Below are 72,089 nucleotides of genomic sequence, written 5' to 3'. Positions count from 1 at the left end.
GGAACTGTTTCAACAGGAAACCTGTATTTCTTCTCTACATTTTCTGTGCTTTTCTCCCTTTCCCTAATTCATGTGCTCTCTATCACCCTATCATTTCTAGCCTTTATTTATCTTGTCTAGTTACTGCTATATGGAAAATGTCCCAGTTACAAGGCAGGGATTGAGGTGACATCCTGAGAATCTTTCTGATGGAGAGTTAAAAATGAAAAAAAAAAAAAAGTCATAGATTTTGACAGTTGAAACCACAGTAAGTGAATATTACAGGGGGAGGTACAGGCATGACATGGGCACTGAGCTTTGAAAGTGCATATTCATTAAAGGACAGGTATTTGTAGCCGGCAGAGCACAAAGTGGATGCTTGTTTGCTGTGGTGTTGAAGTCAGTGTGAAGACCTGCAAAGGTAAGAGAAGACAGTCAAGAACAGTGAAAGCATCACTAAGGTTATGGACTTTATTATATAGGCCAAAGAAATTCATCATTATTTTCTCAACTGAGATGAATTTGAGAGATGTTTAGAAGGCAGAAGGTGAATAATGTGTTGAAATGTGTAGTTTTCCCTACATCTCATAGTTCCATTATCTGAGAAGTAAAGAAGCATAGGCAGAATATTCAGCTTATGGGAGTATTTGGGAAGCCATCCATGGTTAGCAGAATCAGGCTTGGCTGGCCATAGGATACGGAGGTCTGACTCCCAGGAACTGGCAGTCATGAGAGACTTTCAGATAGCCTGGGGTAGGTGACCCTGTACAGAGGTGGCTCACCTCTGAGGAAATGCTAATTCTCTAAGCAATGTTTCCCTAACTCCACCCCATCCTGTTTCTCACAGAAGAAGCCCCTCCTGGTCCCCCTTTACCTATGCAACTATAAATAAAGGGAAGGTGGGCTCCTCCATTTTGTTTTGAGGCCAGATCTTGGCATGGCCAAATCTGTCACACCCCTTCATGTTTGAAAAGATTATTGCTTCTGTGTTCATTTAATTAGATAAGTTTCTTAGTGATTAATCAATAGCTGGCACTATCATCTGACAGAAACCCTTTCCCTCATCCACGCTGGACATGGCAGAACCCTCCACAGGAGTAAACATCAAAGAGATATTCAATCATTTACAGTGAGATAATTCATACAATCACTTAACTTTTCCAAATTAGAAAATTATTACTTAATCATTTTCTGAAATTAATTACTGAAATTCCTACAAAACTGTGAAAAGAACATGTTTTCAATGTACCCTCTTCAAATGTCAATGTACTTTGTATTGATAATTATATTATAATGAAAATAATGTCCTATATCTCAGATGCTGTATGTGGAATTATAAGACTTTTTGCCTAGCTGGATTTCAGTCTTGTTTTGACCCCATTCCTTCTTTATAGGTCACTATCACTACTTTTTGGAGTGATAATATTACTCTGTGCCACTGTATATTGGATATATTTAACTTGCTTTTGAATTTGAAGGACTCAGAGCCAATATTTTGCCTGGAGTCTAACAGGAGACTTTGGACTTGGATATTTGGGCAGTATTGGCAATGTTATGACTACAGAACAATTGGAAATGGACAAAATACATTTTGCATTGTGAGATGGACATGTGTTTGGGAGTTAGGGGTTGAATATTATTGTTTGAATATGAAATGTTCCCCAAAAGCTCCTATTTTAATGCAGAAATTTTCAGAGGCAAGGTGATGAGATCATGACAGTGGTAACCTAGTAAGTCCATCCTAGGTTGAATGAACATGCTGGGTGATAACCACAGGAAGGTGGGGCACGGTTGGAGCAGGCATGCCCTAGAAGGGTTCATTTTCCATGTGTGTCCCTTCCCCCTTCCCTCTCTCTGCTTTCTGAATGAAGAAGTGCTCCTCCACCATGCCTTTCTGCCATGATGACTTGTTTCACCTTGAGCCCAGAAGCAATGGACTTGACCAACCTACAGTCTAAATCTCTGGAACCAGAAGCCAAAATAAACTTTCCTCTTTTCTGTGGTTCTTGTTGAGTATTTGGTGACAGTAATAAAAATGTGATTTGGACAACATATAAAACAACTCAGAAAATTTTCAAAATTGTGTAGCAATTAGTTGTTCACCTTATGAGGTATCTATGATTCAAATTTCAAAACAGTGACCACTAAGAATTTTCAATGTTGTCACATTCAGAATAGTTTTTCTCCTTGGTATAATGTGTATAGCAAGCTAATTCCCAACTGGTCCTTAACTTTATTTCTTTTGTCCCTGGGGTAATATTTTCTCTAGTTACTGCTACTTCAGCTGAAAGAATCATTTTCCCCCTGGTAGACTGTTGTGACTCTGCCAAATAGAGTAAAATTAAAGAAGGTTTGTCTATAAAAACAGATTCAGTTATAAACTATGGTTAATCAGGTAATTACATAAGAAATAACACTCATAAAACCATGAGCTAAGAAGACAATAGTTTATGACTAAATAAATATACCTAATATTTTGGATCATACTGTGAGTTACTCTGTGGCAACAATTTTATTTTATTCTCAATCATCAAGTGCTTTCTATTTATTAGGAGACATTCATTATGTTTATTCACAGAAATTCAATGTGAACTTATATTCTCAATAATTTTTTTGTTCACTGTTTCCCCTTTATTTCTCATTTGTTAATCTCTTTGACATTATTTTTCTTCATTGGTCTCACCAGTTTAACAGAGTACTTTGCTTCTCCAAATTGCTTTCTGTTATTGTACAATGGATATATAAACCTCAAAATATGGTATACTTAACACTTTAGCCCAAATAATTGATATTAGACACAAACATTAAAAGAATCAAAGAGAAAGGTGATAAAGAAAAATTGGAGGGGGGAGACAATCTTAAAAAGGGAAAAAAATACATATGAAGAAATAAAGCAGGGAACTAAGAGAAGGAGACAGGAGAGGAGAGAAGAGAGGAGAAAAAAGAAAAAAAAAGCACATGCATAAAAGAGCATGAGAGAGAAATAGAATGAAGACAAAGACTGGGCCAATAAAATCATAACCATAAGCGACTTGTGATTTCTATACAGCAAAGTGCTTACTCCTGAGATGTGCTAAGGATGCAATGATAATAAGATAGAAAGAGTGCTACAGGAATGCCATCCATTAAAAGAAAATATTCTTAGTATTTATGGAAGTAGTCCTAAATTTTGCATCATGAGATCATCATGAGTGACATAACTTTCTATTTAGAGGTATAAAATATAAATCAGATGTCTTAGATAAATAGTTTTTTTCTAAATCTAAAATAAGTACGTATCACACGTTACCACAATTGTCAAAGCAATGTCTTTATGTATTTTAAGTTTGTTTGAGTACATGGGTCCGCTATACTTAGATTTGGAGTCTAATCAGCAGTCTTCCAAAATCTTCTGACCATCATCACTTTTTTGATCCTACTTTTCCTGTATCTTCTCAGCCCTACAGCTAAGGGATGGCTCTTCTCGGATTCATAGAACCCACATCACTATTGTTGAGGGCCACTGTCGAAGTCATTGAATCTCTATTCCCTGACAGCAATCCTCTACCCAATGGGGTTTGTCATCGGGATCCTTGCCATGTCTCACAGCTCTTTGGTTCTTGGTCACCACTCAGAATGTATTCCAATATCTTCTCTAGTTCTCTCATTCTGATATTAACATCCAATTTTTTGTTCCCTCTTAATCCTTTCTACTATGTCCTCTAAGAATCCTGGTTTTTTAAGTGCAACAAAACAAAACAAAGCAAAACAACTCTCTTTTAGGATTAGTACTTTCACAGATGCCCTCAGAGGTAGAAGCTACTCATTTCTTCATACTTCAGTTTCTACAATTAATGTTCTTTCATGTACCCATTGCTATAGTCAAAGCATTCCACATTTGCCATCATGATTAAAATTCCCTACTTTGATGTCCATGTCACATTCTACTTCTATCAAGACAGTTTACTGACCTCTTACTTCTTGTCCATAGTGCATGAAAATGTGTCATCTTGTTTACGTTAGCTCTTTGTACTCTAAATCCTCTTACCATCCTCAATATCAACAGATATGGAGGTTATCCAAACAACCACACAAAAACCTTGCTTAATTAACTTCTATAGAGACCCACTCTATGGCCACCCTTGAACTCATCTTGAGTGTTCCACCATAACTTATACTTGTAGTCACCCAGACTGTGACCACAAACTCTTAACTTTCAGCACCTTCTCAGGTTCTCTTGTTACCTATCTTAAAACCTTATAAGGACCTTATGTTCTGTGTTCCATTTATCGTTTTAAAAATTTCCTTTCTTTTTCTTTTTTTTTACTATCCAGTTAGATTTGATCGTCCTATGATTGATCACTCTCTTGAAAATACCCACTATTTACTTTTCTTTTGTTTTGACTACTCTTCCCAGAAAATTCTAGTAGTTGACTTTCTTTGCCTGTGCTAAGGCTTCTGAGCAATGCTTGAAAATTTTTCACAATCATGGGAAATTTCTCTCCATTTTCTACTAAGCAATCAATATATAAAAACACTCCTTCCTAAATTAGCCATATTATTCTGCCTATCATTTGTTTTTTTCTCTAAATGGTTCTTCGTCTTCAAAATTTATAGATGCTTTATAGATTTCCTGACATCACCGACAAATTTAACAGTATATTTCCTTTTCTTTTCCTATTCCTTTCAGAAAGGAAGAAGGGGTATTTCTTTTGAGAAGGGTCAATCCATCCAAGGCATTCTAGAACTTCTGACTTCTTAGATATGTTTCACTATACATTATCTTTTTTCACTATAAATTATTTATTATTATTATTATTATTTCACTATAAATTGTTTTTTAACTTTAATCTTATTTATTATTTTCTCATTTTATGTGATAAAGTGTTTTTAATAATTTTCTTAAACAAACAAAATATCAAGAAAATCAAACAAAAAAACCTGTCCTAAACAAAAGAAAACCTTTATATCCATAATTTGGTTAAGTGACTGCAATAAAATATTTTAGGAGCCAAAAAGGAACTTCAAAATGCAAAAAGTTGAATGTTACTTCAGCAATATGACTTCCATTAAGTTTTGTGGTTATTGTTCTCCTGGCATTTATGATAATTTTTGTCTTCAAATAATTTGATATATTATGTAAGTTTTTTTAAAAACAAAAAGTATAGTTTGTGTTCATTATGGTTTATACCATTTGTTACTACCACGACACAGATATATATTTTACCCCAAGAACAGCTACTACCCAAAATTTGCTTGCTTGTTATTAATGTTGAGTAATAATCTTTAAAATATGATTTCTTCTTTCTTCTGTTCTTGAAAGATTGGTAAGTATCTACACATTTTTGCTAAGCCTTTATTTGATATAATGTGTTAAAGAAAATTATTTCATAAAAGTATTTGCTATTTACCTTTTTAAAAAATACCTGCTTTCTATTACTTATTTCTGCTCGTTTTTTACCTTACCCATCTTTATATTTGTAAATAAAAAAATATTCCTTGTTTAAACACTAGAAAATTTTTGACAGTATAATAGTTTCATATTTAAATTTTTCATTTTTTGTACTTAAGTTTTTCATTGCTTAGTTTATTTTCATTTTATTGCTATTCTTATTTAACCAAAGTCTTTATTAAGTGTATGTGCCGAATTCCTCTTTTTTGACTCAAACCATCAGTGTTTGAAGAGAAGAAAAAGAAAGTTCCTATTGCATAAAACCTTAGGAAAAAGCAATAGCATTTTGCAGGGCTAAAGATAAAACTCCTTAGAAAAAAGTTTTTCCAAAGGATACTTTGAAAGGCAATAGGGAAGTTTATCTAGGAAAAGGTTAAGCATTATATCACACAGAATATAGGAAGACAAATAGAACTGAGACTCAAATGACGAACATGCCAACAAAAGTTGGCAACTTCTATGTACCTGAACAACCCAAATTCGCATTTGCCATTGAGAGACATCAGTGGTGTTAATGCAAAGATCTGAAAGGTGTTTCAGCATCTGTTCCTTTGCCACATCTTTAGTGGCACCTTTGTTAAATGCAATAGGTCTTCAATTAATATACCAAGGGTTGGAGAACCCTATATTGTATGAAGGTGCTTAGTTCTGAGGTTAACAAACAAACTAATCTATAAAAATTGTTATAGCAAAATCAATTAGAAGAATTTTTTGTGTGTGATTCTCAGAAGTATTTTTTTTTGTTTTATAGTTCATTATACAATAGTTTTCAAATAAAGAGAATGGATCAATTAGCACATATCCTCATCCTTGACACAAAAAAATTGATCCCTAATTAACCAAAATGTCTTTCTTAGATAATGCTTTTTTCACATATTAAGAAATAGGGATTAAAAATCAAAATAAAAACCTTCATAAAATACCATACTACGGAAATTTATTTAGCACGTTTAGCAAGTTTTAAGTTCTATCTTTAATAATCTGTTACATCATAACATTTGGAATTACTAATAGAAAAATTTTAGGGGAAGGTTCAAGAAAACTATTGCACAGACTTGGTAATAATAGTATCATCTGCAAGGAACATCTGATTCATGAGGTCTGTGCTATTAGGACATGCTTCAAAGAATCAAATAACTTTCTATGATTCTTTCAATTATCTTCTCTAAGTGATGGAATGAATAAAAACACCATCCATTTTGCAGAAAGTGCAGATGCTGGCAACAAGGAAGAACAAAACAAGAGACTTATGGGATAAATGAACTATGTTATCTACAATAGAATTTTTATAATCTGATTAGTTAATAATATCTGCTATTTTTTTTAAAGCAAACAATGACAACAACAAGTGTATATTAAAATTTCCTATTTGGGAATTTGAGATTGTTCTCATCAAGTTCAAGGGAGCTGGGCATTTCATATGGTCATAAAATCTTATTTCCAATATTGATTATTATAGCTGAGAGAAGCAGGCTCTGATCGGGAAGTGAGGTTAGCTCCTGAGACTTTGTGTTCTCTCCTAATGGGGAGCTAGAGGAACTGCCTGGTACTCATCAACTTACATCCTTGCTGGGGTCATTTAGTGCTGATGCAAGCATATTCTGTTGGTAATTTCTATGAGGAGTAGGATTATGGCTGTGAGAAAGATGTGCTCATGACATCTTGGACAGGAGATCCTCTGGTTCAATTCCTAACCACTTACCCACTGTTGCCTCCTTCTATCCCCTTTAATCTTGTTCTATCCTGCAATATATCTATACTCTGCAATATGATATTCTGTTGTAATAGCTTTCTGTTGTCTTTTCCTGGAGATGCTTTGCCAATCTTCATAATCCCAGCTCTTTGGTTTTTAGGTGATATTTTTCTGGTATGTCCAAATGTTTCACTATACTGATAGGAAAAACTGCAAGTACATTGGATGACTACTCTGACTTGGATAGATTATGAAATGATTTTTAATTTTTTAAATTTATTTATTTTTTGTGGTGCTGGGGATTGAACCCGGAGCCTTGTGCATGAGAGGCAAGCACTCTACCAACTGAGTTATATCTCCAACCCTTAAATGAGTTTTTAAAGTACCAAATTATGCTGACATAATACTAAATTATGATTGAAACCATCCAGATTGTATAAAAGGTGACATGTCAAAACAACTAGTTAGATAAATGAAGAAATAAAAACCAGTTCATTTTTCTTTAATTACTTTACATAAAAATCATAAGTTACTGTGAAAAAATGATTCATAATATGCAATATAAATTTTTTATTGCTAATATAATAAAAAATTTTAAAAAAATTTATATGGCTAATATAATGCCAAGATATATAGAGTAACAACAGCATTCTGTTTTTCCCAGGTCTTTCTTGATTTTATAACTGAAAGTTCTCCAACCTGGAAAACCCATCATTTCTAGGGAAATTATGATGCCTGTTCACCTTCATTTAATTATCCATTCTGTGATATGTATGAAGTTTCCCAGCCCCTTTTTAGCATATATCTATATAACATTTTTAATTTTGTAAACACTATATATGAGTGCTTCTTCTGAGAAAGAAGTTGAGAACTCATATAATGTGAACTTTGTTTCAGATTCACAAAAGGCAGTAAATGTAGAATAGACATCATTTTAAACATACAAGTTGGACAAAAAGAAAGGGAGAATTAAAGAAAAACTTTAGCACACGCACTCAAAAGAAAACACTGAAAATCAGATAACAAAATTAAAAATATGTCTATGTATGAAAGTTAGTCTCCTGAGATTAGTCATAGTTACAGGCCATAGTAGCTAGCAGCTAGGGATTTAACTTGAACATTGCAAAAAGAAAAATTTCTTTTCAATATTTGCCCCAAATTTCAAAATAAAACCATTATTCAAAGACTATTCTCCTGTAAGATCTAACTCATTTGTATACATTTTGATTTTTTTCACTCAAAAATTCAGAGAAGCAACAAGAGAGTTGTTATTTAGAGCTCAATATGTAACAACAAAAATCACACACCACTATCTGATGAGATGACTTGAGAATTCCAAAGTACTAAAGTTAACATGAAAGCTGATTCACTAATGAAAGAAAATAATAAATAAAATATAGTTTTCTATAGAAAATAATAAATAAAATATAATTTTTTACAGTTCAGGAAACATTGGTCTCCAATAGAATAAATACTTCTCAGCAAAGATGAGCTTAGAATCAAAAATTATAAACTGCATAGGTAGACATGGAAACATACCATGTCTACATTCTTCAAAGGACTTGTACAGGTACCAGGAAATCAGGCAGCTCATTCAAAGTTGCCACAGTTCAGAACCACTCAGTTCAGGGTCATTTTTTTGTTGGTTAATGGAATGCATCCACTTGGCTGGTATATGGAGTGCAGAGATATTTAGGCAGACATTCAGAGTGTTTGGGGGACTGTACTTCAAAAAAGATTGGCATTTAAATTGGTGGATTTGAATAGAGCAGCTGCCCTCCACAAATTGGGTAGACTTCATCCAACCAGTGGAAGTCCTGAGTGGAACAAAATGATTCGTTTGTTTTCTTTGAACAAGAGAGAATTCTGTAGAATTCTGTAGAATTCTCTCTGGAGTCTATGCCTCCAGACTCAAACATAGCATCATCTCTCCTAGGTCCCCAGTCTTCTAATCTATCCTATAGATTTTGGACTTGTCAGTCTTCAGAATTATTTGAATCACTTCTTCATAATAAACCTCTCTCTTTATATATAAACACATTCCATTGGTTCTGTTTCTCTGGAGAACCTTGACTAACAACATACTTCAAAGTAGCCAATATTCTTTTACTGAATGAAGCAGAGGTGTAAGACCAGGTCTTTTCAGCCTGAAAGGGAACACCTTCATGTTCAATGCTTGCTTCAGAAGTCCCTATTAGGTTGACTGAAACTTTGGCTTGCATTAGAGTTCAACTGCTACCTCTGCCCAGTCAAATTTGTATTCTTTTTGTTTGCATATACTGATTCCTAAAACAATATCTTTATCCTGAATTTTGTTTTGACATATGTTTCTACAGAACCAAATCAACCATAATTGATATAGGAGTGGTTAAAATATAAGAGGTAATAAGTTTATTTATTGTCTGGTTGTCAATGAGTATATAATCACTAATAGTAAGTGAAACACAAACAGTCTCTGACATAAGGTGGTGGTCCATTTGTTAAAATATTCAGTGGAAGTTTTTGGAAGGTAAAAGGGAATGTATTACTTTGGAAGGGGATGAGCTGGCAGGCTCATTGTTCAAGATGTTTGAGATAGCTACCTGGATGAAAGTATTAAATAGTTATTGCTTAGCAACATTGATAATTGGTGAAAACAGAATGAACAGTTCAGAATGCATAACTGACAATTAAAATTCAAGTGTGAAAATCAAAGGGCCTCTGGTGACATCCAATAAATTCTCTACCCAGTAAGCTGAAAACCTAATTGAGCAAAACTGTATTTCCAAGTCAGGGATCTGTTTTTGAAACCTGCAACATGGGGTAAAGACCTATGAGTAGGTCACATGGAGATTTGATTGTCTAGACTTCTCTGAAATTTCCAATAATGCACCAATTCTTGAAAAGCCATCACTTGCAACCCTGCAGAAGCCTATCTGTGGCAAAGCAATACTCCTCCCTCCTAGGACTCATCCCTCTTCTTCTTCTGTCTGCTAAGACTAAACTATGACTACATTGCAGTATAAACCAGCTAGAAATATCATCCTAGAGTTGCTAAGAGAAGATAGAGACTGTACTTAAGGGACTAGGTAATATGTACTAGGGAATCTAGTGGTGTCAGATTTTCAGGTTATTTGTTTAAGGAGTCTAGAACATAAAATTAAACAATGAGAGTTTATTGATTTAGGAGTACTATCTTAAGATACAGAACTCCAGGAGATGATGCTACTGGTCATTAGGATATTTAATAAAATCATGGAATAAGAGATAAATCATAATGAACAAGTTGGAATTGTCATAGCAGATAGTGGTGGAATGAATGTAAGATAACCATAACTAGCTGGTGTGGAAGACCACCAGATGACTATGTGGACATTTTATCCAGAGCGTGCAATACTTAAGATTATAGAAGTATGCATCACCAGTATCACTAAGATATGCAATGGTGGCTCCCTCTGTGAACCAAGGTTGATTGATATTGGGTAGGCTAATGAGACTAGTTTTCACTGCTTAATCATAAAAATCCAGGGATTTACATCACTTTAAGTAACCATTATAGTGGACTGTCAACTATGCATATCTCACCTTCAGAGAGTAGCAGAGATGGTTAACACAACATGGGGTCCCTTAGAGATAAAAAGAATGGGTGGCAAAATACAAAACAAAACAGCACTACTCATAGTTAATAAGTGATCCAGGTATTATGGTTTAGATATGAAGTGTCACCCAAAAGCTCATGCATGAGACAACGCAAGAAAGTTTACAGTGAAATGATTGGGTTATGAGAGCCTTAACATAATCAGTGCATTAATAAAATTTAATGAATGAACTAGTTGGTAACTATAGGCAGATAGTCACTGTGGAACTTTGGGGTTTATATTGTGTCTTTGTTGAGTGAAGTAGTTCCTCTGCTTCCTGATCCCAAATCCTGAACTGCTTTCCTTTACCACACTCTTCCACCATAATGTCCTCCATCGCTTGGGCCCTAAGGAATGGTATTGACCATATATGGATTGAGACTTCTGAAACTATGAACCCCAAATAATTTCACAACAGTACAGGAAATATATATACATATATATATATATATAAATAATATAATACATATATACATTGCATTATACATATGTGTGCATATATATACTTATGTAATATATAAATATATAAACATATACATATTTCCACTTTCTCAATTATATGTGCACTGAAGAAAGTGTAAAATTTAGATGTTTTGAAGTCTTTTGAACACAGGATCTGAGTTTAGATTAATATCCAAGTACAAGAAAAGTCATTATGACCTCATGCAAAAGTGGGCAAAGCAGTTAATTATTTGAGTCGTAAGCAAGGTCCAGTTCACACCATGTCTCTGGTATTCCTGGTAATACTGGATGGTCACATCCCCCTTCATTGAATGCTTAATTGGAATTCATGTATTTAGTAGTTGTCGCTACCCTCATGTTAGGACCTTGCTATGTTTGAATAAAGAATTGTCATAATGGAGAAAACTACATGAAGTCTCTTAAATTGCTCTCTATAAATTTTGTTAGAGCAAATAAAAATAATAATATCTTGATATGGGGAGAAAAAATTGAGATGAATACTGCCTTTAAGGATGTAAAGAATGAAGAAGTAGTGGTCATTTTTATCTTTCAACTTAATTTGTTTTCCTGGCTCCCACAGAAAGTAAATGGCTCCTGGAAGATTACTTGAAGATGAAAACAAGCTTGACAAAGTAGTGGCTTCAATGTAGTAACATGCTACGAGATCTTTGCTAGAGAAGATTAATACAAGCTCAGATAAGCCCATGGCATGTAGTCATTAATTTGGAGAATTTGTTCTCATCTATCCCAAGTTGAAAAAAAAAAAATTAGTCATTTATATCAAAGTAGAGTAGACAATAATAAACATTTCAGTTTTCCCCCCCCTACAGGGCTTTTAACTCTCTTGTCCTCTGAGATCCCACAAAACATCAAATATATCATTTATTCTGATGAGCTTCATGGGACCAGATAACAAGAAATCTTGGAAGATACACACCCTGTGGAAGGTGAGAGTCAAGCCTGAATTGATACAGGAGAGAGTCAAATTTGTGCAATATTTACATGTATGTATAAACACATTCAGAAGCATATGCAAGAGTACAAATCCTCACACACATATACACTTGTTGTTGTAAATATTTTCCCTGTGTAGCCTCCTTCTGTATCTTCTTAACAATGCCTCTGACAAGCAGGATTTTTTCCCCCTAATTTATCAGGTTTCTTTCTGCATTAAGAAATAATGCCTACTCCCAAGATGCATTTATAATTATATTCTCCCTTTTTTTCAAGAATTTCCTATTGTTTTGACTTTCTTTCACATATAAGTCTATGATTTATCTCTATTTTTGTTTACAAGGAAGTAGAAATAAATCTGTTTTTCCACATCAATATACAGTTGTTCTAGCATCATTTCTGAAAACACTTTCCATTCTTAATTGATTAGTTCATTAACTAATTAACTTAATTGATATCTGCAATGATCTTCCCCTTCTTTGGTAATGTTCTTTGCCTCGAAGTCAATATTATCTGTTATTAATATAGAATGTCTAACTTACTTATTTCTAATTTACAACATATGATTTTAATCTGTTTTTGCATCTTCCTTTCCTTTTATCAATTTCTTATGAATATTGAACTTTAGATTATCATAGGATTTTGCTTTATTTTTTAAATTATTTTTACTAGTTTCTCAGGGGATTATAGTATGCAAATTTAATTTATCACGGTATATTGAGAATTACCAATCTACTGCTACTAGAACAATGCAAGAAATTTACAAACATATCTCCACTACTCCTACCTTAAGTTTATCTCAGTTTTACATATTGCATTTTCCTGTGTCATAAATCCCAAACCACACCATTAGAATTTTGTTTTGAACAGTCATATATATCTTCAATAACTAAAAAAAAGAAAAAAGTATAGAGTCATGTATTTATCTACTTGCCATTTCTAGTACTCTTTGTTTCTTCCTTTATATTTTAATTTTCACCTGTTCATGTTTCCCTTCTGCTTAAAGATCATTTTTATGTTTAAAAGAAAAGGGATCCTCCCTCATAACTAATTTGATTTTTTTATTATTATTATTTTTATTTAGCTTTTAATTTTTTACAGACTGCATTTTGATTCATTGTACACAAATGGGGTACATCATTTCGTTTCTATGGTTGTACATGATGTAGATTCATACCATTCGTGTAGTCACACGTGTACATAGGGTAATGATGTCTGTCTCATTCCACCATTTTTCATACTCCCTCCCTCTCATTTCCTTCTACATATTCTAAAGTTCCCCCATTATTCTCTCATTCAGCAGCACCCCCCAACCCCATTACTTGCTTTTCAAGTCTTGGGAAAAATTTTCTAGACTAAACGTTTTGTTGATACAGATTTTTAAAAATTTGTTTAGGCACTCTAAAGATGTAATTTTCTTGTGATGGGGTTCAGGACCTGCTACCCCAAAATATGGCACCTCTGAAGTTACCTCTCCTGTAGCTTCTTCAGGCCTCCCATTTTTGATTTTGCTAGAGTTCTTAACATCTTGACCACTCATGTCCTATTATAGGGTCAGCCAAAGTTCTGGGTAATGTTAGGATGGAAATTTTCGTTGTTACATCTTTTGTGGCTTCTTCTGTCTTCCACAAACCATATTCTCATTCCCAGCACATTTCAGACACTATACATTTCATCCTAACATCAGAAGAACTATTGGTCTCTTTTTTGAGTTGTAGGCCTTCTGCACTGAATGGAAGAAGAGTGACTTTGGTAATGAATAATATAAACATGAATCTCACCCAGCACCTGTTCTCTTCTTTTAATAGTCAACTCTTATCCAGAATGGTGCACCCCATAGTGCCAACTACTTGCAAAGCTGAGTCAGGAGGATCACTTGAACCCAGGAGTTCAAGGTCAGCCTGGGCAACTGAGGTGCCTACTTAAAAACAAAATGCAAAACAAGACAGGTCAACTCTTCTCTATTTTTGGCGGGATTTTTTTTTACTCTCTAGTGTTTTCAAATAGTTGCTTTGAAAAATATTATGTCTGAATTTAATAATTGCTATCTACAATAATTTATTTGACAGAACTATTCTACCATTTCCAGGAACAAAATTCTGACATGTTGCTTTGGTTCTTTCTATTCCGGTGTCGGCCTTATTTTTTCCTCATCTTCCTCATTTAATTATTTTTCTGTTTGCATTGTGATAAGCATGTTCTCCAGATCATTATTTCTACTTGGTAGGTATCCCAAACAGGCCTTAGAGTTGTAGTTTTATCTCCTTCTTTATCTTACTAAATTTCACATAAGCCCAACAAAATTGTAAGATTTTTTTATAGGCAGGTGTCACCTGATCCATTTATTCTAAGAATTGTTTTGCTCTCAGCAGGCAAAAGGGAATCTCATGATGTGCCTGCATGGGAGAGATCTTACCACACTCAGAAGCAGAGAAGAGTTGGGCCTCACAGTCATAAGTTAGTGTGCATCAAGGATGGTGGTAACATATGTTTGAAAGATGTCAATGCATTTTATCAGTTAAATATCTGAGATACTTAATTTTGTCTATCATATTTCTTCAGGGAAGTAAGGCAGTAAGAATCTGTTTTAGTTGAGACTGTATTTTCAAATACAAAAAGTAAGAAATATGCTGTTCGTGTGGGCTGTTTACTCTTCAAAATGATAGTCAATTATGTGCTTTTTCTCTCAAGAATATGAATAATCTAAAATCCATTCTATAAAGTTTGAATTTCTTTACAGGGTCCTCCATTACTCTTTTTGGTTTCCTAAATTTAATTATTCTCAAGTTGTGATTTTTCAGACTTGTTATTTAATTTTTAAAACAGTGTTTGCTCATATCACTGACCTTTGGGTGATAATAGATTACCACTCAAATGAAGAGTTGGAGAACAGTTTGAAGTTTCTCACTCCTGGTCGATTTCTCTTCAAATTGTTATGTAATTCACATCTCTAATTTAAAAACTACTTCATACTTTTATTTTATGCTTTTTTTGTCCTTCTGAACATAATATTATTTGTAAGTAACTAAGGACTCCATCATGAAACAGTAATTATCAGAACTCCACCTATCCCACCCTGGTCTTAACACTAACAGTATAACTTGCAAAATCTACTATCAGAACCACAACTACCATTTCCTCATTCCTTATCCATATTGTACGAGCATTGCAGACCATAAGGAGATGTAAAGATATGCTTACACAGGATGAAGTCTAGATCATAGGTACATAAATTGGTACTCTTAGGTAGAAGTTTTTCCATTTTTACATATTTCACAACTCCAAATTTATTGGAATATGGTAAATAATAAATAAAATATTTTGTAGTCCATTTTTGATTAACATTTATTCTGTTTTAAGCATCAACTATTATTCTGAATAGCAATTGTTTTCTTGATTCACCTTTTTGTCCCATAGATACTAAAAACAATCCCCTACTTGTTAATGGTCATAAAAGCACAGTGTATCTTTTGTTTTATTATTTCAAGGATTATAGTGATGGATAGAACTATACCTTTGATTATAAACTTAAGATATATGCATTTGTGTTAAAATATCCTTGCCTAGAAATAAAAGTTCCACCCACAGTGTAGAGAACAAAAAAGGTATTCAAAATGTCACATTATACATAGACTACACAGACATAGGCAGCTCTGGGATCCAACCATAAATGAAAAACTAGATATTTAAATGTATAGTGTTTTCTAAGAAGCATCTTATTCAACTATCAGTGTACTACTCCAAAAAATCAATTAAAACCAAAATAGGTATCAGGAAAAGTAGGCCTTTTAATGCTAAGTGAAGAGTTTAACATGTACTGTGTAATACATAGAAAAAGTGTTGGGAAAAGAAAAGAAATAGTTTCTCAGAAGTAGACTATCTCCCAGGATCTTCTCTGCACTTTCACATTTCACATTAAGTATATTCCATAACAGAATATATCTAAATAGGAACATCCAAACAAACATCACACTATTTGCCTTAAAACTATACGTCATTCTCAACAAAAATATGCATAAGAATGAAAGGTACCAGGCAAACCTATGATGATTTAGACAATTTACCCCCTTTTGTGAGGCTGGAAATACTTACCTCTGAACCTGTACTCTCTCTTAAAATTTAGTTTGAGTGAAGGGTATGCTTTTCCAAATGAAAGAAATTTACAAAACAGCATTGAATTGGGAAAATCTATAGGAACGGGCAAACACATTCTCAGGCAAATAACTTTTTAAGGTATAGAAACTGAGAAATAAGAAATTGATTTTTTAAAACTATATCCTTGGGTGCCCATGAGAAAATCTTCCCAGTAGTTCAAACTGCCCTTTAGGATCACAAGTGTAGAAAATAAAGATCAGACCATTTTCTAATACTTGTTTCCTACAAGTAGAAGGGAACTTATTGAAAAGAATGCCTCTTTTATTCCTTTTAAACAAGAGAGTTTAGGTTTATTTGGATGATTGTATGTTTTCATATCAGTACAATTTCTTATTCTTCATTTACATCTGAAGACTGAAATGAAACAAGTTAAAAGTCCAGGAATGTAAACACTGCTTTTTAAAGTCCAGATAATGACTCTAATAACACATTTGCTTTTTTAAATATTCACTTGCTGATTCAACATAGTAAATTTTGCTGTTTTCTCTGTTCTTGTTCTCTTTATTCAACATCCTTTCGATTTCAAATTTTTCTTTCCTGTCAGTCCTTGATGTGTTATCTTGTCTCCAGCCTCCTGCTTGCAATTCTGCGTTGCTGTGGTCAACAACAAAATGATTGTCCTGATTTCTAAACCTTTCAGCTCCTCTACTTGAGAGCAATCATTCATTTCCAGCTCAATGATAAGGAACACCTAGACAGGTCTGAACAAACCCGAGGAAGAAATCCATGAGCACTCTTCTTCTGTTCCCCATTCTGGCTTCCATTCTCCCTCAATATATTTTTGGAAATTAGCCCTTCAGTTTTTATTGACATATTTTTTTGTATCTTCAAGTATGTAAAGATCTACTTCCATTTTTAATTTTACAACTTACCTAAGATTGAATGTTCAAAAGAGAATTAAAGGATCAGATATATTTATTGACAGGGAATATTGAAATATATTTGTATAAAAAGGTACAAAACTGATTTAGCAGTTGAAGGGGGAAAACAAATGTACCTCTAATTGACATAATGTGCATATTTATATATAGGAATTGTGCATATTTATATATAGGAATCTGTTATCTTTATAATTTAGGGAGTTGTAAGATAGCTCAAAAGGCACTGAAAGGCATGGACTCCCTAAAATGATCAAATAAACTAGAAGAAAGTGTTGTAAAGAAAGGATCACTTCCTGTTGGCAACACTGTTATTCTTAATGACCTAAATGTTTTCTATAACAATATCAAATATATTTATTGCCTTTATACCTTAACTAAAGTATATTCTAAAAATGAGAATAAAAATATTCCCTCAACTTTTAAAAACACATAATGATGAAAATGTGTTGAAGCAATGAGTTGAAGAATTTTCTTTTTTCTTTTTTTTTCTCTTTTTGCATTGCTACTTTGAGTATGTCCCTCAATTGCTGACTTGTTGGAAATATAATTCCCAAATTCATCTGTTGATGGTGTTTGTAGGTTGAACCTTTGGGAGGTTATTAGGATTAGATAAGATTTTGAGCGTGGGTCACACCTAGTATCTTTATAAGAAGAGGAAGAAGCCTGAGCACATGCACAGTTTCTTTCTTATCATGTTATTCCTCCATTCTGCTGTGATGAAGCAAGGAGGTCTTCACTAGATGCTGGCTTCTGATATTGGATGCCCTGCCTCCAGAACTGTGAGAAATCCATTTCTTTTCTTTTTTGAACTACTCAGTTTATGGTATTTTGTTATGGCAGAAGTAAATAGGTCAGCATATTTTGTCATTTAATATTAGGAAACAGTATTTAAACATGCACAGAGGCAATGATTACAAGATTCAAACATGTTCAGGCCATATTAACAAATGAAAAACTGGTTATATTATTCTATGCAGATCCTCATTGATGCAGTAATTGTGTTACCACCAGGTATGGTTCTTGGAAATAGGAAAATCTCTGACAGTCTTGAATGTTCCGCTTCTGACATGTCACTTCTAAACTTTTTTTTCATGCATGGTAAAACATTTATTCCATATACCAAACTTAGACCCATGGGTATATTGCTTTATTAATGCTTATTGCTGAATTAATTGCTCATGTGTATAATATTGCTCTATTAATGCTGTCACATAAAATACAACTGTTGCCTTAAAACATAAGTTAGATCATATATAAGGGAAATAGGAGAGACTTCTGAGAAGGTTTTCTCTAGCTTTGCAAAATGTTATTCATGGTGTATCTGAATTGCTGTGAGATCAGCATTTCATTCTTTTGGTTTATTTACTTTTTGTGGATAGAATTTCAAGATAATGATTTCTTTATCTGAAAGTCTTCTTTTTTTCTTTTCCCCTTATATTGCATTATTTCATATAGCATTTAATTAAAGGTCAGCATGATGAATAAAATCATTGGACACTGAAGTTATCCAACACAGTTCTTCTGAATAGGATCCACACTATGAACTGAGATTATAGCTGATTTACACTTTTAGCAAATGCAGGGAAAATCTGTTTTCAGAATGAAGTTTTGTGAGCTCCTTGAAAGCTGGTGGGGACAGAAAGGTGTGGTTCTCTTACCCATCACGGGGTGACAGTGGGCACTCCTGTAACAAAAGACAAGTTAACAAGAGGAAAAAAAGCATAACAAATGTATAATACAGGAAACTTCAGAAATGAAGACCAGAGGTCAGGGGGAACTGTGTATTTTTATGCTTAAAATAAAAAAAAAAAAAAAACTAGACAGCCATATAGAAATGTGATTGGTAAAAAGGTCTGAGTAGTGACCCAACCAGGCCTGCCTGTCAGATCCTTCTTGTCTTCTCTGTGTAGCATTCCTTCCTCCCAGTTATGGGCAGGACTCCTCTGGAATGAGCATGTTTAAGAAAAGGGAGAGAGCAACCTTCGTAGGTTTTTTGGCTTGTTTGTGGGGAGAGGGAGTCTAGTTTGTATGACCTAGCTTGGGGATTAGGAATTCACATATCTGTAACTCTCTTGTGGGAAAAGAGGGTCACAATAGGGTCAGAGAGACTGTACTTCTGAGGCTGCCTCTGAAGTCCTTCCAATCTCCTTTAGTTCAAAGTACTCAGTATGCCAAAGTGCCATTCTTTGGCTTATAGTTTTTCTGAGCACCAACCCTGGGCATGTGTGCCCTGTAGTTTGAAAGTACAGAGACTAAAAGCCATTTCATTGACTCGAATGACAATGCATTTTACACAGAGGCTGAAAGTGACTATTCACTCTGGCAAGATGAAAGAAACTACCTACTACCAATGTAGGCATGGGGTGGAATGAACCTTGGGGCATCTGAGTACTTGAAAAGAGAAAACACAAATAGAAATGGTGAGTTGGATTAGCTGAAGCAGAAAGTCTTGCTTGGTAGTTCAGTTGAAAAAAAAAAAAAATCCTTTTAAAGCATAAAAGTGAGGAAAAAGAAAGGGATTAGTAATAACAACCAAAACAAAACAAGAAGTCCTCAATGAAAACATAGTCATTTTCACCACAGGTCTTAGTAAACTACATCATTTTGAATTCCCCAATTATGCCTTCATGCTGTTCTTTGGAGAAGAAAAGTACAAAAGCAATATCCTAGGCTTTATTGCTTAGAATGACCCAGTTTGTCATGAGGTGATCCACCACTGTGTAAAAATACCTGTTGTACCTTCTCATAAACTGACCCTTCAGAGCACATTTAAAATAGTTTCTAACACTGAACTTTAAATACAAATGTTCACTTGTCAAATGTTATTTGTTTAAATAAAACATTCCATTTTTAATGGTTTTGAGTAGGTTGTGCTAAATTAACACAGATGCACACATTTTTTAAAAATATTTTTTTGTTTCTTTTTGGTTATGTATAACACTGGGATTTGTTTTGACATAATTAAAAAAGCATGGAATATAATTGCTCAAATTCAGTCCTTAGTATTTTCCCTTTCCCTGCCCTCCTCCCTCTCCCTGTTCCCTTCCCTCTGTTCTACTACAGATATGCACATTTACTTTAAAGTAATTTTTTATTCAGCAAAATAAATATTTAGGTATGATTCTATAGTTTGTTTCATTTGCCAATATTTTTAAATTATAGTTTTTAATTACAAAATTTGAGACATTTGTGTCTAAAAATTAGGATCAAACCATCTTTTGTTAAAATGTGAGAAAAAGATTGAACCATAAAGCAGTTAAATCTGTAAAGGTATAGCTGAACTGCTAGCAGGAAAATAAGGTTTGTACTTTCAAGGGATTGCTGAATTTTGTTACCCTTTTTCTAGAGAAGGTAATATCAATGGCCATCAGGTAATCAGATTGAAAAGTGAAAATATTAGAATGACTGGATTTTTTTCATTTGCAAAAATTATCAGATTATTATGCACATTTAGTTCATATAATAAATGATACCTGAAGTACTCCCTTGTCATTTGATTGCTTAATCATGGTCCATCAGGGCTTATAGGCATCTGTAGTGGAGAAATTCCACAATTTTAAAAGGGCTTCTTGTCTAATAGCCATTGATTAAGCACTAGGGAAATTAGTGTGCTGCAGAAAGCAAGATCCACTTTAATAATACAAGAAAGAACTCAGCAGACGGTTGATATTTATTTGCACAATGTGTCATTTTATAGATCATTAAATGAACTAAAAAGAATCAAATTTTGAGGCCCTCTGATTCATCAATGAAACTGCTATATTTGTTTCTACTTACCTTATTCTTATTTTACTTATTTATTTTTATGTGGTGCTCAGGATAGAACCCAGAGGCTCACAGGTATTAGGTAAGCCCTGTACCACTGAACTACAACCCAAGACCCTCTAGTTACCTTATTCTTAACTTATAAAAATTACCATTGCTTCTAAGTAATTTGTTTAAATTACTCTAATAAATATATAATTATTCATATTATGCCTTGACAATTTCCTAGTTCCTTACCTAAAACATACATATATATTTTTCCCTGAATCATAGTTTTTAAACAATATGTGGATTTTCAAGTTAGTAAATGGATTGTACTACTTATGTATTGTAAGTAGAATTTCTACAGTGCTGCTCATTTTACTGATGAAAAAGCAGAGTTTCAGCAATAAACTTGTTCAAATTAGTCTAAACATGTTCTGTGATTTTCATTTCATTCTTTTATCAATGTAGTTTTTACTTTTCTGCTGATACCTCCTATCTTTTCATTTGTTATAAGTGCATTTTCTATGGCCTCATGAGCATTGTTATAAATAACTGACTTGGAAGTCCTTATTCGCTAATTCCAAAATTTGGGTGCTCTCAAGCTATGCCTACATCAATTTTTTTTTCTTTTTCATTTTTTGCAAATAAGTCAAAAGACAATGTACATGTTATATTGTATTGTATACTGGTCATTGAAATGTTATAATGTGGAAAGTGTACATTCTGTTATTTTCTCTTAAGTAACATTCATATTGTGGTTGATATTGCTTTAATAGGCACTTAAACTTACTGAATTAAAACTGTAACTGTTGAACAGGGACTCAAATACAGTTAAATCCTTTATTTCCTTAAGCAATATTTTTTTTTTTTTCCCTTTGTCGACATGTATGGTTCAGAGGTCAAACTGGGATAGAGGCAACCTTTATACACAGACCTGGATTCCTCCCTCAATTTCCAAAGACTGTGAATCCCTTAAACTCTTTTTGATTCTTTGGCATAAAGAGAATGTGATTTTAGTACTAATGGTCACAGTGAAACAGGGTCTGGTGTCTAAAACTACTCATAAAACCCAACGCTGCTCATAAGACATTTGCTGTGGGAAAAGATACACTCCAGCAACTGCAGTGAAGGAAGGGTCTACATCCCAGGAGCAAGCTGCCTCTGAAGCAAAGGGTTCAAACTCTGGAGGGACCAGGTGGGAGCCCCAATTATTCTTCTGCCACAAGAATAAAATTCCTCTAAGATCAGAACCATCAACATGTATTTGTCACCTGACATAAAAGAGCCTGAATTAAGGAGCCCCAGATGGGGTCTCAGCTGAGGTCTTCTATATTATGTGGGTAACCCTACCACAATCCTACATCAATGGCCATCTCTATAGTGTCTCTGCATTGAGACTACAGGTAAATCACTAATATCACTTTTGTCAATAAACAAAACTAAAAAGTTGTTGTGAATTTCCTTTAATGAGTAACTCACCCTTCTTGATCCAAAATTTCAAACTTTAAGCTAGAATCTTTCTGTTTCGGTACCTTGGCAGAGTCTTTGACTAGTTGGTTTTTGTGCCAAGTATGTAGTTGCTATCTGAAGGAAGATCAGGTTGTTCAGAATTTACTCATCTTACAAGCAGAATTCCAACTTGATCTAACAAACATGTCTGTAATAGCAAAACTAGGAACAGTGCTTTGTTTCTAATAAGCAAATACAAACATTTTTCAACTATTATTCTCTAATTTTTATTATTGAATATTGTGGAGTTAGATCTATTTTTCTACACTAACAAGAAAAATTAATTTAAAAGGTATCTTGAATAATATTACATTTCAGATGATTCAATTTCTTTACTCATTGAAGGTATAGTAAGAAACAAATTTAATAAGCAAGTGTTATTAAGACACTAATGTTCACAATTAAGTATCTCATGAAATGAAATCATTCAATTTTATAATAGTGATCACTATTTGTTTATGAAGCTGTGTCAGGCAGTGTCCTAAGAAATTGCTATGCATTGTTATTTTATTCTCAAATGTCCTATAGATGGGTAGTTTTTTCCCATTCTTTTATAGAGGAGAAAACCAAAGCATTATTGGTTAAGTGACTTTTCTGATAACTTAAAATTCTGTGAATATTTGAGTAGCAATTAAATCTCAAGTAAAGGAAACCAATTACAAAAATTGAAAAACAAAAGCAATCAAACTAAAAAGGAAAAAAAGAAAAAACAAAAGTATTCACTTCTGTGGTTTCCTTTGATCTTCATGAAACAAATTGTAATAGGAAATAATGTTCATTCTCTTCTGAAAACATCTATATAAACTCACAGACATTATTCTCTTAAATCTGTCTTTGAAACAAAGTATTTATGATATTAAATCTCAATATTTGTAATCTATTGTCATTATTGGACTTTTGCTGTGGTTTAAACTGGGAAGAAGTACAGTATAGTCCTCAAATTATGATGGTTTTCCTACATAAAACTGTGCACAGGGGATTTTCAAGATGGCAAACTAGGGGGTGACTGCATTCCATGTCGCTCTAGGACTCAGGATTCAAGAAGAGGAGGTACTGAGAGACTCGGGACCAACTCAGAGCCGCCAGGTGAGTCCCGCTGGGTGAGGCTCTCTGGCCAGGGCGATAGTCCCGCACCACAGGGAACCTAGCAGAGGACAGTTGCCCAGCAAGACGCCCCACCAGAGCAGAGAACCTGGACAGCCAGGAGCGTCACAGAGGAGGGCTGCCCAGTGTTACTTTTCCACCGGGTGAGTCTTCCCTGCCAGGCAAGGCTTTTTCACCCGGCCAATAGAACCAAAGAACTAGGCCCAGACCAGCTGTGCCCCAGCCCTCAGTCTAGTGTCCCTTTAGCTGACCATTGGTCAACACATGGACCAATGGGCCCCTCTGCCCACTAGCAGGGAATATACCCCACCTGGAGGCAACCACCCCTAGAGGAGCAACTTCCTTTGTGGATCACTGCATTATCAAGTTCCTATAAGACTTCAGGCTACTGAAGGCTAGGAGGTGAGTTATTGGAAACCTAAAGGGACACTATAAGTCAATAGGGGAAAACCTGCAATATATCTGAGTTTCACTACTGGAAGGGAAGATACCTGAGCAATATGAGAAAACAAGGGAAGAAAATGTCCCAAACAAACCTAGATGCTGCATCAATAAAATCCAATGATTGCATGGCAGAAGAAATGTCAGAGAGGGAGTTCAAAATGTACATAATTAAAATGATCAGAGAAGCAAATGAGGAGATGAAAGAACAAATGCAGGCTTTGAATGATTGCGAATCAACAGTTAAAAGAGCAAATGTGGGAAGGAAAAGATCATTTCAATGAAGAGTTACAGATACTGAAAAAAATCCAGAACAGAAATCCTTGAAATGAAGGATATATTAAACCAAATTAAAAACTCCATAGAAAGCATAGGATAGAACACCTGGAAGACAGAACCTCAGACATTGAAGACAAAATATTTAATCTTCAAAACAAAGTTGACCAAACAGAGAAGATGGTAAGAAATCATGAAGAGAATCTATAATAATTATGGGATATCATGAAAAGGCCAAATTTAAGAATTATTGGGATTGAGAAAGGCACAGAGAAACAAGTCAAAGGAATGAACAATCTATTCAATGAAATAATATCAGAAAATTTCCCAAATCTGAAGAATCAAATGGAAAATCAAGTACGAGAAGCTTATAGGACTCCAAATATACAAAATCACAACAGACCCTCACCAAGGCATTTATAATGAAAATACCTAACATACAAAAAAAAGATAGAATTTTAAAGGCTGCAAGAGAAAAAAATCAAATTACATTCAGGGGGAAACCAATAAGAATATCAACTGATTTTTCAACCCAGACCCTAAAAGCTAGAAGGGCCTGGAACATTTTTCAAGGTCTGAAAGAAAATGGATGCCAACCAAGAATCTTATACCCAGCAAAACTTACTTTTAGATTTGAAAATGAAATAAAATCTTTCCATGATAATCAAAAACTAAAAGAATTTACAAATAGAAAGCCAGCACTACAGAACATTCTCAGCAAAATATTCCATGAGGAAGAGATGAAAAACAACGATGTAAATCAGCAAAAGAAGGAACTACCCTAAAGGAATAGCCAAAAAAAGGAGAGACCAAGTCATGTTGAAAAACAAAAATGAGCCAATGACTGAGACTACAAATCATATCTCAATAATAACCCTGAATGTTAATAGCCTGAACTAATCAATCAAAAGGCACAGACTGGCAGATTGGATTAAAAAGAAAGATCCAACAATTTGCTGCCTGCGAGAGACTCATCTCATAGAAAGAGATACCTACAGTTTAAAGGTGAAAGGATGGGAAAAACCATACCATGCACATGGACTCAGCAAAAAATCCAGAGTATCCATCTTCATGTCAGATAATGTAGACAAAGTTAGTAAGAAGGGACAAAGATGGACATTTCATACAGCTTAAGGGAAACATAAATCAGCAGGACATAACAACCATAAATATCTGTGCCCCGAATAGTGGTTCATCCATGAATGTTAAAAAATCCTTCTCAATTCCAGGAACCAAATAGACCACAACACAATAATACTAGGTGACTTTAACACACCTCTCTCACCACTGGACAGATCTTCCAAACAAAAATTGAACAAAGAAACCATAGATCTCAATAACACAATTGATAATTTAGACTCAATGGACATGTTTAGAATATTCCATCCAAAAAAGTGCGAATATACTTTCTTCTCAGCAGCACATGAATCCTTCTCTAAAATAGACCATATATTATGCCACAAAGCTACCATTAGCAAATTCAAAAAGATAGAGATACTACCTTGTATTCTATCAGATCATAATGGAATGAAACTAGAAATAAATGACAATAAAAACAGAAACTACTTCAATACCTGGAGATTAAATACTATGCAATTGAATGATGAATGGTTAACAGAAAACATCAGGGGGGAAATAAAAAAAAATTCTTAGAGGCAATGGAGAACAAAGATACAACATATCAAAATCTCTGGGACACTATGAAAGCAGTACTTAGAGGAAAATTCATTTCATGGAGCACATTCAATAAAAGAAGAAAAAAATCAACAAATAAATGACCTAATACTACAGCTCAAAGCCCTAGAAAAAGAAGAACAGATCAACACAAAAAAGTAGTAGAAGACAGGAAATAGTTAAAATCAGAGCTGAAATCAATGAAATTGAAACAGAAGAAACAATCAAAAAAATTGACAAAAAGATGGTTCTTTGAAAAAATAAACAAAATTGATAAACCCTTAGCCACACTAACAAAGAGAAGGAGACAGAGAACTCAAATTATAAAAATTCAAGATGAACAAGGAAATATTGCGACAGACACCATTGAAATACGAAACGTAATTAGAAGCTATTTTGAAAATTTATACTCCTACAAAATAGAAAATCTCAAAGACAGGTTTCTAGAGACATATGATTCACCCTGACTGAATCAGAAGGACATACACAATTTAAATAGATCAATTTCAAGTAATGAAATAGAAGAAGTCTTCAAAAGCCTACCAACAAAGAAAAGTTTGGGACCAGATGGGTTCTCAGTTGAGTTCTACAAAACCTTTAAAGAAGAGCTCATTCCAATACTCCTCAAAGTATTCCATGAAATAGAAGAGGAGGGAACCCTTCCAAACTCATTCTATGAAGCCAATATCACCCTGATACCTAAACCAGAAAGAGACACATCAAGGAAAGAAAATTTCAGACCAATATCTTAATGAACATTGATGCAAAAATTCTCAATAAAATTTTAGCAAATCACATACAAAAATATTATTAAAAAGATAGTGCATCACAATCAAGTGGGTTTTATCCCAGGGATGCAAGGTTGGGTCAACATACAGAAATCAATAAATGTCATTCACCATATCAACAGACTTAAAATCAAGAATCACATGATTATTTCAATAGATGCAGAAAAAGCATTTGATAAAATACAGCACCTCTTCATGCTCAAAACACTAGGAAAAATACAGATAGTAGGAACTATCTATGCTAAGCCCATGGCCAATATCATCCTAAATGGTGAAAAACTGAAAGCATTCCCCCTAAAAACTGGAATAAGGCAGGGATGCCCTCTTTCACCACTTCTATTCAACATCGTTCTTGAGACTCTAGCCAGAGCAATTAGACAGACCAAAGAAATTAAAGGGATGTGAATAGGAAAAGAAGAACTCAAACTATCCCAATTTGCTGATGACATGATTATGTATTTAGAGGAACCTGGAAATTCCACCAGAAAATTTCTAGAATTCATAAATGAATTCAGTAAAGTAGCAGGATATAAAATCAATGCTCATAAATCTAATGCATTTTTATTCATAAGTGATGAATCTTCAGAAAGAGAATTTAGAAAAACATAATAGCCTCAAAAAAATAAAATATTTGGGAATCAATCTAATAAAAGAGGTGAAAGACCTCTACAATGAGAACTACAGAACACTAAAGGAAGAAATTAAAGAAAACCTTAGAAGATGGAAAGATCTCCCATGTTCTTGGATAGGCAGAATTAATATTGTCAAAAGGCCATACTACCAAAAGTGCTGTACAGATTCAATGCAATTCCAGTTAAAATCCCAATGACATACCTTACAGAAATAGAGCAAGCAATCATGAAATTCATGTGGAAGAATAAGAAACTCAGAATAGCTAAAGCAATCCTTAGCAGGAAGAGTGAAGTAGGGAGTATTGCAATATCAGAACTTCAACTATACTACAAAACAATATTAACAAAAACAGCATGGTATTGGCACCAAAATAGACAGGTACATCAATGATACAGAATAGAGGACACAGAGACTAGCTAAAATAAATACAGTTTTCTCATACTAAACAAAGTTGAAAAAACATGCAATGGAGAAATGACAACCTGTTCAATAAATGGTGCTGGGAAAACTGGAAATCCATGTGCAGCAGAATGAAACTAAACCCCTATCTCTCACCCTACATAATCAACTCAAAATGGATCAAGGACCTTGGGATCAGACCAGAGACCCTGCACCTTATAGAAGAAAAAAGTAGGTCCAAATCTTCATCATGTTAGCTTAGGATCAGAATTCCTTAACAGGACTCCCAAAGCACAAGAAACAAAAGCAAGAATCAATAACTGAGATAGATTCAAACTAAAAAGCTTTCTCTCAGCAAAGGAAACTATCAGTAATGTGAAGAGAGAGCCTACAGAGTGGGAGAATATCTTTGCCACTCATACTTCAGATAGAGTGCTAATTTCCAAAATATATAAAGAACTCAAAAAAGTCTACACCAAGAATACAAATAACCCAATCAACAAATGGGCTAAGGAAATGAACAGACACTTCACAGAAGAAGATGTACAAGCAATCAACAGATATATGAAAAAATGTTCAACATCTCTAGTAATAAGAGAAATGCAAATCAAAACTACCCTAAAATTCCATCTCACACCAATTAGAATGGTACTTATCAAGAATACAAGCAATAATAGGTGTTGGTGAGGATGTGGGGAAAAGGATACACTCATACATTGCTGGTGGGACTGCAAATTAGTGCAGCCACTCTGGAAAGCAGTGTGGAGATTCCTTAGAAAACTTGGAATGGAACCACCATTTGATCCAGTTATCCCACTCCTTGGCCTATACCCAAAGGACTTAAAATCAGCATGCTACAGAGGTACAGCCACATCAATGTTCATAGCTGCTCAATTCACAATAGCCAGATTGTGGAACCAATCTAGATGCCCTCTATTGATGAATGGATAAAGAAACTGTGGTATATATACAATGGAATATTGCTCAGCCATAAACAAGAATAAATTATGGTATTTGCAAGCAAATGGATGAAATTGGAGAATATCATGCTAAGTGAGATAAACCAACCACAAAAAACCAAAGAACAAATGATCTCGCTGATAAGCAGATGATGGTACATAATGGGGGGTGGGATAGGGGCAAGAATGGAGGATGGAGGGACTGTGTAGAGGGAAAAGGGGGGTGGGAGGAGTGGGAGGAAGGAAAAAATAACAGAATGAATCAAACACCATTACCCTATATAAATGTATTGTTACACAAATGGTATGCCTCTACTTCATGTACAACCACAGAAACAAGATATACCCCATTTGTTTACAATTAAAAAAATAAAAGAAAAGAAAAAGAATCTGGGTGGAGCCAGGGGAAAAAAAAAAACAACTATGCATGGTAACAACATACACTCAGCAGAAATTGTGCTTTAAATTTTGATAGTTTCCAAGCCTATTAATTGTGGTAGAAAACTATCCTGCTATGCTAGGTAACAGCAAGGAAGCTTAGCTCCCAGTCAGCCACAGGATCACAAGGGTAAACAGCAGATAATCTACAGTGTAGTGGGTTGCTAACCTGTGGTGGTTAGCAGGTTAGGTTGATTAAACATGTTTCCACCAATGATATTTTCAACTTCCAATATTTTCAAAACCTATTCGCTTATTAGGATGTAACCCCATCAAAATTCATGAATCATCTGTATACTGTCCTTACAATAAAGAACGGACTGGATATTCCATGCTAAAGGGCAAAGATGAAGAGAGATAAGGAAAACAAAGAAGCTAAGGGTTCAAGTACCTGTTGTCATGTCAATATGTCATAAACAGGTTGCCTCCTTGAACTGGTTTCAAAGGAATTGTCACTCCTGCCCTTAGATTTGAGCATTTAAAGGAAATTAAATTTAAGTAATTGTTATAAAACTTCTATTTCCCTACAACTTGATATTTACCCAAATTTTAGAAAGAGGAAATAGTGCTCTAGGCCTCATAATCTGTATCAAATACAGAAGCTGAATACAAGGCAAATTAAACAGAATCATGTTAAAGAGTACATATTATTCATTATAATGAGATTTTGAAGTTTAAAATGATATAAGAAATAGTTATGCAAATATTATTGTAATTCAATGTTATAATGTATGGCATAGCTATATGATATGTTTTTAGGAATAGCATGAAGATATCCTTATGACAAAGTCACTTAGAACAGGAAAGATGTCGATTCTCACTGTGACCTAGTGAAATAACTTCAGTATACAAGAGGATATTATTTGGACTACAAATGAGTAGATTTATAAAATAGGAAGATATTATAGAATAAGCAATATTATATTTATTCATTGAGACCACACTTGATGCCTTTTATGTCCTATGTAATTGCTTTATTATTCACCTGGCAGTCTTTTAAAGATGATTTAAAGGAGAACTATAAGTTAGAGTGGGCAGATGTAAGTACTTCAGGGAGCCCATACTGTGACTACCTAAACAATGACATATTTTTATTTCAGTCCTCCAGGAAAGGGACTTAGAAAGAAAGCCTTAAAAGACCAAGAATTTCTCCACAAGGAATGACAGCCCACCTAATACATTTTAAACAGAGAATCAAAGTTTTAAAAGGATAAATATTGCACTGGTATAACTAGAATCATTCTTAGGAAAAGTAAAAATTAGAATTAAAAAAAAGTCTTTTGCCTTTTTTTCTTTTTCTTTTTTATCAAACTATAAATACGGTCTTCCTAATCTCACATACTTAATGAAAAGAGAAGTTAATTAGAATTGATTAGGTCTGCAAATTAGAAAATAGGCAATTGAGCAATTGTGCGATGTCTTGGAACAGGTTACAGAGATGAGACATCACACCACTCATGGAAAATCCTGAGTAACACGGCAAACACTTCACCATTTCCTCTGGTTCTGTACTGTGGCACAAACTTATCAAGTATTTACAAGTGAAGAGTCTTAGGCGATTCAGATCAACTGAGAAAACTGAACTTTAGTAATTTTACAGATATTTTATATGGATTGTTATAAAGAAATTCATTTTATAACAGAAAGGTCAATAAAATAGAAGGAAGGGAACGTGGGAAGGGAGGAGGGGATGGAGAGGGTACTGGGAACTGAAGTAGAACAAATCATATTCCATGCTTTTATAATTATATAAAAATGAATCTGAATGTTATATATAACAAAAGGAACCAATAAAAATTATTGCAAAAGTTACAAATTTACTTTTGCATTTGCAAAAATTAACACAACGCATAAAGAAGGATCATTTACTGTAAATGAAACAGGGATTTAGATTTATGCATCAGAAAAAAGTTCAACACCTTATCCTCTATTTTATTATTAGAGCTTTATGGTTGTACATGGTAGTTTCTTTGGGTTCATTTCAACAAAATCATACACAAATGGAACTCCATTCCAATTCACGAGTCCCCCTTTTCCCTCCCATCATCCCTCCCCTTCTGTTCCCCTTCCTCTACTCTACTAGAATTCCTTTCGATAATCAATTTATTTATATTTCATTTTTACCTTGTTTTGACTTTAAAATAAGAAACTATTGCTGAAAATGGTTCTCTGTACTCAGAGATTATTTTGATATTATTTCACACTCTTCTAGAAATTAGTTATTTCTCCTACGTGTAGATCTGTTTTCAAATTTATGATTTTTTTTGTTAAAATTGTAAGTTCTCTAGTATTTTCATGTCTTTAAAAACTGATGTCTTGAAAAATAAAATAAAAATTGATAAACCTTGAAAATGGAATTAGAATGTCAGAAGATTGGTTGCCTCAGTATATTAATTGTATTCTGGGAAATGAGCTCAAAATAAACAAATGCTGTTCATGATGTTTTTGGTTAGAAAACAATTCATCCTTGATGTTTTCAATAATAGAAATCCACAATCTATCTAAATAGAGAAAAAGCTGTGAAAGTGCCTATTAATCTACAAAGTTCTTTAATAATGAAATATTGACAACTTTGCATTTAGAATAGGTGGGAAAGTTACTTGGTGAATTTTACTTTGGTATAGCAGAATTATTCACCTTAATAAGTATCTGAATGTGTTCAGATCATGTATTTATCTGCTTTAAGATCAAAACCACTTGGTGGAAGAATTCAGACTGATTTATTTTCCATATATCGAACTAAGTATACTTGTTATTTCATTTTTTTCTTGGTTCATCAGAGATACCGTTATAAACATCAGTTTGTGTTAAGATAATGATCTCAAGGGACCTTAGGAAGACTTCCAGGCCCTAAATGGCCCTCATTGTTTAAAAAATTATGCACTAGTGAATGCAAACATATTTACTGATCATTTAGTTCCTAGACACCACAATAGGTGCAGAGGGGATTTGAAAACAAAGAAGACATATTTCAACTTAGAAAATTGCTGCAGTATTTTACAGGATATAGGATTTCAACATAGGCAAAAAAAAAAAAGTACACAAAACAATATTTTATTAAATCATAGATAAGCAATAAATACAGTGGAGAATTTGAGAAAAGCCAAGCTGAAATGCAGAAAGTAAGGAAAAAACAGAAATATGGTTCAGAACATCAAAACCAGACTACTATACGGGTTGCCCTTGTTAGGTTGAAATTTAGGCAACTGTAGGGGACAGAACAGAGCAGCTGAAACAAAGACCAGCCCCCAAATGGTGACCGATCAAGTAGGCTAGAAAATTCCACTGACCCATAACATCCACCTGTCACTCAGCAGGACCCCCTCCCATTCTGGCCAATAAAAACCCTGGGCAACCACGGCCACGTGTGATTTTCTCCGGGTCCCTACTTGAGCTGTACCCCTGGGGTCTGGGAATTTCGCCCTAGAGCCAAATTCCAATAAAGCTTGCTTTGCCACTTTCTGTCCCATTTTATTTGACCATTAACCATGCCCCCCCCCCCCCCGCCGCCCCCAGCTTACAGCCCTGGTTAAAAAAAATGTAGAAAAAAGCAGATCAGAGGGAAATAAAAAATACATAGTGTCTGATTAAATCAAATCACCAGTATATTAGGAGTTCCTATTTAAAAATTTTTAAAAAATTAATAAATCAAAGACTTGTACAATATAAAGTCATGAAAGTCAAAGAAGACTATTTCAGAGAGAAAATAAAAGTCATTAAGGTTATATGGTACAGAGATTTCAAGGTGAATGGAATCTGGAAAGGGGAACTTCAGTGATTAGAAAGAGTTTAGGAATGTTCAACTTGTTTGAAGGTGATTGGAGTGGCATAAAACACATCAAGTATTACTTGGAAATGAGTAAGTGGAAATGCAATAGACATTTGTGGATTTTACTTTTGAATGTAATACTGTCAATCATATTGGCACGTTGCAATTTAAGAACAGTAATACTAATGTTGAGTGGGAAATGAGAAAACAAAAGGTGGGAAAGGGAATTAAAAATCTAGAGTTTTTTTGTGTTTTAAAAAAATGTGAGTGTATTATAAACACCAATGAATCTCTTCACTGTGAGTGACACAGCTTCTATTATGATAATGGTATTTTAAAATGTTAAACCCTTTTGCAAAACCCTTGGTTTTCTTTGTTCAAAACATCAAGGGTCCTTTCTGTTCCTTTTGAGAAACTTTGGAAGTTATAAGGTTTAGGAACCTATGATTACCTTGAAAAAGAGTATTTTTCTTTTGGTGTTCTTGTTTATACCTACATTCACACTATTTTTTCTTTGTTTTTGTTTTGTTTTGTTTTGTTTTAAAGAAAATTTAAGTAGTTTTGTAATTACAAAAGACGTTGAAGTTCTCAAAGTAAGAAAATAAAACATAACATGAGGTCTCTGAAAGGGCAAGAAAGCAGAGGATGAAGGGAGGATTTGTTCCAGGAATTGACAAGCAAGAGGCAGACTTCTCCTAGGGAAAGATAAAGAAGAACTTGCTTCTAATGCTGCCTTAGATTCTTTTTCTATGTGACTTCTTATCTTCTTTCCTATTCCTCATAGCCACTTTTAAAATAGTTCAATACTCTAACCATGTTCCTTATCGTACCACTTTTCCTAGTACTCTTGACAGATCTTGTGTGTTCTTTCTCACAGAACTGTGTTTCCTGTCTGTATTTGTCAGCTATTGCTGCATACAAAAACAGCCTCAAGATCCAGTGGCAGGCAGCAATAAGCATTTATTCTCATGCCCATAAGTTTATAGGTCAACTATAGTGGCCCTAAGGATTAACTGGAATGCCTATTTATGTATATGTCTGTTTACTTAAAAATGGGCTAAACTGTCTGTCAAGTTGGACGTCTTAGACCAAAGTGCAGGGATTACCTGTACTGTGGTTTGCTCATCACAGAGGTCAGAAGCTTCATGAGTAACCTGCAGAAACTTGTCAAAATTTTTAAGTTTTGTGCTTGAATTTTGTATACTGTTGTTTTCATTGCAATTTCCATCAACCAAAGAGGGTCCCCTAGCCACATACAAAATCAGTGGCCTTGGAAGCGTATTCCACCTTTCGTGGGAGATAAAGGAGAATGAATGAATATGTGCTGAGCAATGACCTCACAATCAGAATCTACCCTTCTCTTCACAAATATGTCACATGTCCTCCTGTATGCAAAACCTATACTCCTATTTCAAGCCCATTAATTAACTTATCAATTATAGCAGCATCACTCTTGAAGACAATAATCTCATCATCTGCATGTTTTCCAGATGTAGATCTCTTGATCTGGAGATTTATAAATTAAAACAAGTAAAAAGATGAGTTATCTATACTTTATGTACCCAATGTACATAAAATTATACTAAGAGAGGCAGAAGTAGTTAGTCCTCCAAAAGGATTCTACATTTCTGCTGGGAAAATGTTGCCAGATGCCCAAAGGCTTAGGGGAGAGGATGTTCTTTGCTCTTACTCCAGATTTGCTCCTTGGAATTAATTGCCTGATTTATCAATCTCTACCATTCTTGGTACTACCCTTTGGGAGATTTTTTTTTCCTTCCTTCTTTCCTTTCTTTAATCTATATTCTTTGGATGCTTTTGAAGAAGTACTTTTTGGTGACAAAGCAACTTTCTCGGGCTGTTTGCAGCTTGTAGGTTGGTGCCTCTGAATTATTATCACACTTCCATCATGTCTCGTTTGTTCAGACTGCCAATATGACTTTCTTTAAAACTGTAGCTTTCCTATGTATTTGATGCTAGGCAACTGCAACTGTGAACCAAAATAGCACATTTTCTTTTTTCTGATTTATTTTTCTTTCTTTATATTTTTAGACTTTCTACTTTCTGTCTTTAGATATAACTCTTATCATTTTTTTTTTACATTATAGAGTTCTGTAGGCCCACAGCCTTGTGCTTTACAGTAGCTCTTTGCTTCAGCTCAAAGGATATTTTAGAGGCTACTTTAATTCATCTAGGAATCATAACAAAGGGGATTACATTCTTATCTAATGCTCTGAATTTTTCGTATTTTTCTGCAGTTATGTGATAATGATTATGCCTTTGATTTTAATCATGTAATTTCTAGTTTTTCTTTCTTCTCTCCAGGTTCTGATTTCAAACTGTCTAGCTATCTTCTGGACTCATTTCTTGGCCCATAGTACCTTACAAAATGCAGCTGGTAGCATTCATTTCATGGTTTAAAAGTTATTTTCAGAACCTCCATGTCTAATACTATAGGTTCACTTTATATTTGTTGAATCTTTCAAATTATCACAAGCACGTTTTACCAATTTTTTTTTTTTCTGTCACATCCCATAGCTCCCTATTTATCCGGTGTCTTTGAAGGGTTTTCCTTTATTCTTTAGCCACTCTCAATGCCAATGTGACTCACTAGAGGTGGTTGTTAATGCAGCATCCCCACAATAACTACCAATTCATGTATTATTCAGCTTTGGTACTGAACAAAACATCCCACATTTCAGTGGTTTGCAACAATAGCTATTTATTCTCGGTTAGTACTTTAATAACTATTTATTCCTATAGGTGTTCAGGTTGGATGGGGCATTTTTTCTTCCCAAAAAAGGTCAGGTCAAGAGTTCCTGGAGAGCCAAGGAGAAACACTAATATCATTTAAGGTCTATATTTGGAACTTGCCTCCAACATCTTTTGGCCAAACCATCTCATACAGTAAAAGCCAGAATCAATGAGGTGTGGAAAATACATTCTAACCAGAGTGGGGCAGAAAATGTATTGGCTTTTTGGTGAATAATAATGCAAACATTTGAAGTACCTAGCTTATTGTCTTCCAACCAAATTCTTATCCATTTCTTTTTATTAGCTAACATAGTGAGATACATGTCTTCCATCCTTACACTGATTTTTACTTTATTCTGCCGTCTCATCAATTCCATTTTAATGCTATCTTTGCTATTGTTTCTATACCTTCTCTAGCAGTAATCAAATTTATCGCTTATTCTCAACTAACATATTTTAGTAAAAAGTTCTCTCTTGAAACTCCATCCATTAAATCTCTTCTAAGTGATTTTGCTGCTTTGGGTACTAAACCTACCACCATCCTAAGATACATCTCCCATTTTTCATCACCCACAAATGTACAGAGACATTTATTTGTAAAATACCATGAAATCTTTCAAGGATAATATTTTATTTTTTGTAAGTCTATAGCTGTGTGTGTGTGTGTGTGTGTGTGTGTGTGTATACACATATATATAACATTATAGGACATGTATATACATGTCATATAATAGTCAATTAATGTCAGATATTAATTGCAAATGAAAAGACAACGAACTATTTTGAATTCAGTAACTGCAATATAGGTGGGGCAAAATTAGTGGAGATTAGGACAAAGCATCCTTTGAAATTTCGTAGTTCTTTGCATATACTTCTTCTATTCATCTTATAGTCAAATTGCCTTCATTTTGTGTCAATTCTTTGCCATTCAGTGGTCTGGCTCATGTTGATTTACTTATTTTAATCACCCTTGGCCAGAGTGCTTGATTGCCAAACCTGTTAAGCTTATTTGAGAGCTGCATCTCAGGGACTGAGAGCTCTTATGAATAAAGGTTCATTTGTGGCATAGACAGAAATGCTTGAACTCCATGTCACCTATTTGTCTGTGGTTTCTGTAAAGGTGAGGTCAACTCTGTCTTTCTCATCACCATTTTATCTGGTATCTATCAAACAACAAGCTAGGAATGAGTAAGTGAATAAGCAACTCTTCCTGACTGATATCCTGCTTATAGAAAATACAGATTATTAAATGAATATCCTCTGCACCCATGTGGGATTATTATGTATTCTTTTCACTCAGGAATGAACCACACCCCTGATAATGAAACATGAAATTATCTTTCCAATTTTGTTCATTGTATAATTATAAAATAGGAAATAATTCATGATCTTAAGCAAAATTGAAAATTATTCATAATTACTTGTCTAGAAAAATATTTATTTCTATGTGACAAAATACCTGAGACAATCAACTACAAATAAAAATAACATTTAAGGCTTACAGTTTCAGAGGTTTCAGTCCATAGATAGTTGACTCCATCATCTGGGGAGCTATGGTGAGTCAGTACAATGTAGTGGGAGCACATGACAGAGAAATTTACTCTCCTAAAGGGCAGCCAGGAAACAAAAAGAGAAAGGAAGAGTTGGAGTTGGGACCCCAATATCCCTTTCAAAGGCATTCCCACAATTCCACTGGGCACATCTTCTAAGAGTTCCACAACCTCCCAATAGTGTCATAGGCAGCAGACCATTCCTTTAACACATGAGTTTTTGAGGGATACTTATCCAGACCATACCTCTTTGATAAATAACATTCAAAAATAAAAATAAGAAACATATAAGGAAGAAAGAGCAATGGCTGTAATATTTCTCTTTTATCTTGTGCAGATGGAGGTTGACAGGAAGACTTTTGTCTATTTAACAGACAAACTAATCAAAACCTTCATGAAATAAATTATTTTGGGATCATTATTGGCTTACAATAAAATATTAGAAAGTAATGAATATCATACAGTCCCTACTGAAGCAGATGGAATTTTTCTGTATTCAATTTCCATGTACAAAACTGCTGTTTTTCAATAGGTGTTCACTTAGAAAAATTAAAATTGGAAACTGAAAGCTGATTGGAAAATCTCAAGAAAAATGGCTGCAAGATATCTTTATAAATCATATTACTTGACAAAATCATTACACATAAAAAACATTAAGGAGCCTCTATGGTAACTCATCACATTCTTAAAAGGTTTTCTCAAAATTTCTTTAAAAGCTTTTATCTCCACATACACACATACTTTTGTACACAAAGTGGAACTACTTCAGAATTTGAAAATAGTTTAGTGCAAGCTAGAGTTGGTGACATTTTCAAAATTTACTTAATGAATAATTAATTGTCAGAAGGGATTTAAATTTTTGAACTTCATTTTTAAATGAGTGCATGGAAATACCAGGCAAGTAAAAATATCATGTTTGTCCATCAACAACTTTCCTAAATTTTAAAAGGGCAGAAGGTAACAAAATATATATTGAACATCTTTGAAATTATGTATGTATAAATTAACCAAATTAAAAGGGGTGTGCATGTTGGCATTGAAGAACAACACTGGTCTTAACTGCCATAAAATCCAAGCTGTCAAAAACTAAAAAAATCTAGTTTTCAAAATGTGTATTGTATTTTAAGACATAGATGGGCTGATAATTTTTCTTTTTTCCCCCCGGGGAACTGGGAATCGAACTCAAGGCCTTGTGCTTGCGAGGCAAACACTCTACCAGCTGAGCTATCTCCCCAGCCCAAAACCCAGTTTTCAAATAGGATAATTTGTAAATTCTAATAGACTGAATTGGATACTGGATTGTGAAAACATAACTGAAGATAAAAACCAGTAGGAAGGAAGTTAGGAAGTTAACTTTTATAGAGTCCCTATATACCAGGTATATTAGTGATTTTCTGTGGTTTGTTTGATTTAGAACTCATAACAAGTGAATTATGCTCCGCTATCTCTAATTCACAAATGACAAAGTCTTCCACCATCTCAAACAGTAGCTATGCCTGCTGTGACCATGGCTGCTGCACTCTCTGAGTGCCTGGGTGACTGAGCATGGTGAAACAACTTCCTAGGCCCACTGTTTAAGCAAGGTGTTCCCATGGTCTCTTCTCAAAAGTACTTTTACTTTTACACTCTTAAATCTTCAAAGGGGCTGCTCTTGCCAGTTCCTGGGATGCCTTCAAACCATATTTCCTGTCGTCTCTGTGTAAAGTACTTAGCATCATGGTAGTGGGGCAAACTTTTCATCATCTACCTACCTCTTGGGCTCCAGTTAACACACACTTTTCTGGCCAAATTGCAAGTTTTTCACATCTTTGTGCTCTGCTTTTTCCTCCTGATTGTCACAGTAAAGTTAGCTAAAAGCCACCAGCAATATTCATGCCACTGCTTTGAATGCTACACTGCCTTGAAATTTCCTCAGCCAATTTAATGAGTCCATTACCTTTATATTTAGCCTCACACAAACTTTTAGTACATGGGCAAAATGTTGTAAACTTTTTTTTGCCATAGTGTAACATTAATAGCCAAGAGTCCTTCTTTCCAATTGGAACCACATGAACCAAGTCTTTACTTTCTGTAATATGTCAGCATCCTGGTCATTTGAATTATCACCAGAAACACCCATATCACCCATTGAGCTTTGCTTACATTCTAAGGCTTCTCCTGGCTGCAACACCAAATTTTTCCAAACTTTTCCCATAAATTGATTCCAAATGCTTCTAAATGACACAGTTAAGTTAGTCACAGCAACAATCTAATTTCTGTTTTAGTTAACTTTTCTTCACTGTGACCAAAAGATCTAACATGAACAACCTAGAGAAGGAAAAAATTTGCTTTGGCTTATGTTTTCAGAGGTTCTGTCGGTAGTTGGCAAACATCATAGCTCTGGGCCCAAAGTGAGGCCCAGAAAACAGAAGGTTCATCATGGCAAAAGGACATGGCAGAGGAAAGCTGCTCAGTTTATGACAGGAGGAAGAGACAGCTCCTCTCACCAGGCATAAAATATAAACCTCAAAGACATATCCCCAATGACATGCTTTCTCCTACTATACCCAATCTGTCTAAACTACCACCCAGTAAACCCATTCAAGTGCATTAATCCATGGATTAGATTATGGCTCTCATAATCTAATATTTTCACCACTGCACTTTCTTGCATTTTCTAACACATGAACTTTTGAGGAACATCTCATATCTAAACCATAATACCAACAAATAGTCTTAATATTCTCTGTAGATTAGTTGGTTAGACAACTAAATAGAGAAGCATTATAGAAATCAGGACATAAGGGCTTGGAGAGAAAACCAGAAAAGCAAGGTGATATAAAGGCATAATCAGAGATTTGTTAATTCATCCCCCCCCCTTACACACACACACACACACACACACACACACACACACACCACATGCGCGCTGCGCGCACGCACACACACAGTACTTGAAATTGTGAATTTCAAATGTGAATGCCCTGGGGTGTCAAACAGATATCTGAAACTTAGAATGATGGTAAGACAAGAGAATGGTTGTTGAGAATAAGAAACATGTTTAAAGTTCAGCATTCAGAAGTTAAAAAAAAAAATAAATGAAGCAGGAAATGTTGACACAAATGTTGTGGTTTTATATATATATATATATATATGCAATTATATTATATATGTAATTATATATATATGCAATTGTATTATATTAATTATATATAATATAAGGGAAATGTGATTATACATACATAATCACAATAAATGACAAAGAAAAACATGACTGGACCATTTTACGTTGCATTTTCCATTTACATATTTAGGGTAACTGATTGCAAATTTTGCCTTCAAGTTTGTGTCAGAGTGGAAATTTTTCTTTGTTTTGTTCTCTACCAGATTAAGATCAGAGACAGACAATTATCTCATTAGTTCGTATGGCAAAAAACTCTGCAGACTGATGAGACAGGTGTTTGGGAGGCTTAATGCAATAGTCTCAAATTCTATTACGCATCCTACATTAGTCTTCAGAAGTCTAGATAGATGGTCTGATAAACCAAGTTGAAGAACTTTATGGTCATAGTGATAGGCTTCAATCTTGATAACGTTGTGTTTATGTGTGTCCTTGCTATTTTAGCTCTAGAAAAATTATTTGTATTCTTACTTCTTTAATGGTGCTACATAAATAATTTACTTTTACTTCATTGACAGTTATACTACATTTTCATTTCTTCTCTTTCAAAATGATCCATGATGAAATTTTGAGAACTTTATGAATTAGAACTGGTACAGATGTTATAAATAGCACATATAAATGTTAAAACAATTATGACTGTATTCCACATGTCCAAAGAATTAAGTAGAGGCAATAATGACATAAAAAGAAGACAGAAATCAAATTTTTTAGAGATTAAAAACTATAGAATTTCATGTGAAAAGCACTAGATAGTTAAAGGCAGACTGGACATGGAAGAAGAAAAGTTGGTGCTCTTGAGGCCATTGCAATAGAAAATATCCAAATGAAACACGCAGAAAAAAAAAGTTTGAAAAAATTTTAAAAACTATGGTCAAACAGAACAAATTAGTAGTCAGGTGAGAGAGACAGAACAAGTATTTGAATAAATAATGAATGAAAAAAGTACAAATTTGATTCAAATAGTAAGCTCAGAGATCCAAGAAGCCAAGACAACATGATATAAAATGCATATGAATCCATTTAAACAAGATGCATTATAGTCAAGTTATTCAAATCAAATAATAAATGTTTTTAAAAGCAAAGAAAAAATGCATTGTATCTTATAGCAGGATAGAGAAAAAGGAAAACAGCTTTCTCTTTGTAAATAAGGCGAATGACAAAAGAGCACAGCAACATTTTTGAAGCACCACAAGAAATTGTCAATCTGGAATTCTGCTTCCGTGAAAATTGTTTTCAAAAAATAAGGTAATTTAAGCTCAAAAGAGCTGATGGTAGTACAACACTGTGATGTATGAAATGCCACTAAATTGTACCTTTCAAAGTAGTTATTTTATAATATGTGAATTTTACCTGCATTTTTAAAAAGGAAAAAGTGTAGAAACTATTAGAAATATACCACAATGCATTCCAATTTCATATATAACTATTACCCATTAATTTAAAAATAAATAGAAGGAAGACCAGTGGAGGAGTGGAAGGGGACCAGGATGAGTGAGGAAAAGAGGGAAGGAAGTGGTAGTAGGGATTAAAATGGAGATAACTATGCTATATGTATTTATGAACCTGTCAAAATGAACCCTACTCTTTTATATAACTATAATGCACTAAAGAAAGTACTATTTAAAAAACTAAGACAAAATAAAAACTATTTTCAGACGTGTAAGAGACGAAAGAATTCAGTTCTGGCAGGCTCAGAGTAAAATGAGTGTTAAAGGAATTTCCTCAGGTAGAAGGAAAATAAAACCAGATGGAAATACGTATCTACCCAAAAGAACGAGAAGGGTAATGATATTTTTGTTTTTTTTTATTTTTGCATCTCTTTCCAATACAATTGACAAACAGTAGATATAAAAAGTGTATATTTTTAGTTACATATTATACAACAAAAATAAATTAAAATCCTCCAGAAAAAACTGGAACAATATTATTATCAGAGTCTGATAGGCTACGAGAAGCACAAATTGTGTAGACTTTAATATGTCAAACATATATATTATAAAGTCTCAGACGGTCACTAAACTAGCCAAATAGGTGTAGCTTTAGACAATAGAGAAGATAAAAAAAAAAAATAGCCCAAAAGACTGAATCCAAAAAAAGGTAGGAGAAAGATACTATGAGAAACAAAAGAAAAATGAGGACAAACAGGGAGAGGGGATGCATGAATTCACTTGAACTCAACCATATTGAAAGTCACATTAAGTGTAAATGGTCTGCACACACGTAATTAAAAGAAACAAATGGTAAGACTGGATAAAAAAGCAAGACACAGTCTATAAAGGGCATACAAGAAATGTTTCTTATGTATAAAAACACAATTACTTTCAAAGTAAAGAATGAGAAAATATATACCATTTTGACATTAATATAAAGAAAGCTGGAATGGTTGTATATAAATATCAGACAAAGTAAACTTCAGAGCAGAGAATAATCTGGGTGATAAAGATTGCATGCTAAACAAATGGATTTACCAAGAACATATATAAATCTTAAATTTCTATGCATCTAATTACAGAACTTCAAAAGCTATAAACAAAAACTCTTGACATAATTTCAAGAGTTTACAATTTTAATTTCAAATATCAATATTCCATTCTCAATGATCCTTTGAACACTTAAACTAAAAAATTGGTAAAAGTAGAGATGACTTGAACAATATTTGCCACTGACTTGACTTAATTGTTGTTTATAGAATACTCCACCTAAAAAGAATGGATATGCATGCTTTTCAAGTATACATGGCACATTTACAGGAAATGATCATATTTTGGTCATCATCCTGAACTTCAAAGTGCTCAAGTCATCTAAAGTATATCTTCTGATCCAAATTGAATTAAGTTCAAAATGAATCAATAGCAGAATAACTGCAATATCTCCAAATATTGAATAGTAACACATGTCTAAATAACCTCTGGGTCCAAACTTAAGGCAAAAGGAAGGATGTGGAAGAACTCAAACCTTTATACACTGTTAGTAGGAAGGTAAAACTCCATAAACACCTTGAAGAAAAATTTGATTTGTCAGTTTCTTTAATAGTTAAACAGTTGGGTGCATTGTTGTACATCTGTAATCTCAGCTACCCAGGAGGCTGACACAGGAAGATTACAAGTGCAAAGCCAGACTGAATAACTTAGAGAGACCCAGGCTCAAAATAAAAAATAAAAAGTCCTGGGAGATAGCTCAGTGTTAGAGGATTCCTGGGTTCAATTTCCAAAAAAGAAAAAAATTCAACATGCTCATTCTATGTGATCCAGTCATCCCACTCATCACATTACCAAAGTGAAACAAAAGGTTATTTCCATTCATTACACAGTGCCAAAGTGATCTATCAAAAACTGCTGTACCAGGAATTTTCTGTATGTTCTGCAAACAGGGTCAGGAATTCTTTTTTTTTTTTTTTTTTTTTACTGGTGTAGCTTTCTGTTTATTTATTTATTTATTATTGTAAACAAATGGGATACATGTTGTTTCTCTGTACATGGAGTCAAGGCATACCATTTGTGTAATCATAAATTTACATAAGGTAATGTTGTTTGATTCATTCTGTTATTTTTTTCCCTTCCCCCCAACCCCCACCCCTCTTTTCCCTCTATACAGTCCTTCCATCCTCTATTCTTACCACCCTCCTTATCCCTAACCCTAAACCTAACCATAACCCTAACGCTAAACCCTCCCAACCCCCATTATGTGTCCTCATCTGCTTATCAGCGAGATCATTCGTCCTTTAGATTTTTGAGATTGGCTTATCTCACTCAGCATGATATTCTCCAGTTTCATCCATTTGCCTGCAAATTCCATAATTTTATCATTCTTCATGGTGGAGTAATATTCCATTGTATATATATGCCACAGTTTCTTTATCCATTCATCAACTGAAGGACATCTAGGTTGAATTGAGCAGCAATGAACATTGATGTGGCTGTATCTCTGTAGTTTGCTGATTTTAAGTCCTTTGGGTATAGGCCAAGGAGTGGGATAGCTGGGTCAAATGGTGGTTCCATTCCAAGCTTTCTGAGGAATCTCCACACTGCTTTCCAGAGTGGCTGCACTAATTTGCAACCCCACCAGCAATGTATGAGTGTACCTTTTTCCCCACATCCTCGCCAACACCTATTGTTGCTTATGTTCTTGATAATCGCCATTCTAATTGGGATGAGATGAAATCTTAGGGTAGTTTTGATTTGCATTTCTCTTATTACTAGAGATGTTGAACATTTTTTCATATATCTGTTGATTGCTTGTACATCTTCTTCTGTGAAGTGTCTATTCATTTCCTTAGCCCATTTGTTGATTGGATTATTTGAGTTCTTGGTGTAGAGTTTTTTGAGTTCTTTATATATTCTGGAAATTAGCGCTCTATCTGAAGTATGAGTGGCAAAGATATTCTCCCACTCTGTAGGCACTCACTTCACATTACTGATAGTTTCCTTTGCTGAGAGAAAGCTTTTTAGTTTGAATCTATCCCACTTGTTGATTCTTGCTTTTATTTCTTGTGCTATGGGAGTCCTGTTAAGGAAGTCTGCTTCTAAGCCAACAAGTTGAAGGTTTGGACCTACTTTTTCTTCTATAAGATGCAGGGTCTCTGGTCTGATTCTGAGGTCCTTGATCCATTCTGAGTAGAGTTTTGTGCAGGGTGAGAGATAGGGGTTCAGTTACATTCTGTTGCATATGGTTTTCCAGTTTTCCCAGCACCATTTGTTGAAGAGGCTTTCTATTCTCCATTGCATATTTTTGGCCCCTTTGTCTAGTATGAGAAAATTGTATTTATTTGGGTTTGTGTCCATGTCCTCTATTCTGTACCATTGATCTACCTGTCTATTTTGGTACCAATACCATGCCGTTTTTGTTACTATTGCTTTGTAATAGAGTTGAAGATCTGGTATTGCATTACCCCCTACTATGCTCTTTCTACTGAGGATTGCTTTAGCTATTCTGGGTTTTTCATTCTTCCAGATGAATTTCATAATTGCTTGCTCTATTTATGTAAGGTACATCATTGGAATTTAAATTGGAATTGCATTGAATCTGTATAGCACTTTAGATAGTATGGCCATTTTGACAACATTAATTCTTCCTATCGAAGAACATGGGAGATTTTTCCATCTTCTAAGGTTTTCTTTAATTTCTTTCTTTAGTGTTCTGTAGTTCTCATTGTAGAGGGCTTTCACCTCTTTTGTGAGATTGATTCCCAAGTATTTTATTTTTTTCGATGCTATTGTGAATGTGGTAGTTTTCTTAAATTCTCTTTCTGAGGATTCATCACTTATGTATAAAAATGCACTGGATTTATGAGCATTGATCTTGTAACCTGCTACTTTACTGAATTCACTTATGAGTTCTAAGAGTTTTCTGGTGGAATTTCTAGGTTCCTCTAAATATATAATCATGTCATCAGCAAACAGGGATAGTTTGAGTTCTTCTTTTCCAATTCATATCCCTTTAATTTCTTTGGTTTGTCTAATTGCTCTGGCTAGAGTCTCAAGGACGATGTTGAATAGAAGTGGTGAAAGAGGGCATCCCTGCCTTGTTCCAGTTTTTAGGGGAAATGCTTTCGGTTTTTCACCATTTAGAATGATATTAGCCATGGGCTTAGCATAGATGGCCTTTACAATGTTAAGGCATGTTCCCACTACCCCAATTTTTTCTAGTGTTTTGAGCACGAAGGGATGCCGTATTTTATCAAATGCTTTTTCTGCATCTATTGAAATAATCATGTGATTCTTAACTTTAAGTCTGTTGATATGGTGAATGACATTTATTGATTTCCGGATGTTCAACCAACCTTGCATCCCTGGGATAAAACCCACTTGATAGTGGTGCACTATCTTTTTAATATATTTTTGTATGTGATTTGCTAAAATTTTGTTGAGAATTTTTGTGTCGATGTTCATTAAGGATATTGGTCTGAAATTTTCTTTCCTCGATGTGTCTCTGGTTTAGGTATCAGGGTGATATTGGCTTCATAGAATGAGTTTGGTAGGGTTCCCTCCTCCTGTATTTCATGGAATACTTTGAGGAGTATTGGAATGAGCTCTTCTTTAAATGTTTTGTAGAACTCCGCTGAGAACCCATCTGGTCCCGGACTTATTTATTATTGATTTATTTAACTTGTGTTTGTCCTCCTCGTTCAGTTTAGGTAATTCATAAATCTCTAGAAACCTGTTGATATCTTCGAGGTTTTCTGTTTTGTTAGAGTATAGATTTTCAAAATAGCTTCCAATTATGTTTTGTATTTCAGTCGTGTCTGTTGTGATATTTCCTTGTTCATTCCGAATTTTAGTAATTTGAGTTTTCTCCCACTTTCTCTTTGTTAGTGTGGCTAAGGGTTTATCAATTTTGTTTATTTTTTCAAAGAATCAACTATTTATTTTGTTAATTTTTCCAATTGTTTCTTTTGTTTCAATTTCGTTGATTTCGGCTCTGATTTTAACTATTTCCTGTCTTCTGCTACTTTTGGTGTTGGTCTGCTCTTCTTTTTTAGGGCTTTGAGCTATAGTGTCAAGTCGTTTATTTGTTGATTTCTACTTCTTTTGTTGAATGCGCCCCATGAAATATATCTTCCTCTAAGTACTGCTTTCATAGTGTCCCAGAGATTTTGATATGATGTGTCTTTGTTCTCATTTACTTCTACAAATTTTTTTATTTTCCTCCTGATGTCTTCTGTTATCCAGTCATCATATAATAGTGTATTATTTAATCTCCAGGTATTGGAGAAGTTTCTGTTTTTTATTCTGTCATTTATTTCTTATTTCAATCCATTATGATCTGATAGAGTACAAGGTAGTATCTCTATCTTCTTGTATTTGCTAACAGTAGCTTTGTGGCATAAAACATGGTCTATTTTAGAGAAGGATCCATGTGCTGCTGAGAAGAACATGTATTCATTCTTTGTAGGATGGTATATTCTATATATGTCAGTTAAGTCTAAATTGTTGATTGCGTTATTGAGATCTATGGTTTCTTTATTCAATTTTTGTTTGGAAGATCTATCCAGTGGTGAGAGAGGTGTGCTAAAATCGCCTAGTATTACTGTGTTGTGGTCTATTTGATTTCTGGAATTGAGAAGGATTTGTTTGATGTACATGGATGAGCCAATGTTCGGGGCATAGATATTTATGATTTTTTTGTCTTGCTGATTTATGCTTCCCTTAAGCAGTATGAAATGTCCTTCTTTATCCCTTCTGACTACAGCTTTGGCTTGAAGTCCACATTATCTGAAATGAGGATGGATACTCCAGTTTTTTGCTGTGTCCATGTGCATGGTATGTTTTTTCCCATCCTTTCACCTTTAGTCTATGGGTATCTCTTTCTATGAGATGAGTCTCTTGCAGGCAACATATTGTTGGATTTTTCTTTTTAATCCAATCTGCCAGTCTATGTCTTTTGATTGATGAGTTCAGGCCATTACCATTCAGGGTTATTATTGTGATATGATTTGTATTCCCAGTCATTTGACTCATTTTTGTTTTTTGACATGATTTAGTTTCTCCTTTATTTGGCTATTCCTTTAGGCTAGTTCCTCCCGTTGCTGATTTACATCATTGTTTTTCATCTCTTCCTCATGGAATATTTTGCTGAGAATGTTGTGTAATGCTGGCTTTCTTTTTGTAAATTCCTTTACCTTCTGTTTATCATGGAAGGATCTTATTTCGTCATCAAATCTGAAAGTAAGTTTTGCTCGGTATAAGATTCTAGGTTGGCATCCATTTTCTTTCAGGGCTTGGTTAATGTTGTACCAGGCCCTTCTAGCTTTTTGGGTCTGGATTGAAAAATCTGCTGATATTCTTACTGGTTTCCCCCTGAATGTAATTTGATTCTTTTCTCTTGCGGCCTTTAAAATTCTGTCTTTATTTTGTATGTTAGGTATTTTCATAATAATGTGCCTTGGTGTGGGTCTGTTGTAATTTTGTACTTTTGGAGTCCTATAAGCCTCTTGTACTTGGTTTTCCATTTCATTCTTCAGATTTGGGAAATTTTCTGATATTTTTTCATTCAATAGATTGTTCATTCCTTTGGTTTGTTTCTCTAAGCCTTCCTCAATCCCAATAATTCTTAAATTTGGCCTTTTCATGATATCCCATAATTCTTGTAGATTCTGTTCATGATTTCTTACCATCTTCTCTGTTTGGTTAACTTTGTTTTCAAGATTAAATATATTTTCTTCAATGTCTGAGGTTTTACCTTCCAGGTGTTCTATCCTATTGCTTATGCTTTCTATGGAGTTTTTAACTTGGTTTATTGTTTCCTTCATTTCAAGGATTTCTGTTTTTTTCTTTTTTTCAGTATCTGTAACTCTTTATTGAAATGATCTTTTGCTTCCCATATTTGCTCTTTTAACTGTTGATTTGTACGATCATTTAATGCCTGCATTTGCTCTTTCATCTCCTCCTTCAATGCCTGCATTTGGTCTTTCATCTCCTTGTTTGCTTCCCTGATTGTTTTAATTATGTATATTCTGAACTCCCTTTCTGACATTTCTTCTGCTGTGCTGTCATTGGGTTTTATTGATATCGTATCTAGGTTTGTTTGGGACATTTTCTTCCCTTCTTTTCTCATATTGATCAGAAGTCAGTGGGACTCTGAGATATTGCAGATTTTCTCTATTGGCTTATAGTGTCCCTGTAGATTTCCAGTGTATCACCTCCCAGCCTTCAGTAGCCTGAAGTCTTGGAGGAACTTGAAAATGCTGTGCTTCCGAACAAAGCTGCCCCTAGCCCCCTACTGGTTCCAGGACTTGGAGCTGGCTCTGTGCAGAAAGGCTTTCACTGGGGGGCCTGCTCCAAGAAGCTGGCCCTGTGGGAGGAGCCCACCGCTGGAGTGAGCAGGGTTACCTGGGGAAGACTCTAGCTGCCCTTCCCTGGTCCCAGAGGCTGCCTGCAGGTCAGAGCTCTCCGCTGGCTCGGGGACTTGTGGCTGACTCTGTGTAGAAAGTCTCTCTCAGGACTTTTTTTTTAATAGCCAAAATCTGTCAAAAGAACACTCTAATATCCATTAACAGGTGAATTGATAAACATCTTTTGATACAGCAGTATTATGTAAAATATAGCAATAGAAATAAATGAACTAGAAATACATGCAACAACATAAATGGAACTCAAAAATAATTATGCTGAGTGAAGGAAATCAGATAAAAATGAACACGGACTGTAACTATATGTTCCATTTATATAATCACTAGAAAATTTATACAGATATGAAGGTGCTTGCTGATAATCCCTGAGAATCAGGAGGCTGAGGCCAATTGGAGGCCAGCCTTGACAACTTAGTAGAACCCTGACTCAAAATAAAAAGTAAACAAATTCAGTGGTAGAGTGCCCCTGAGTTCAATCCCCAGTACTGAAAAAAATAAAATACATCTCTAGAAAATTTAAACAAATTTGTAGTGACATAAAGCAGATCAAAGGTTGTCTGAAGATGGAAGAGGCAGGGAGAGGTGAGAAGTTGTTATAAAGTGACACAAAACATGTTAGGGGGTGATGGGAACAGTCACTGTCTTGACAACATTGACAATTTCATGACTATGTCACACCTGATCAAGTTATACACCTTAAGTATGGAATCTGTTTATGTTATTATGCATCAAGAAAACTGTGGACATGTATAAAAGTTTAAAAAATAAAAGATGATTATGAGAATAATGGAAGACATGCTATCATAGTGGTAGACATGAATCAGATGCTGTGGTGTACTTTGGGCCAATCTGAAATTCTCCTTTTTCATTCTATAAGAGAAAGAAAGTTATGCACAGTTCCTCAGTAAGGTAGCTGCCTGATCTGGTGTACCTTTATTAATAGGTCACTTTGGCATTGTATGATGAATAACCTGGTGAGGACAACAGGAATAACAAAAAAAACAAAAAAAAAAAAATGGAACCATTTTAGGAGGTTATTTCAGCTCAATAGGCTATGTTGGGACAAACAGTAGCAAAGGAAGAATAATAAGTGGGAGTATTTGGGATATGTATTTGAAGAAAGAATCTACAGGGAAGGCTGATGGATTAAAGGGATAAGGTGAGCAAATTAAGGAATACAACGTGATGCTCCATTTTACGTGTAAGCAACAAGGTTAACTTATATGTAAATAATTGAAATCAGACTGGAGGAGGGACAAACAAGAGGAAAGAAAATACAGCTGAAGAGTGGATATGTTTCATTTGCAATGCCCATTAAATATCAGAATGAATATCCCAGGAGGTATTTTTAGTATAGTGGTTCTGAAAATCCAGACTTCAACCAGAATTGGCAATATAAAATGGAAATCTATTAGCACACAGAAGGTATTTAAAATTTGGAGAATGAGTAAAATAATTGAGAGAGACTCTAAGAATAGAAAAAAAAGAAAGGTCCTAAGAACTGGCCTTCCTAATGATCAGAGGTGAGAAAGGAGATGAAGATTTCAGTGATGTTCTTAGTTTTCTTTTAGACTTTTCTCTCTCTGACCCACCTCAGGTCCTTCTTTCCCATCTTATTTATGTATACTAATATTCAAAAACTCTTCTAATATTTTTACATTAATATTATTCCAGATACATCTATCTCATTGTACAAACTCAAATATTAACTCTGGTGATAAATCACAAAATTAAATCTTGTAAGCATGAAGAATATATCTTTACAGGTACAGTGAATATTCTTCTCAAACTCAGCATATTTAAAATGTGGTCCAGAATTTCAGGCTCACAATATTCTAGCAATACTAGATCAGATTATTTAATTTCTCTGTGACTAAATTTCATCTACAACATTAGAATAAAACAACTCTTTTAGAGTGGTTCTGAGCAGCAAATATAACAAATGTGCTGAACACAGTAACTGGCATATGATATTTGATAAATTCTATCATTATTTACCTTTACGAATTCTCTGTTCTCCCTCTATTTACTTTTGTTTTAGTCAGGGTAAAGTGACTAAACTGTCATAAAAACAAAACTTAATCACAGTAAATTTACACATAAAAAATCTTTTCTTACTTAATCAATGTGTGATGAAGATTGCAGGATATTCTATGGGTCCTTCTAGCCATCAAGTGACCTAGAGAGCCAGTTCACCTCTAGTGGTTCAGCCATCTCAGCTCTAGATTGCCACTGTCATCAAGGTAAAGGAAGTCATGCATCCAGAGAGATGCATGTCACGATGCTTTCTTACATGTCTCCTCTGCTCATGAACCATTGACAAGAAGTGGGTACGTGAGCCTACCTAATGACAAGGAGCATGCAGAGTATATTGTGAGAAATAAGCTCACCTGCTCAAACCCAAAGCATGGGCTGGGAAACATGGGGTACAGTGAAAGAGACTTTAATGGTGGTCTTGCAAGATCGGTTGTCTGGTGAACAGGCATACCCAGCGTGGTTACATATTGATCAGTATTTTATCCCTGAGTGTACAAGGTCGCTCCACTGGCTCCTCACTGGCTAAGTACAATGGGGTGCACAATCTTCCCAGACTTGCCTAAGATTTTACTGTCTTCTATTGTGTTATCCGAAGAAATGTACCTTTAGTTGTCTCCACCTGCCTTTGTTCTCTCTTGGTGGGAATGTCTTGCTGGGGTGAGCATGTTTTGGCATATGTTCTTCTTCATTAAAGTTACTCTTTCTTAACAGAGGTATTTCTATCTGTGTTGGTCAAATAACTGCTTCCCCCACTTCCTGTTTGTCAAAGGGCTGTTCAGGTACATGAACTTTGAATCTGCTACATCCACAGGCTATTAGCGCTGTTGTGTGAGTTAACTCTTGACAACCTTGCATTCTGCTCCATTTCCACTCCCATTCTTGTCATATAGCTTCAGTAATTTTACATTTGAAACTAAATACTAATCCTGTAAATGGGTCGCTGAACTCTTTATTTCCCACAATAGGGAAAACACCTAGATATTTGGTGATCATTAACTGTCTAGGCCTCATCTAAAACATCACCACTTATTCAGAAAACAAAAAAATGGAAGTTTGAATTTATTGTAGATTTATCCCATGCCTTCTTATCTATATATATATATATATATATATATATATATATATATATATATATATGTTTTTGTTTTTGTTTTTTTTTTTAAGCAAGGGCACTCATTTGCTCCCTTAATTGTTTCTGAGATGAGCTTCCTTCTCTGCACAACTGCTTTTGCTTCATTGGACACTCTAAGCAGGCAAAACCAACATTTTCCTATGTACTCAAAGCTTCAGATACCAAGTATGTGAGAATTTTTCCCACACTGAACAAGTTTCCAAATATCTGGACATCAACCAGCATTCTTCAATTTAATTGTAACTTAGATTACCTGGAGTTAGTGCAAAAGCTACAGGTTAAGGACTCAGTTCTGATACTGCCATTGACCAGTGACAAGTTCTGCTCCCTCTAATGTTGAAGTTTGAACACTAGAGAAGCACTCCAAGGCATGCATATTAAGCAGTTTTATTTAAAACTAGTAATAATACAGACTTCTCCCGGGAGGGAGAAGGAGGCCATGGCTGATGTTCTAGAATCCCAAGAAGTGAGCACGCCTTACATCTTTTATAGGTTAATGTCTCTTTTTTACTCCAGTTCTCTCTACCCTTATCTCTCCTTCCTGTCTACATGACTAGGCCCCGTTTTGCAGGTGAGATGGGCAAGGGGAGGGCCAAAGTGATTCAGCCAGGGAAGGGCCCAGGAGTCATTAATTAGAAGCTCCTTGCCTGTAATCTCTAACAAGCACAGGTAAATTTGGAAATCAATGGGCTCCCAAGATCCTTGACATTTCATTCCCCAGGGACCGTCTCCAACTTCCAGAGGCAGACGGCTTTCATGGCCTCCATTTCCTCGATTTGACCTGATCCCCTATTTCTACACTAACTGCCTGTACCCAATCTGGCTTCAGTTCCTTAAGATTGCTCTGTTACTGGTAATCTTAGGTGAAGGCCCTGAACTCAGGTGGTCCCAACAGTTCATTCTTAGCCACCCACCCCAATATGCCAATCAGGGAGAGAAGCAGTGGTAAAGGAAAAGAAAGGAGCTTTTAATCAGAATGGCTCCCCCAGGAAGAATAAGAGATAAGGGTAGAGTGACTAAAGACTTCAAGGGACTAACAGAAACTTTGAAGTCTCATCAAGGAGAACAAAGTCAAGGATTGGGGGTTTGTTTGGCTCTGTGTTTGCATAGCTGGTAAAGTAAGTCATTCAGGTCAGGCCATTTTCATTTTGATAATTACCTCTGGGCCCATTCTGTGAGGTTCTAGGAAGTTCCTCCTCACTTGAGGTGATTCAGTTTCCAAGATAAGATGGTTTTTCCTGCATGGGGGAGTAGCCTAGATTCCTTCATGACATAATTATTCCCACTTAGGGGAAAATTTCATCAGGGGTGATCTGTTCTGCAGTTGCTTGGTGGTACTTTCAGTCCCTTGTCATAAAGATTCTTATCAGCAAGGCCTGTTATTACTGGAATATAAAGTAACTGCAGAAAACAGCAGCTCAGGGAAAAAAAATATGTTAAAAAGGCAAATGGAGTCAGAGAGAGATAAAATGGAGTTGATTAGTTCAGTAACTAGGCTCCTTCAGCTCCTGACTTGAGATGCTAGTCACAAGTGGAGAGCCCACTCTTCTGTCTGACTTGGCTATAAATTGGAAGTTCCAAAATTTCCTTCTCAAGTTTGATAACTTGCTAGGACAGCTTAAAAAACTCTGGAAAATCATTATTACATTTTTCCTTTTATTATAAAAGATAAAATCAAGGGGAATAGCCAGATGAAGGGGTATACCAGGTAAGGTGTGGAAGGGTGTCAAGCAATGAGGTGGAATTGAAGTATGGAACCCTCTTGTCAAATGGATATGTTTGACAATCCAGAAGCTCTCTAAACTCCATTGATTAGACTTTTATGGCAGTTCCATTACCTAGTCATTGCGGATTGAATCACTGGTCATTGATGATTGAACTTGATTTACAAACTTGCTCCTAATCCCAGTTTGGGGAGTAGGGAAAAATGTTCAATCTTTTTATTATATGGATAATTCCTTTCACAACCAGCCCACCAGAAGCTATTTAGGAGTTTTTAGCCACTAGTCATCTCAGAAACCTACAAAAGATACTCATCATTCCAGAGATTCCAAAGGTCTTGGAAGATTTTTTTTTAGGAACCTAGGACAAAATATTAACAAAAGGTGTTACTATAACCTCTATCACTCAGGAAATTACAACTGTTTTAAATATTTAGTGTCAGAATCTAGGGTAAGGAACCAAAGAGATATTTCTTTTATATGTCATAACTCTTGCATCATATTCTATTTGGTCAGAGTCCTGGAGCTTGTGCTATGTATAATCTATCCCCCTCAGTGCTTCTAGATATGATAAAAAATATATGACTATGGGGTTTCTTTTTACAAAATATTTATATTTATTAACTTTTATATAATTGGAGCAGTTACTTTCTTGATATTGGTGAATATGAATGAGGGAAAAGGAAAGACTGGACGGTTGTGGCAGCTTTGTGTTGCTGTAAACAAAATGACTTATTAGAACAAATTAGAGGAGGTAAAATTACAGTTACAGTTCCAGTAGTTCAGTCCATGGTTGGCCAAGTTCATTGCTCTAAGCCAAAGGCGAGGCCTAACATAATGGCAGAAGGGCGTGGCAGAGGATACTGATCCATTCATGGTGACAAGGAAGCAGAGAGAGAGAAAGAAGCTGGGAAGGGACCACAGGAAACATGAACCTTTCCAGGGCACACACCTGGTGACCCACATCCTCCAGTTGTGCTCCACCTGCTACGGGTACCACTCAGTCATTCAAATTGGGGTGGACAGATTACATTTTATCTCTTAAAATGCCATTATCTCACCTCTGAACATTTCTACATTAACACCAAAGCATTGGGGAAACACTGTAGAACCTGTACTTCCCAAGTTTAAGGGCATATTGAATTCAAGTGTTGGGTGTGCTGATTAGCTGCTGCTATACGCCCTTAAGACCTGAATGAAGAAGAAATGAATTATAGAGTGAGTGAACTATTTCAACTGTGCTAGAGAATTTAGAAAAGGAAAGTTCAAGTTTTAAAGTTTCACTCAAGACACTCATGTCCAAACCATAACAATGATTTTTACCACCAGTTAAATGCTCTAGCCTGATTTCAACTCAAAACTTGTTGGTCAAAACTTCTTTAAAATGCCCTTAGCAATTTAAATCCACTAATTTTCCTGATCTCACATCTTTTCACTTTATCAACTCCACATCCTAGTTTTTGTTATTTATTTTAACAAAGATTAATACTCTTACTGTGGATCAAGGTTCATATACCCCTATCTGGATGAGTGTCCAGATGGCATATCTTACTCATGGTCCTGTGCCCTCAAATAATATATTTTCCTCCACTAAAGTCAGAAAAAATTCCTTTGAGACATGATTTAAATTTATTCATGTGGATATTCCCCAAATTTCTGTTCCATTTGCATCAGAAGCTAAATCAATCACATACCATATTGTTCTCTTCTTGATACACTGTTAAGACTTGATTTACAATTGTCACTGATTAGTGTATTCTACACTGAAGACTGAGATATCCTTAAGAGTTTGAGACTGATATAATTCATCTTTGTATCTACACAATTTGGCACAAATGAGGCACTTAGAGTTGTGAACTGAACTAAGTTTGGCAACAATTCTTTTGAGTTGATGCTTAATAGAACATTTCAAAATTGAAATGCTAATTCTAAAGGCTTTCTATAATTAAGATTTTGCCCCATAAATCATAAACATGTAAGTAATCATGATAGCTACATTGGCTCAGGCAGTTTAATATCAGTCCCAACTTCTTTCTAACATGACTTCCCACAAAGCAGATGCTGAATTTCTAAAACAAAACAGAATAGAAACACAAGATTTTTATGTAAAATTTCTAGTTATGATTTAGATTTCTCAAATTATGAACATTTGAATGACATTTTCATTTAAAAATCTTTTTTTTTTTTTAATGTCACAAGGGGAGTGAAGCAGAGCACAAGGCATCCATTTGTGTACATACCTGGGTGAGTGTGTTTGTTTCTGTGTGTGTATTTGTGCATTATTTTATAGGTGTTTCAGTTCTGAAGCATACAGTTGTGGTAATGAATTCCTAATTCAGTCAACAGATTCCTTATCATGGCAAGAAAAGCAGCCCTCAGTTCTGGTGTTGGATTGGAAGTTATTCTTGGGATCTCAACCTAGAGTTTATTCCTAAAGCAATTATTCAGTAAGATAATAAAGATGCGATAATACAAAATTTTCTTCTTATATAATAACCTAAGCACATCTGTCTTTGTTACTAAACCCTAACTGATAGAGTAATTGGTAACTGGTAAGAAGCCTCAAGGAAATGGACTTCCGGTATTTAGTATCTGACCTGGTTATATTCAAAGAGAATGAGGAATCTGCTAAGATTGGACTACAGAATGTTATGTTCCTGTATGCTATATCAAAACACTAAATTAAGTGATTACCTATAGTTTCCTGAGAGGAAGTATCTATTGAATTCAAGTGTTTGGTGTGCCATTTAGCTTCTGCCACATGCCCTTATGACCGGAATAAAGAAGATGTGAATTCTAGCATGAGTGAACTGTTTCAACTGTGCTAGAGAAGTTAGGAAAGGAAGTCCCAAGTTTTAAAATACCACTTAAGACACTGTCAGAGGTCTGGAGAATTTCTGTGAGTTCCTAAAGAATTTTAGTGTTATCCAGTGTAGATGTAGGCATAACATCTATGATAATCAGTATATTAATAAGAATGAATTAAGCTATGTTGCATTGATAAACAATTCTCCAAATCTAAATAGCTCAAAACAAAACTACCTGTTTAAACTACTTGTCCATTTCTCATGAGTTGGAAGCTTCTTATCATAGACACTAGTGGATTCATATTGTTGAAGCAACTACCAAAGGAAACATAGTGGTTCTAGAAAAAAAACTATGCTTTTTTTTTCTTTTTTTGTGATCGACCAAATGTTTTGTCTTTGAAATTGTACGCAATTCTACTCACAGATAAGTAGGCATAACAAATACTGTGATTCTACTCAAATTCTGGGGGCATAAGTACAATTCTAGGACCAATCTAGAAAAGAAAAACTATTTTAAAATATATTTAAAAAACTATTTAAAAATAGAAAAATATTTGAGGAAAAGGGGTAATAATAACTACAGTTGATCAGGGAATCTGATGTTATGGATCACTACATTAAGGAATTGGAAACATTTAAAGCTTTGCCCAGTGTCTAATCAAAGCATTAGTATATACTTAGACATAATTAGACCTCAAAATTAGAACAAGTACCTTTGTGTGGAATTAGTTGATGCTCAATTCCCAAATGCCTACTCAGTTTTCCTTATCCAGAAAAGTAGCTTTTTCTCCCCTGAGTGATGAGGTTATTTCCCATAAGACTTAGAATAATATCATCTACAGTGGTTTCCTTAAGGAGATAAATATAAAGATCTACCACTACTGCCTACTGCAGAGTACGCATATCTGAGGAGAGGAATCTTAGGATAAGCCGGAATAAAAATCATTCATTTTAGCTAATTAACAATTTTGCAAACATATAAGCATGAAAATGAGGGAAATGTATGGTAATTAATTACATATTTGCTAGATGAAAAAGGGAGAAACAATTTTAGTTATGGATGAATTTCATTTTTGTAAGGCTGCACTCAGTATTCTTTCTGAGATAGCTGAGCTGTTCTGCTTCCTTGCTTGGTGTCTTAAACATGAATTTGAATTTGGCTTATTACGTTAAATTGCTGAAATGCTGAAATTTCTGTGATATGACAGAAAGTGTTATCCTAACATCTCAAAGAGTCAACAATGTTGGAGAGACTTAGTGATCCATTCATACATTTCACACCTATGACTTCCAATAAAAGTTTTCATCGAGTTGCTGAGAAATATATTGGTGAGGTTAGACACAGATATTATTTTCTGCTCTACATAACATTAGAAAGAAGGTTGAATTAATATGACTTCTGATTTTAATGAGTATGAGATATCAGAATTTAGAAGCCAGATAGACACATTTAAGGGCCAGAAGCAAAGGCATCATGGTATTTAAAATAGTTAACAGCAAGAGTAATTATAATTTCTAATCAGTTATGAAATGCCAAAAATTGAAATACTTGAATGACCTTACTTTAATCCTTATCTTTATAATGACAATCTTTGTAACTACAAATTTTATTGTTATATTTAATATAAAGATCATAACCTTTATAGCTAAAATATTAAAGAATATTAAAGAAAAGTAAAATTGCTTGTCTAAAAGTCTAAATTTAGTGCATCTACATTTATTGAACTGCCACTGCTCCTTAACTCTTCTTAGGCCCTCATGAAGAGTTCTCTAACTAATTGGTAGACAGAGAAAAAATAATACAGCATGATTTACAGATGGTTCTTAATTTTAGGCTGGAAATAGTTAAAAGTGTACCTGTAATGCAGTAACAGTTTGCTGGCTGGAAAGAATTGGAGAGGCTCTGACATTTCAGTAGATATTTACATGATAAGTGTGGCAGTGGCATTGCATGAAAGAATTGGCTACAAATATGGACCAATATTTATTAAACAACAGTAGTAAATGGTTTGTCCAAAGTTAGGAAATTAGAAAAGGTAAAGCAAAAATATAGCCAATCATGGGGATGTACACCTTTAACTCCAGCTAATCAGTAGGCTAAGACAAAAGAATCACAAGTTTGAGGCCTAGCTCAGCAAATTAGCAAAACCCTGTTTCAAAATAAAAAATATAAAAGGATGGGAATTTAGCTCCAATCCCCAATGCTACCTCCTCCAAAATTAGGTAGCTTATAAAAAGGTTTGGAGCAAAGTCTGTGTTTATGGACAATTCAAAACAAACCATAAATGAGAGGATGTTTGTGCATTATGTGCTTCTCTTGGAGGAAAGTTTCTCAATCAGTTGAACAAAATGACACTTATTATAGGTATTAATTGACTTCTTTTCCTATATATCCAACATTGCATTGAAGGTTGCTGTGATTTGGATACACAGTATCCCCCCAAATCTCCTGAGTTAATGTAGTGAAATGGTTAGATTTTTAGAGCCATAACCTAATCAGTGGATTAATCCATTTGATGGATTAATGATTTGAATGGATTACAGGGTGGTAACTATAGGTAATTGGGGATAGCTGGCAGAGGTGGGACACTGGGGCCATGGCTTGAGAATTGTATAACTTGTCCCCCTGGCTCTCTCCTCTTTCTTTGTTTCTTGGCTGCCATGACTTGAGAAGCTTCCCTTGACTTCTGCTGTCATGTCCTGCCTTTCTTTGTGCCTGAAACAATGGGCTGGTTGACCATGGACTGAACTTCTGAAGCTGAATCCAAATAAACTTTTCCTTTTCTAAGTTGTTCTTGTCAGGAATTTTCATCACAGTGAGGAAAAATTAACTAGCACAAAGTTTCAGAGCAAAAAGTGGTCATGCTCATGGGGAGAAGATTATGAATAAGTATTTTCTTAAGGTTTATCTTGTGACTGCCCCTTAGAGTACTAAATGTCATCATCAAAAAGCAACACTGAAGATTCCAAATATTGATCATATTCTTAGGAAACCAGTTAGTTAACTTAGAAGCAGTCAACTATGAAAGGTTGTCTTACTTGAAGAAAACCAGATTTGGTTTTATCTCCTCTGCCTACTGTACTTCTGCCAACAGTGTTAGTGTTACATTAGGTTAGAAACCTAATGGATAATTTTGGAATAGGAATATCTTCTTTTTGAACAATAAACTTATTTTCTAGCCAAAGTGATACATTTTGTTTACAAATATAGACCTCACCAATTCCACTGTGTTATTTGGAAGTAACTGGTTAAATGGTCTCTTAAAGCTCTATTGTCCTAGTTAGGAAAAAATATAAAATCTACTATGGTTGGGAGGTTGAGTGTTCCTGAAAGGTCCATATGAGGTTTGATCCCCAGAGTGACTGAGAAATTCTGTGGACCGTTAAGAGGTAGATCTAGTGGGAATTCTATAGGTCATTGAGGCTACGCCCTTGAAGCAGACTCTGGAACCTATGGTCTCTTCCCTTTCTCTTTAACTTCCTGTCTTGAGGTGTGACAGTGTTTCCTATACATACACAATCCTGATGTTCCATCCTTACCAGAAACCAATGGAAACATACAATATTGGACATGAGTCTTCAAAACTGAGCTAAATAAACAATAAAGTGTTCTCTATATAAAGTTACTTACTTTGGGTATTTTGTTGTATTAATGCAAGTTTGAATAATACAGCATCCTAGAGAAAACTGAATATTCTGTATAACTGCGACCAAGATACAAAGTTGGGCTAGTTTTCCCAAAGCCAAGCCTTGTATATGGGACATAGACCTGAATGATGGGGTAAATTTAAAGTAGCATTTCTCATATCACATCTAATGACTGATTCACAATACCTTTATTTCCTGTCCCTGCAGTGCAGAGCTCTATTAGTTTAGAATTCTTAAATTTTTCCCTCTGATGACACAATTGTGATGACATTGAACTTGTCATTGAGACCACCACCTGACATTTGGACTGCTCACACAGCTGGACCAACAAGCTAAAAGGGCAGATCATACTATGTTATCTGGGTTGAATGGTCCTGGTTATCACTGGTGAGGTTGTTTTAATACATTAGGGATAAGGAGGGTATCACACATACTATCATGTCCACTTATTTTAGTCAATGAAGACAAGTGCAACAACACATACACAAGAAAATAAAATTTTAGACCCTTTAGAAATATAGATTTTGTCCTGCCTTGAGGGTAAAGAATCATGCAGAGGTCATTGTGTGGACAAAGGTAATGTAGAATGGCTGGTAAAAAAACAAGTCATAGGTCGAATTATTTATTAGGCAGTTAAAAAGATGGAGTCTAAATCAGCTACTCATATAGTCTTTTCTATGCCTGTATATTAATTACATTTATATCCTTCTTCCTGTGTTTGGCTATCTTTTTTTTTTTTTTTTTTTTGTGTTGTCTTAGAAAATATGGTTAATTTATTCCTAGAATGCAGAACAAGAGTTAGGGGGTCTTGATTTTTATTGTTGAAATGTGATTTCCAGTGCCCAGTAATCAAAGTTATACCTTTAGACTCTCTGAACAGATATAATATTTTTCAACTCTAAAAACTCCAATGCTTGAAAAACTGAATTTGTCTCTTCCCTTAATGATACCAAGACATGAAACACTAACGATTTAAAAGTCTTCTCAACCTGTGATATTTTATTTGTACATGGCGTAAAGGCATACCATTTGTGCAATCATAAATTTACATAGAGTAATGTTGTTTGATTCATTCTGTTATTTTTTCCCTTCCCCCCACCCCTCCCACCCCTCTTTACCCTCTATACAGTACTTCCTTCCTCCATACTTGCCCCCCTCCCTAACCCTAACTCTAACCCTAACACTAACCCTTCCCTCCCCCCCCATTATGTGTCATCCTCCACTTATTAGCGATATCATTCGTCCTTTGGCTTTTTGAGATTGGCTTATCTCACTTAGCATGATATTCTCCAATTTCATCCATTTGCCTGCAAATGCCATAATTTTATCATTCTTTATGGCTGAGTAATAGTGTTTGGCTATCTTAACAGTATATATTAATTTTCTATTTATCCCTATTTAAATGTAATGAGGATCATAATGAGATTTTAATTGAAGTAGAAGAGAAATGTACACCATGGATAGTGTGCCTTTTTAGTGATGTTTCGGTACCATTTCATTTGTATGAAGAATGTTAAAGCTTTTTAGGAAGGTACCCATTGTTAGAAACTATTAGTGTTTGGAAATTTAAGAATGAAAATAGTTTACTAAGTATCAAAATTGTCAGACTGTAATATACACACAGTATTGATTTGTTAATGACCCATTGTAACTCCCCTCTATGAAAATGTCTATTTAGCATAAATGCTAAAAAGTTGATTTTTAAAACTTCTTTGAACTTAAAATTTCAAATATTATCAGGTACTGCAAATTCAGTAGACCTGAGCAAAACTGACAATTGTAATTTGTATGGGGGAAAACAGGCAGGGCTTGAGGCATCTGTTTTGCATGAGGATTGTGGCAGAGATCATTTGAAGTTGCAGTTTCATGATGATGAGATGATGAATAGAGTTTTCTTACCAATCACAAAAGGAACAACATGTTTCTTGGTGACTCAGTTCTGGAGCATATTTTTGGTAATATTTCCTAAAAGATCAGACCAGAGAATGTTTCTTTAAGCCCTCCTCCTCTCATTTTCTGTAAGCATTTAATGTTCTCCAATAAAGCCTGTCTGCTAGTACAAAACAGAGTGGATTTTCTCCTCTGTAACTGAACCCCCAATCATGTATCAACTGACTATTTAATACCAACTACAGTAATCTCAACTGAGAAAAAATGTACATAGAATTAATGATGCTGTTAATTACAATACATTTTAAGGAACCATGGTCTAACCTTCAATTGAACTTTAAAAAATTGCTGACATTATCTTTTCTGTGACTAACAGAAAACCTACTCTGAATAAAATAATGATATTCATAGAATAAGAGTTAAGATTTTTTTGAGTGCTGCTTCTGTGCCAAGCAGGAAACAAGACACATCAATAGTATAAGATAGAAATAATTACCCTTTTTATATAGATGAGAAATGCAAAGGCCAAAAAGCTTAAATGGTGTTCAAAAGTCACATAGCAAGAAAGACTTATTGCAACATAGGCCTATTTACTTTTAAGTTCTTCATCATCTTCTCTTGAATCACACACTTTTTTTTCTTCCTTCATTCCCCATGTATGCTATTACTGTATGTAAGGCTGTAGAAAAGAAATTGTGAACTCTTCAAACCAGATCTGTCAGTTAGGCTTTTACTTTCTACCAATCAACTTTCATATTCACCTCTACTTTAAAATTCCCCAATACAACCAGACAAAAGGAAAATATATATATATATATATATATATATATATATATATATATATATATTAAAAAGAAAACTTAACTTTTCTTCCTGACAATATTTACAAAGCTTTGGGGGTGCGCTCCACTTCCGAAAGTTTGTATAAATCTATACTTGCAGTGTTGAATAGAATTTCAATGCTTCACATGAAAGACGACAGACATAATATACTTTCGTAAACTCCTAGAGATATATTTTTTCCTTGGTTTTGGAGAAACTAAACAAAGGAACTTCTGCTTCAGAGGGCTTTTCACAAGCAGGAGATACCTTTATTCGGTTCTTGCCTGATTAAAGTCCATCCCCTGTTGCTATAAGTTTCAGACCCTTTGTGTCCAGCCACAGCCTGTGTCTTCTTCCCTGAGCTCACCTCTGCATCAGACTAAGTAGTATTATCATTTGTACTGATCTGGTTTTCATTTGCATGCTTTTCAGGTTTTGCTAAAGCTTTTCATCTTTCTTGTATATCTTATTCACTTTTATTTCTCTTCTTGACAGCATCCACACTTAATGTGACTCCCCAGTCTGAACTTTTAAAGAAATTCCTTAGTTATTTCTTTGACAATGAAGTATATACAGTATCTTTGGGTGTGTCTTCACTTCTAAATTGATACAGTCCTTTTATTTTCAGATAACTTTTCAAACTACTTAAAAGTAGGCATTGTTTTGATTCATCTTCTTAGGATAGCTTACAGGTAATAACTGATGAAGTTGAAAGACACGTAATATGTGTCCTAAAAAGAAAAAGAAAAAAAATGATAATATGCCAATTTTAACTAAAATTTAAAAAAAAATCAAAGAAAGGAAAAGCAGATATTGCTTCAGCTCAGTTCCTGCTAATCTGAGACTATTTCTTCCTCACAAGTACCTGATCTGAGATTTTTGTTTGAACACTATATGAGTACAGTGTAAATTGCATCACTCAAAAGACCATTGCTAACTGAGAGCATTCTATGCTTTCTATTCCTCTATGGGGAAAATGAATATATAACAGTATATTATAGAATAACATAAGTTCAGGGAAGGAAAGAACATTAGGTGATATCTAATTCAGAAGCACATCAAAACTATGTTTAAAATAAACATCATCAATATTTACTGAACACCTACCATCTTCCACTAGACCTTGTGGGAAAATACAAAGGAAACACTAGATAAGAGTTTTGGCACTCCAGTACCTACTTCTTGAAAAATATTTAATTCATAATTAAATCTTTTATGTTTTATCTTGCTACATTTTTAGGTTGTAATAAAAATAACTCAAAAGTCATTTTCACACATAATCATTTAGGATTCAAAGGTTTTAACGTTATGAAAATTCCTAAATAATATAAGGTTGTATTTTAAAGTATGCTTCATGAAAATGGGCATTATTTTATCCTTCCCAATAACTTTAATAATGTTTGCATGTAGATGGAATAATAGATATAAAAGACATCTTTCTATATTACTTGCCAATCAGAAAAATATCCCTTTCTCATGCTTTATAAATGTGTAGTATTATTGAATTAATGAAAATACTTAGAATACATTCAAGAATTTAAAATAACACTTTGCTAATTTTAAAAAGAATTTATCATCACTGCAATGGATATCAGTATTTAGCATACACATACATCATTATACTGAAGTCAACCTGATGTTTGACAAAAATGAAGTGATGAAATCAAAGTAGTCTTATTAATTTAAATTTATATGCACTTTTGTATGAACATATTTATATATACAGATATGTGTGCATTTATATCCCATTCCTTGATTCTTTACTATTATACTTATTATGTGACAATATCATATATAAGATAAATTGATAAATATAATAGACATAATAATACTTTAATAAATATATTATTTTTGTCTGTTTCCTTCTGTTATAAGTGTTTTCAGAATAAGGACCAAATTTTTCTTGTTCTATCACTATATTTATTGTATCACTATATTTAGCTCAGGTACTAGTATAAAACAGTGCTTGATATATGCCCATATTGTAATAATTTTTAATAACATATTATGTGGCTACAACTTAACCAGTGCTATCGTAGTTCAAATGTTGAAATTGTTAATTCAATTTAACATGTTTATACTAAAGTTTTAAAATTAAAATACATCTTAATAAAATTAGCATATGAATTTATTACTGAGATTATATAAGTATGTTGGTAAGATTATGTAGATAGTAAAAACTAATACAATAAAACCAAAGTTATGATATAAGCAAATAGGTGAACTGCAAAGAATGAAAGAAAATGAAAACAATAGCTTTATATGCATAGTAGTTTGAGGTACCATGAACAAATGACCAATAGATCTGCTATAAGCTAAAATTCTGTTTATCCCACAATTTACATGTTGAAACTTAATCACCAATATCATATGATTTAGAGGTGAGACATTTCTAAAGTGACTAGGACAAGAGGTGACCAGTGTCCTTTTAAAAGAGATCAGAGAATGTGCTTCCCCTTTCTGCCATATGAACTTACAGGGAAAAAAATGGCCATCTATGAGCCAGGAAGTAGATAGACATCAGATACTGCATCAGCCATCATCTAAGTCTAGACAGTTTAACCTCCAGAACTGTGAAAAATTAGTATTAATTGCTTATGTGCATCCAGTTTGTGAATATTTTCTTATAGAAGCATGAATAGACTGACAGATGTTTTGACTATAGACATATTAAAAGAAGACTGAGAGAAAAATGAGACAGTGAAGTAGATTGGTCATGAGATTAAGAATAAAAACATAAAGGAAAGATTTTGGTCACTTTGAACTTAAGTAGAATTTTTGACCAAAGAATATAGTTAACATTAATCTTTTTTTAAATCAGGTAGAGGTTTTGAAAGTAGCAATTTAAATTGGAAGATTAATGATAAAATCACTCAGACACTCACATGTCTAAGGATAAGTAGAAGCTTAAACTAAGTAAAAAAGGAAATACAGACTGCATTTTGATTCATTATATACAAATGGGGGACATCATTTCATTCCTATGGTTATACAAGATGTAGATTTATACATTTGTGTAGTCATACATGCACATAGGGTAATGATGTCTGTCTCGTTCCACCATTTTTCATACCCCCTCCCTCATTTCCTTCTACATGATCTAAAATTCCTCCATTCTTCTCTCATTCCCCGTCCCCTAACCCCCCATTATATATCATCCTCCACTTAGGGAGGAATGAAAAGAAAGTTAGTTACAGAACTTAATAAGTACCTGGGATCTGCTAAACAAATCAGCTGCTCTGATACTGTATGTACCCAGGAAAAAATGAATAGCATGGCCTTCATCTAGGAGACTGTCTTCAGAGGAAAATGGGCAGAATGGAAATAATATTCCGATTATTAGTTCAAATTGTTCAAATTTTGACAAATTTTTGTACACATTTGTTGTGTTCATTAAAAAGTTATGTTAAATCATTAAAAAAAACAAGGGAAATACATGTTCATCAGAATGTTAAGGTTTGAAGAGGGTGGGCAAGAGGGTGGAAATGATCGTGTGCATGTATGGAAATGTCGGTGAAACCCATTCACTTGTACAAGTAGCACAATAATATTTTAAAAGAATCTTAAGGGATGGTTTGTCAGGATAAGATGCTGCTGTGATGTTCCTATTTCTGCTGCATCCCATGCATGGTCCTGCTATAAACTATCCATTTTAGAAAGCAGAAACCCATTTAGCAAAAATGGTTTCTCCTTCCGTGGACTATCCCCAAAGTTAAGGACTCTATGCACCTGAAAATTCATGATTTATCCATTTCAACTCTCTGGCATTAATTCAGGTCTGTTTTAACTCTCATTTGTGCTCTATAAGCACATTTAATAATAAATAATCTCACCATGAATCTGTGTTTTTATTAGTTTATTATTTCACTCAACAAACATGTATTCATTATGTTCTCTGTGCCAGATGTGCTGGAGTAGCCATTTACTCCCTGAAGGATCCTCTTAGAGTTTCCCCTCTGAAAGAACTAAATGAGTTTACATCACTATGCATTATCTTTTTTTTTTGCAGTACTGGAGTACCTTTTGCTATTTTAATGTGCTCTTTTGGTCACTGATGAGTTCATGCTAAAACTGATTGGGGGCACCTAGATAGCCTAAGAATGGGTCACCAGAAAGATTAAAGAATTAGAGGGTTGGAAATTTCAACCCCAGCCACTGACTTCTGGGAAAGGAAGGTGTAGACAATAGGTTAAGCTTTATAAAAAACACCAACAACCATATTTGATGGACTTCTGGATTGCTGAACACATGAAGGGGCTTCTAGAGTGATGTGCCCAGAAAACCGATGAAAACAGAAGGTCAAGGAAGCTCTGCACCTTCTCCCACGTGCCATTTTCTGTGCATCTCTTCCAATTACTGTTCGTCTGTCATCTATATCCTTTTTAATATCATTTACATTAAACTGGTCAATATAAGTAAAGTGTGAGCTATTCTAGTGAATTAATCCAACCCCAGGGTGGGTGTCAGAACCCCAGTTTGAATGACCTCTGAAATGTGGTGAGTCTTGTTGGGACTGAGTCCTTAACTGTGGGATTGATGCTATCTTCCGGTAGATGGTGTCAGAATTGAATTGAATTGCCTTACAGGCCATATGGTTGGTATGCAGAGTTAGAGAATTGGTTGGTGTGGCAAAATTCACTTATCTGACATAGAAGAGTTCTGTGTTATATGAATATAGGAGAGGAGCCCTGGACTTTGCCAGACCTTACAATACTTTCTCCAATGTCCATTATGCTTTTCCAATCTGGAAAATGCCAGTTTATCCTTAAAGACTGAGCTTGATTGTTGCTCTCTTCATGAACCCTTTTCCAAACCTCTGTTATGTATCTGAATTCCGCCACTGTTCTCACTTTATTCAAATTCTGAGTTCAGACATCTATTTCCCTCATATACTGTAAACATCTCTGAGAAGACCAATCTTGTCAATATCACTTTTGTACTCCTAAGGCCTAGGTTTTTGCAATTTAAAGGACATAGTTTGTATTTGTTAAATTAATAAATGAATAAACACCTGACAAAGTGGATTTTCTAATATGATTATACTAGTATATAGTGAAAATTTTCTTAGTTCTCACTAAATAAAATAGTAAACTGAATATAACAAAAGTTACCTTTTAAAAGAAAGCCAACTTGCATTTCAACACTTATTAAAATGCCTCCTTAAACTCATCAAGCCCAGATGTCAGTGAGAACAGGATTTCATTGAGAACAATTTATTCTAAATTGTGAATAAACCCTTACTATTCTATCAGTCAAGGTGCATTCTGTCTTGAAAGCACTTCCCTTTGAAGGAAGCCTTTTCTGTTCTCCACTGAATAGCTCGCATCTTCCTGCATTAGCTCTTGGCTTGCTCTGAAGTTGGTTACGCCAACATGCTCAGTCTTCCTTGCAACTGAATACACAGGTACTTGGATAATCAGAACAAGGAACCACCCACTACAGTTGCTGATTCTGCCAGACCTTGCCTCTTGGCCGCACCTGATTCAAACTGAAAATAAAAATAACAAGCACAAAAGTGGCAGCTCCATTTCCTTCTCTATTCTTCTAACTTTTCCTGTCTGAAGAAGAAAAATGCTATCCGAGAACTATATAGAATGAACTTTTTCCTGTTCTCTCTGTATAACTCCAGTCTGCCTTCCAGCTCCTCTTGACTATTTAATGGTTCCGTTTTGTACACAGTGTGGTTATTCATTGGTGATCTGGCTGTTTCACTGCTCTGAGGACTGGCAAAGCATGACTTTCACAATTGAAGTATAGTCTGTGGAAGGACACAGGAAAATGTAATTATAATAATAGTTCTAATTTAAAGTCACCTACTACATGTCACATTGTCAAGTGTATTGTTTTAGTAACTCTATCATAACCCTGTAAAGTTATTTTGACCAAATGAAAATCAGACATTAAGAGAAATTGGGCAAATTTCCTAAGGCATATTGATAGGATAGTGCAAAAGCAAGATGTGTACCCAAGTGAGTTTCAATCCTGTGTCATTACCATGTGATTTCCCTTTATTTTACTTTTCACATCCTCAAAACTCTAGCCTAAAAGATCCAGTTCCCTAAGACATTGAAAAAGCAACTCTAACCATTAAGTCAGAGTATAGATGTATTGTCTAAAAGAGTTACAGCATCCTTGAATTATTTCAAGCCCTCCACAAAAGTCAGGGATATTTGAGAATGGGTTACCTTGGAACTTTATAGAGTATGGTTTTTAAAAAAAAACTTTAAATAGGTTCTATTTCTCTGTACTAGTAAAGCTCATTTTTAATCATTTTACATGATGTATTTTCTACTGGAATTTCAAATACATTATAAGCTTAAGCCATTAGAAATGTGGTTTGGATGTGAGGTGTCCTTCAAAAACTACTATGTTAATGCAGGAATGTTCAGAGGCAAAATGATTATATTATGAGAGCTGTAATCTAATCAGTGTACCCTAGTGTAAATGAACGGCCTGGGTGCTAATTGTAGGCAGGTGGTAATGGTAGGTAGGTCACTGTGGGGTGGGGGTCGAGGGAGATGTGTCCACTAAGGGTGTGTATTCTCTGTGGCCCCTTCCTTCTCTCTCTTTGCTTCTTGATCCTACCATGCGCTGAGTATCTTTGCTCTGCTGGGCCCTTCCCCTTTGATGTACTGCTTCATTTTGGTTCCAGGGTTATGGGGTTGGCAGTCCATGAAATGAACCTTTGAACTCTTGAGCAAAAATAACCTTTTCCTTCTCTAAGTTGTTCTTGTCAGGTCTTTTGGTCACAGTGATGAAATGCTGAATTAAATGAAAGATAATTTGGTTGTTTGACTCATGTCAATTATGGTTATCAAAGCTACTTCAAACCAGTACCCTACAAGAACATCACCCTTTCTTGTCTGGATTATACTATGTAAATGTCTTTTCAATTTTCTGAGTCTGTTTATCTTTAGTATTTTCTATAATTCATCTCCTGAACTCAATGCATGTTTTTGGAATGTTTTTAAATTGTGCTGATTAGGGCTCAATAATTTCTGGAGTCTGGTTTACAATATGCAAAGGGATTTTCTAGACTCTTCTGTCAAATAATTTATGTCTCTAGCCCAGATTAAGAGCATCTTTTTTATTTTCATGTGGGACTCAAATGTTCTACACACCACTTAAGGGGAAAACAAGAGGGTCCAGGAGAACCTGACTGTCATCATTGGTTGTATTGCTCCATTGGAGTTTTTGAGGGAATGTGCCCCAAATATGGAACCAGGTAATGGTCCCACCTTCAGCTGGGGAGGAACTGGCTAATTGAAGAACATCAGCGATTCCCAATCCTTATATTTCTTCCCAACACGTGTTCCATCTCTAGTGAACTGTGATTAGGATATATCTTGTATTTCTACTTTTCCTATCTAGCCATTATTCCTAAACTATTCATTATAATTCGTTATTCATTACAAAGTGTACTAACTGTAACTTGTCATAATTGAATCTGTTTTTAGAATTAAACTTATGGAGAATTGATTTTTAAAGCTGTATTTTTATTCATTTTAAAAGAATGCCTGTTTATTGTAAAATTTCTAAAGAATAGAAGTATTTTAGTTAAAACGCGTATGTGCTCCTATAATCTCTCACAAATGCATTCCCCAGTGTGACAATAACAATTGTTTAAATTCATTTAATATATTTAAATCATGAGTAATTGAACACATACTTATGTGTTCTTATGTGTTCTATTATATGTGTGTGCATGTACACACATATACACATTTATTTTATACGAATATGATATCCACACTGTATTGAGGCCTTAAGAAATACATGTCAGGAAAAACATTGTATTAAAGTGGTTAAGACTCCAGCTGGTGAAATTTTACATATTGAACTCAAATCCTGATTCGCCTTAGACTAGCCATGTGACTCTTGGCAAATTATTTAACTATTTTGTTCTATAGATTCCTCATCTGTAAAATAGGGGTAATAAGCACTTCAAGCTCTTAGGGTTGTATTGAAGTTAAGATCCACAGAAAATATTTGGAATGATACCTGCCACTTAATAAGCATTAATTATTATGGTGTTTACCTCATTTAAACTAATTTAGTAGAAACCCCCAAAAGAAAGAAATGTTTTTGTATCAATATTGCATATGAGGAAATTGTAGCTTAGAAAGTTCAGAGGATTTTCCCAGTGTAACAATGGAGTAGACTAAGAAATCTGGCTATAATCCCATGCTTTAATTTCTATACAATTTAAATTGAATTACAGGGTGCGGCACCATACTCCAAATGCACTAAGTGAGTCATAATGTTCTGTTATTTAACATTTTCACTTAAAATATAATAATCAAAGAACAGCTTATTTACATTGACCATTAATTATGTGCTAAGTGCTTTGCATGTGATATCTTATTAAAATACAATTTTAAAAATGGACAAAATGAGATGTAGCTTTAGATAGGTTAAGTACCTTTCTCACCACCATTTAGTAAATAAGAGCCTGCAAAAGAACTCAATTCTGCTGACATGAAAGTGCATGCACTTAAGCTCTTTGATTTATCTCCACCAAATGTTAGGCATATTTCTATGTTAGAGTAAATGAATGTACTCAATACTGTTTCATTGATATGGAAATTATGGATGCATTATGATTTATTTAACCCATCTCCCTACTGATGAACATACAGTATTTTTGCCATTCAAAACAAAGGTATAGTAATTATTTATGTACTTATGTCTTTCAAATTTCACATGATTACTTCTTCAGGATAACGTCATTAGAAATGAAAAGTCAAGAGTTAAGAAAGAGATTCAAATAATTTCTTCCTATATAGTTACAGAAGTTTTCTTGCACAT

This window comes from Sciurus vulgaris (genome assembly GCF_902686455.1).
Source record: "Sciurus vulgaris genome assembly, chromosome: 9".
Classification (NCBI taxonomy): domain Eukaryota; kingdom Metazoa; phylum Chordata; class Mammalia; order Rodentia; family Sciuridae; genus Sciurus; species Sciurus vulgaris.
This window is presented reverse-complemented; position numbering follows the sequence as displayed.